The following is a 66,787-nucleotide window of genomic DNA, read 5'->3' on the forward strand; positions in this document are numbered from 1 at the left end:
AATTATTATTGAAAATATTATTGAAAATATTTAAGTCAGAATTAAAAATTCAAAAGTTACCATATTCACGAAACCCATGCATCCAGCTGCTAGTACAAATAATTGCTTTAACATGTTTTGACAATAGACGACTTCTATACTTATTCAAGATCCTTGAACCAATGCTGAAAGCAGATTCAGATGCAACAGTAGTGATTGGAATGCTCAGCAAGTCCCTAGCCATGATTGACAAATCTGAGAAACGTTGACTATTACTCTTCCACCATTCAAGAACATCCATACTTTCAGTAATATCAGCATCCAATGTTGGCTCATCCAAGTATATGTCAAGTTGGTTCTTCCCCGTATTAACAGAAGCTTGAATCTTGCGTTGTTTTAATTCCTAACATAAAAACAATAATCATAGTTTAATCAATAAGTTTATGCATAGTAATTTATGTACTAGAAAGTAATTTATGTACTAGAAAGTAATATGACTTACATGAAGTGCATTGGACTTAATAGAATCAATTGAGGATGATGTTGTTGACATATGCATATCCATATGCTTACTCTTTAGGGGATTGGAAGTGTCATTCTTGGAGCAATATTCAGAGAACAACTTGTACAATTTTTCTTTAATCTTCTCTAACTTTGCTTCCCAAGTTAGAGGATCTATCTTCTCAAAGCAATAGCCCAATGTTTCTTTGATAGCTCAAAGCCAGTGTGAGGTGGTGGGAAGTGGCAAAAGTTCAAAATTTTAGAGCACAATTTCCAATTTGTGTTAACATAATGTGCTGTCAGAACAATATATCCCTCACCAGTTATAGAAGTCCACAAATCGGATGTCAAACAAATCCTATTTCTGATTTTCCTGAACTCCTCCTTTAGAATTTTTTTTTCTTTCATATGTATTTTCATGACATCATTCTTTATTGTATTTCTAGAAACTAAACATGCATCAGGATTGATATAGCTTATCCAAATTCTAAGAGCTTCATACTCAACAAAGTTGAAAGGTAAACCGTGTTGGATAATTAAATTGGCACACAACTGACGGCAAACCATTGGATCTATTCTTCTAGCTTTTAACTTTCCTTGCCCATCCACTATCATTTGCCTAACATCTTCAAATTTAAGTTTAGTACATTTCTCTATGTGACGCTTCAGATGAGATGTGCCACTTTGACTACCAATAACATATTTTTTGTTGCACCCATTACACTTTGCCCTCTCTTTTCCATCATCACCAGCCCCAATCCTTGTAAAATATTTCCATACATCAGAAGTTCTTGACTTTTCAGTTTTCTTACTACTAGAGGATTCTCTAAGTTTTACACTATCATCCATATCCTCTTCAAGCGCATCAACATTCTTAGACTCATACTCATTACACACAGTTTCAGTTTCATGATCTTTACTTGGAGGAGGACTACTATTAGACTCATGCTCATCCATGATATTAAATCTGGTTCACTAAATCCTAACAACAAGATGATAAAACAAAAATGAGTATACTGACTCTTCTACAAAGTTACATCAAACTTACAGCAAAATGAGTATACTTACATCAAAATTAGAAATTCCCCCACCGTATAGCATCCAAATGGGGACTGTCTTCTTTTCAACCTTTCGCAAACGTGAAAATTAAGTGGCCAAATCGTTAAGAACCTGTAACATCAGGTCAAACACAGTTTAGTACAACTTATTTAAACAAAGGATTGGGGGAATTTCAGATATCATAACAAAATCCAAATATCAGAACAAAGTTGAAAATTGAAGGATTGGGGGAAAATTGAAGGATGAACAACGAAATTGAAATTGGGGGAAATCATACCAAATTGAAATTGGGGGAAAATTGAAGAGGTTACAAAATCTAGGGTTACGAAATCATGAATTTAGCTTACAAATCGGGAGAAAGAGAACCACAACGGAAATTACAAACAAACCTGTGTTGGCGGTGGTCGTGGCGGTCGGAATCGTCCGCCAATCGCAGTGTTTGACGGTGGCTCTGCGTTCTCCGTGCACGGAGCTGTTTTCTCGCTTCTGGCAGCCACGTGGTGGCCAGCGTCGACGTGGTGATCAAATAGGTCACGTAACTGTTGCTTCCCGGAACAATCGAATTCGAGGTTTCTTGCTCCTTGACGGGGTTCGAAACGGTTATATTCAAATACTCAGAGCTCGAAGACGGAGATCGAGAGACGGAGAGGGAAAGTCACGGCGACGGAGCGTCGACGCCGTTTGTTTCGCCATCAAAGGACGTGAAAACGACTTCAGCATAGGAAGGAGGGTCGAGGTAAGAGGAAGCGTCAGGGGAGTTAGGGTTTGGAAAGTACTGCGGCGGGGAGAGAAGGGGATCGGAGTCTGCCGGGGTGGAGACAATCGGCGGCGAGAGCGGGTGGTGGTGGAGAAGCGACACTGTGTGTGTGTGGCGCAGAGGTGAGAAGAAGAGTCGCGTTGTGGTTTGGTGGTGGGGTGGGGGGTGCGCGCAGTAGGAAAGGGTGGCAAAGGAATAGGAATAACAAAAATGGGTTTGATTTGATGTTTGCACGGGGAATAACAAAAAGGGTGGCAAAGGAATAGGAAAAAATTAAGAAAAGAAGAAAAACGAATTGTGGGTATGTGTGTGCGCAGTGTCCTCCACCTGTTTTTGTCTTACGGGCCGCGGGCTGGCCCGTTTTGACCCGTGGGCTGGTCCGACGGGCCAGCGGGCTTGACGGGTCGGGCTGTCATGGGCTGGCGGGCTGAAATTCGTGGCCTGACCCATACTTTTTCAGCCGGGTTGGCGGGCCGGTCCATCGGGCCGGGCCCATTTTGCCATCTCTATCATTACGAAGACCAAAATTATTTTTCGAGAACGATACATAGTTAATTAAAAATATCTCTATTTTGTATAATATGCATTATAAGATTAAGAACTGAATTATAACATTCAAATCTGAATCTTATAAAATATTATTTTAAATTTTTTTATTAAATTATGTTGATATGATATAAAAAAAATAAAAATATAGATTAGAAGCGTGCGCACACATGTTCCATAACGTATTTTTTCTTATTAGAAGATTTTGTTTGATGCATTTGCACACATCCATCCTCTCCTCAAATTGGTGGTACTCTTAAGTTTTACATGAAAGAAGAAAAATCAGGAAAAATATTTTTATATTCTAAATTTGGGTTTGAGAAGGTATTTTCGAATATGAAAATGTTTTTCCTAATTTTTTCTTCTTATATGTCCAATTCATGAGCTCTACTCCTCTTCTTTACTAATTTGGGGTGAATGTGCTCACATGTATAGAACAAAATCTAACAATAAAGAAAAAAATATGTTTCGAAACGATGAATCCAGAATAGGTCAAGGGGAGGTGTGGTACAAAAGAAAATGTTGTATGTAAAGGAACAGGGAATGAGCTAAGGGTAGAGGTAGAAATGACAACGGGTCAAGTCGGACACGAATAATACTGATCTGCAATCTGATCTGTATAAAAATTTGTCTACTACTCGCTCCGCTACTTGCGCGGATACCCATTTTAAAAATACCTGTGAGTATTTTAAAATCCGCAGATATCTGTGGATACCCGTAAATATTTAAAAAATATATTTTATAAATATTTAAAATTAAATTTAAATAAAATTACAAAAAATAAAATAAAATAAATATAAATATAATTTAATCTAATAAAATACAAATTATTTTTTATGAGTAACAAATATCTATATGTACAATAGTTCCATCCAAACTATTTATAAACTAGTATTAAAAAACCTACTTGTTATTTGCATGTAGCAAATACTTGCGAGTATCTGTTATAAATTTCATCTGTCCATAAACATGAGTACTTATGTGATCCCTAGGTAGAGGGAGAGAGGTGCGGTGAAAATGAGGATTTCAAATTAGAGATGATCTAAACATTGTCTGAAGGATAAAATAGGATATTCAAATTTAGGGGGTGCAGACAGATATGGGTGTAGGAAGCAGTAGCCTCAACTTTAAATACTTCACCTTTTCCCACCTTGTCATTTAATTGATTCATAGAATTGATCATTTTGCAAATACTTTTTATATCATATTGGAGTGAAAATATATATCATAAACATTAATTATATCTTATTTTATAACACTAAATTTCTTTAAATATTAAACTATAACAAAAATATTAATTTTATAAATAAAAGTAAAAAAGTTAAACTGTTTAGATTAAACAAAAACACGTGAAAATGAAAAAAAAATCAGTAGAAAATTAAGACTTTTCCCAATATTAATTGAAATTAAGGAAAATTGTTTTGTAATATTTTGACATTATAGGAATGAAAGTATAGAGAAGAGAAGAGAAGAGAAGGGACCGAGTGCGGTAAAAGTGGGAGAGAGGAGAGTTGAATGCGCGAAAGCAGAGGGAAGAAGAAGAAGGTGGCGAAGTTACAGGAGGAGGTGTTGAACAATGGCGCGTCCTTTCCAACAACCATTCGATCCTCATTCCACTTCTCACTTCGACCTCCACCTCCACCACCTTCACCACCTTCACCTCACGCACTCTTCCATCTTCTCCTTCCTTCTCCTCACGCCTCAACCACGCCATCGCCATTCCCTTCTATACTTCTCTTTATGCGTCCTAAGCTCTCCGACACTCCCCGCTTTGCACCTCAATAATGGTACGTCGCACTCCTTCACCTTAACCTACCTGCATTTCTATTTTCTGCACCATTCCATTACTCTCAATCCTTTCTCAATTTATAATTCGCACAATTAATTCGTTAAAATCTTGCATCACTATAACTGTTTGCTATTTGCTATTTGTCATTCACTTGCTTGTTAGCTTGATATGCTGCTGCTGTTTTGTGCGCAAAACTATATGCTATGTTTCATTTGGATGCTTGTGTTGATGCACCGATAGTTCAATTTCAATTTGTGTTACATTTTCTATTTAACACGTTTTCGTATCCGTTATTATATATTGTAACACTGCGAGGAAGAAGCTTGCATCGATTCAACGTCTTTTTTGGGTTGAATTCAGTAATTGTTCTGGATGTGTATTCGAAGGACGGATAATGTGTAAACATTGCCTCGGATAGTTTAAAAGTTTGCGTCGAAGAACTTTATTGGATTTGTTTGACTCCATCATAGATTGCATGTGTTCTGTGGTGGTTTTTGTATTGATAAGATGATGATTTCTTATCTCCATCTGCAGGGGACTCCAGTGAATATTTCTGTGGGTTCTCATGTCTGGGTTGAAGATCCAGATGTATCTTGGATTGATGGACAGGTATCAAATATCAAGGGAAAGGATGCTGAAATTGATACAACCAATGGAAAGAAGGTTTGTGCTTATTTTGCATTCTTGAATAAGTTCCATAGGTACTAAATAGCCAGACAGTTCACTTCGTTTCTTCTATCACCCCCTAGTTGATATAAAAGAGCGAATAGCAGTGATGAGAATGGTTAACTTCTCTGTTGTGCTCATTCTATGTTAATGGTACTGTCAGTCTGTAGTTGAATTTGCACTACAATTGCATGCAGAAACAAAAAAGAAAGTGAAACCACTAAACCTTAAGGAAGAGATCCAGCAATGAATATTCTTTATTTGTTCTGACCTTCCCATTTTTGTATTTTTTTTTGTCAGCAAGCAAACTCCATGTTTTAGACTTTGTACAAGGAGCACCGATCCTTTAACACGAGGAAAAAGAAAGGAATCCATAAAATTTACAAGAGCTTGCAACAACCTGTAATAACATAGATCCTAGAAAGACAAAATATGCCCTTAGATTCTTCCTTAACTGCCCAATGTCATCTCTCGTTGCACAAAACCTCAAGAACAACATAAGCATACATATATATATAACCACAGTACCTTATGTAGGGATGACAAATGAACCTCTCTTGCAGATATTGTTCGATCTCGTTCCAACTTTGACAAAGAATCTTTGCATTGACGGGTACAAATATGGGTATGAGTAATGTCCGACTTTTTAAATTGGATACGAGAACGGGGACAAGCATGTCCTGGGATATCTTCCCCATCTGTGGAATATCCCTGTCCCCATACTAATACCAGTGCTAGTCCTCACACCCGTTCTTGCTTTAAAATGCCAAAACCTCTTTAATTTATTTGTAATATGAAAAACTTTTAACTTATTTTTGGTCCTTGGTTTCATAACTTATTTTTAAGATACACATTTAATTATTTTTACTCTTTTTTTTAATTATTTGACATTTATCCTATTGTTACTTAATACTCTTATTTGATATTTATATAATTATAATTTCTTTATGGGTATTTGACATTGGAGAAAAGAAAATATGTAATCTCTTAACATTAAATACTGAATGATGTTTCCTTTGTTGTGATTTTTATTTTTTGTAAAAAAGTTATTTAATTAATATTTGGAACAATAAAGAAATTGGTATGGGCACGGGAACAAGTAGACCTATTTCTTGATAGGATGAGATAAAAATTTCATATTTGTTGAGTACGAGGATGATGATGAATTTTTCTTCAAAGATGAAGTTGGGATAGTCAAACCCACACCCACCGAGTCCCATTGCCATCCCTTATATCCTTTGAAGACATGTTCGAGGGTCTGTGGAATGTTGTTAATGTTTAACTTCCTGAAAATATTATAAAAGCTGTTGAGCTTGTAAGCTAAATTATGGCCATGTCTCTTGTTTTCTTATCTTTTTTTCTACTTTGTTTGGGTTATCACCATTTGGGATTCTCTTCTGAAGTTAGACAAATAATTGTTTATTATACTCGTCCATTATTTTTTTATGCATTCCTTTGTGGAGAAATTGTCTTTCTATTGCCTGTTTTTGATTTGTAAAAGGTGCACAATATTGTAGTAAGGCAATGAATCATTACCCATGTTTTTATTTTGATTTTTTCTAGGTGGTCACAAAGTTATCAAAACTATATCCCAAAGATATGGAAGCTCCTGCAGGTGGAGTGGATGATATGACTAAGCTTTCATATTTGCATGAGCCCGGAGTCCTGCAGAACTTAAAAATTAGATATGAATTGAATGAAATATATGTATGTCTCTCTTCCCTTTAATATGATATAATCCAGCACTATTTATTAGTCCAACAAGTTGTTACCTATTTTACTAATTACCGTTGCAGACATATACTGGTAATATTCTGATTGCAATAAATCCATTCCAAAGGCTACCTCATATTTATGATTCCCACATGATGCTACAATACAAGGGAGCACCATTTGGAGAGTTAAGTCCTCATGTATTTGCCATTGCTGATGTTGCATATAGGTAATCTAAACTCTTCTATTTATCTACGTTCGGATTCTTTCACTGACCAAATTTAGACTGATGATTTCATTAATACTAGGGCAATGATTCACGAAGGAAAAAGCAATTCAATTTTGGTCAGTGGGGAAAGTGGAGCTGGTAAAACTGAAACTACAAAAATGCTTATGAGATATCTTGCCTTCTTAGGTGGTAGGGCTGCCACTGAAGGTCGAACTGTTGAGCAACAAGTTCTTGAAGTATGATTGAACAAATTACCCTTTTTTAAGTCTAATAAGTGTTTATCCTTTTATTTCAAGCTATGATATTCTCCCCTTCTTTTTGTCTTAAACTTTGACACATTTAAGACTTCTGTGTTAAATGATCTGAGTGCAGTCAAATCCAGTTCTGGAAGCATTTGGCAATGCTAAAACTGTCAGGAATAACAATTCCAGGCAAGTCTTACAGCTGGGAAGTAAATAAACCCTTGTTTTACTTCTCCGAGAACCCTGATGTATAGATTATTTTTGTTGTGTTTGTGACATGTGGGCAATAACGGATTGTTTGTGTTTCACTCTCCTCCATAACCTGATCTGATATAGTCTCCATTTTGTCTCATTTCAATCCCCCAGTTCTATATAATACTGCCAGAATATAATATGTTAATAACAACAATTAACTTATTTTCTGTTCATCAATTTTTCTTTTCAAATTGAAACATTGACTGCTACGTGATGCGTATTTAAGTTCAACTTCTTGAAACGGGTTTCTTATGTTTAAGTTTTATCAATTTAATAAATCCCTGATCTGTAGGGATATTTTCCTTTGTTTTAGGCATAATAGTGGTTCCTATTTTGTAGGCATAACTGACTATACGTTATGCAGAGTTTGTTTCTGTTTTTGCTATTTAATAGCCTGAGTTTAATGAAATTATCATCCAGTTATTGCACCAATATATTCTATACACTTTCAAATTGGTATCAGAGCTCTACAAGGCCTGATACGCAAGCTGCAGTTTTTGTGAGAACGTGTGAGAACAACAAGATTCAATCATGCAAAGTGAAAAATTGTCCACCAAAATTCCCCACTTCGATGGTCAACACTATGATCATTGGAGTGAGTTAATGGAGAATCTCCTACGTGCCAAGTGGCTTTGGGATCTTGTCAAAATTGGTGTTGAAGAACTAGATGAGGGTGTTGCTCTGACTGACGAACAACTGGAGAACACTAGACTCGATGATCATAAGGTAAAACATTACCTTTTCCGAGCTATTGATCGGACTGTTTTTGAGCAAATCTTAGACAGACGCAAGTCCAAGATTGTGTGGAACTCACTAAAACGAAAGTTTGGAGGTAATGCACGCGTTAAGAAATCCTTGCTCAATGCATTGAGACGGGAGTTCGAGGTGCTTGAAATGGCAGTAGCGAATAAGATGCGCAGCAATGGTGAAACAATGCCCGACTCCAAGGTGGTTGAAAAAATACTCCGCACTTTGACAAATCGTTTCACTTACGTAGTAGTTTCTATTGAAGAATCGCATGACACAGAGACCATGTCTGTTGATGAACTACAAAGCACTTTTGTGGTTCATGAACAAAAATTCAAACGAATTAACCGACATGACGAATGAGTATTAACATCAGAAAGCATTCGTGGTAGAGGTCGAGGTAGAGGTAGAGTGCCCAACCGAAGTCGTGGACGTGGGAGAGGAAGACAATCTTTCTCTAAGGCTACTGTAGAGTGTTTCAAGTGCCACAAATTGGGTCATTTCCAGTATGAATGTCCCCAATGGAATAAGGAAGCCAATTATGCCGAACTAGATGACACTGAAGAGCTGATTTTGATGGCCACTATTGATGAACCAATCAATAAAAAAGTTGCATGGTTCTTGGATTCTGGGTGTTCTAACCACATGTGTGGTGATAAGAGTGCTTTCGTGGAGTTGATTAATGAAGGAAAACACTTTGTCAAATGTGGCAATGATTCTCGCATGACGGTTGTTGGCACAGGAAGTGTCAGATTAGCCTTTAATGGTACAACTTTTCTGATACGAAATGTTTACTATGTCCCTGAACTTCACAAAAATTTGTTGAGTATTGGGCAACTGCAGGAACGAGGGCTTTCCATTCTCATACAAAATGGAAAGTGTAGTATTTATCACCAATCTAAAGGTTTGATTGTTCAAACAAACATGACCTCAAATCGCATGTTCATTCTATTTGATGAAAGCTACACCACACCATCTCCCACTGATGACTGCTTACATATTACCGCTGATATCACTAACCTTTGGCATCAAAGGTTTGGTCATCTACACTACAAAGGCCTGAAGACACTACAAACACTTAATATGGTGCATGGTCTACCCACACTTGACTTCACGGCTATTGCTTGCTCTGATTGTTTCACTGGCAAACAGCATCGCACTCCAATTCCTAAGACAAGCAAATGGCATGCAAGCACCATCTTAGAGCTCATACATGCAGATATTTGTGGACCCATAGAACCCATCTCTAATAGTGGAAAAAGGTATTTCTTTAGCCTTATTGATGACTATAGTCGTAAAGGTTGGGTATATTTGCTAGTTGAGAAATCTGAAGCTTTCGAACATTTCAAGTCATATAAAAACATGGTTGAAAAGGAGGTGGGAGCACCTATCAAGTGTCTTCGAACAGATAAGGAGGGGAGTTTAATTCCCTTGCTTTCAGATCATTCTATGATGAAAATGGTATCAAATGGCAGCTTACCACAACCTATACGCCACAACAAAACAGGAGTAGCTGAACGTAAAAACAGGACCATTATGAATATGGTGCGATGTATGTTATCTACAAGAAGTGTTCCTAAAACTTTTTGGCCTGAAGCTGTCAATTGGGCCGTCTATTTGCTGAATCGTTGTCCCACACATGCGGTCAAAAATGTCACACCACAAGAAGCTTGGAGTGGGATCAAACCTTGTATTAAACACCTTCGGGTTTGGGGATGCTTATCTCACGTTCACATACCAGATGCAACACGAGGTAAACTTGATGATAAAAGTTTTCCTTGTATCATGCTAGGTGTTAGTGATGAATCCAAAGTTTACCAGTTGTTTGATCCTAAAACCAAGAGAATTGTGATTAGCAAAGATGTCATGTTTGAAGAAGAAAAAAGTTGGAACTGAATTGGTGTGGAGTGATGATGAGCTCCGTAGTGATGAAGGTGAACAACAACACAATGATGAAGTTGAAGAAAACACAGAACTCGACGATGATGGTGAAACTGGTGCAATTCTAAGAAGAGAGCGACAGCAACCAACTTGGATGCAAGATTATGTCAGTGGTGCAGGTTTAAGTGAAGAAAAAGGAGAAGAGGCAACAACCTACATGGTCCAAAATGTCACCAATGATGATCCAGTGTTGTTTGAAGATGCAATCAAGCATGAAAAATGGAGAAAAGCCATGGATAGTGAAATCCAATCAATTGAAAAGAATCACACTTGGGAATTGATGGATCTACCGGTTGGAGCAAAAACAATTGGAGTGAAGTGGATTTACAAAACCAAACTGAACGAAATGGGAGAAGTTGATAAATATAAAGCAAGGTTAGTAGCCAAAGGTTATTCACAACAACATGGAATTGATTTCTCTGAAGTTTTTGCACCCGTTATACGATTGGACACAGTACGGTTGATCGTGGCTCTTGCAACATGCAAAGGGTGGGACATTTTTCAACTAGATGTTAAATCTGCCTTCTTGTATGGGGAGTTGAATGAAGACGTGTATGTAGATCAACCAAAGGGATATATGAAAAAGGGTAAGGAGCACATGGTTTAAAAACTACACAAAGCTTTGTATGGTCTAAAACAAGCTCCAAGAGCTTGGTTTAGCCGTATAGAAGCACACTTCTTGTAGAATGGCTTTCAAAAATGTCCCAGTGAACAAACCTTATTCATCAAAAAGGGCGTTGAGAAGAACTTATTAATTGTCAGCATCTACGTTGATGACTTGATATATACCGATAATGATGTGAGTATGATGATTAATTTTAAGAAGTGTATGACACATACTTTTGATATGACAAATTTAGGGAAGATGAGGTTCTTCCTTGGAATTGAAGTCTTACAAAAACCAGAAGGAATATTTTTGTGTCAGCAAAAATATGCCAATGATGTCCTGAAAAAGTTTGCAATGTTTGAAAGCAAACCTGTGAAGAGTCCAATTGTCCCAGGCAGCAAGGTCAACAAAGATGTTAATGGCATACTTGTGGATGACATTTACTTTAAACAAATTGTGGGTAGCTTAATGTACTTAACGGCTACTCGACCAAATATCATGTTCAGTGTAAGCTTAATTAGCAGATACATGTCCAAGCCAACTGAATTACACATGCAAGCTGCCAGGAGAATTTGCGCTACCTAAAAGGGACTACTAGCTATGGAATATTCTATAGAAAGGGAGAGGAAGCAAATCTACTTGCTTTCATAGATTCTGATTATGTAGGTGACGAGGATGATTCTAAGAGTACATCTGGTTATGTATTCTTATTCAGTTCAAGAGCATATCATGAATATCAAAGAAGCAACCAATTGTTACTCTTTCGAGCACAGAGGCAGAATTTGTCGCTGCTGCTAGTTGTGCATGTCAAGCCATATGGACAAAAAGAGTTTTAAGGTTCTTAACTAAATCTCAAAACAGCACCAGAATTATGTGTGATAATAACCATTAAGCTCTCAAAAAATCCTGTTATGCATGGAAGAAGCAAGCATATCAGAGTGCGATTTCATTTCTTGCGGGATCTCGTGAAAGACAAAGAAGTTGAGATGGTGTAGTGTGAAAGTCAGGAACAAGTTGCAGACCTAATGACTAAAGCCTTGAACTTTGAGGCTTTCCATAAACATAGGAAGAATATGGGAATGTTTGACTTTGCTGAAATAAACTGATTGCATACTGCAGTCAGTTTAAGGGAGAGAATGAAATGGGTTTATTATGTTTAAGTTTTATCAGTTTAATAAATCCTTGATCTGTAGGGATATTTTCCTTTGTTTTAGGCATAATAGTGGTTCCTATTTTGTAGGCATAACTGAGTATACATTATGCATCTGTTTTTGCTATTTAATAGCCTGAGTTTAATGAAATTATCATCTAGTTATTGCACCAATATATTCTATACACTTTCACTTCTTACCGATAAATTAGTTTCAAATTCTCCTTTTCTTAATTTTGCAGTCGTTTTGGTAAATTTGTTGAGATCCAATTTGACAAGAGTGGTAGAATCTCGGGAGCAGCCATTCGAACATACCTTCTGGAGAGATCTCGGGTCTGCCAGATTAATGATCCTGAACGCAACTATCACTGCTTTTATTTTCTTTGTGCTGCACCACAGGAGGTTACTTGCTGCATAATCTACTTTTTGAGGAATTTGTTTTAATTATGTAAACTCATTGCAATGTTTGCTAACAGGAAATTGATAAATACAAATTAGGAAGTCCTGCAACGTTTCATTACCTTAACCAGTCAAAATGCTATGACCTGGCTGATATAAGTGATGCTCGCGAGTATCTTGCTACCAGGAGAGCTATGGATATTGTTGGAATAAGCCAAAAGGAGCAGGTATTTCTTTTGCATGAGCATGAATTCAGCTTCTTTTTGGCTAGAAAATACAAAATTTATCCTCGCGGTTCTTACCTCTCTACTTCTTGCCGTTTTTCTGTAAGGAAGCAATTTTCAGAGTTGTTGCTGCGATTCTTCATATTGGGAATATTGAGTTTGCAAAAGGCAAGGATGTTGATTCATCAGTTCCAAAAGATGATAAAGCCAAGTTCCACTTAAAAACAACTGCCGAGCTTCTTATGTATGAATTCCTCTGTATTGCTACTCCCCATACCCATATGATTTTGATCTGCCTTTAAGATGATTATCATCATTGGATTTCCCACTTTATTAGGTGCGATGCTGGTTCCTTGGAAGATGCATTATGTAAGCGTGTCATGATCACCCCTGAGGAAGTTATAAAACGAAGCCTTGATCCCCAAAGTGCAGCAGTCAGCAGAGATGGCTTGGCAAAAACAATTTATTCTAGGCTCTTTGACTGGTAAGATGCTGAAAATGGGAAATGAACGCACAAAATACAGCAAGGTAAAGGATCTAGGATTCTGGTTTTGATATTGGGTTCATTTATGTGGTGGTTAACAGGTTGGTGAACAAGATTAATAATTCAATTGGACAGGACGCCAGTTCTAAATCTTTGATTGGGGTGCTTGATATCTATGGTTTTGAAAGCTTTAAATCTAACAGGTAATATGTAATTCAGAAGAAGAAGCATGCGCATCTATACAAGTACTTCACATTGTTGAAAAGAGAAATGCTAGCAACACTATTATTTATTAAGATTTATTGGAAATCACAACTTTTGGTGGGTTCTACTTTTCATAAAAGGAGTCTCTCTCCAGATTTTGGAGTGGGACCATCTAAGACTGTGATTTTCAATCAATTCAACCCAATAATAAGGAGAGTGTTCGAAAGAGTGTTGCCAACACTCCTCGTAGTGAAAATATTGAAAGCAACTACCTTTGCTTGTTTTCAGTCCTTTGCAACTTATTTTCAGCCTATCATGCTCTGCAGTTTTGAGCAGTTCTGCATTAATTTCACAAATGAGAAGCTGCAGCAACATTTCAATCAGGCAACATCTCAGACCGTGATAAGCACTTATGTTTTCTTATGACCATCTTTTCCCTGCTTAAAATACTTTTTATGATGAATTCCAGCACGTGTTTAAGATGGAGCAAGAAGAATACACGAAGGAGCAGATCAATTGGAGCTACATTGAATTTGTTGACAACCAAGATGTCTTGGACCTTATTGAAAAGGTCCCATCCTTTTTTTTTTCTTCTCACTATGAATTTTTAGTTTGAAAGTAGTCAACTTCTATGTTCCGAAACTTAATGAAATAGAAAGATCTTGCTACTACGCGTTTGATACGCTTATTGTCTTATTAAATCCCATTCCACAATCTATTCTGTGGGACAATGCATTTCCTCTAAATAATGAAATTCTGCTAATCCCAATCGCCATATATCAACTAAAGATTTACATCACAACTGGCAACATTTGTAAAGGAGGAGAAGCAAGAGAAGGGGTGTGAGTAAGAGTGAACATGAACACAAGAGCCCTATTGTGTATCGCATGCAATCTCTTAAATTAACCGCTGTGACTGATTGGTCTTTCACTTGGTTGTAATTTGGGTTATTTTGCAGTCTGCCTAAATTCAATCCCTTTTTCAGGTTATCATTCCAGTTGTCTTTCTTTTTGTACTAATCTCTTACATTGTTTTTCATTTTTACAGAAACCTGGAGGAGTAATTGCACTCCTTGATGAGGCTTGGTAAAATATTTTTTCTCCCCTGAATTTCTTCATTAAAGGATGGAGATTTATACCTTGCTAGTTAAATTGTATCCCTTTCCTTGTGGCGACATGAACCAGCTTTTGTCGTATTGTTTTAAAACGTCTTTGATACAAAGATATTGATAACTCCTTCGTTCTAACTTCCCCCTCTTTTCTTGCAGTATGTTTCCAAAGTCCACACATGAAACATTTTCAAACAAACTTTATCAAACATTTAAGACTCACAAACGCTTTATTAAGCCAAAATTATCTCGAACAGATTTCATTATTTCTCATTATGCTGGCGAGGTATTATTTGATCTCAGCACCAACTTCAGCAAAAAAATGAGAAATCTTTGTATACTCATTTCTACTGTCATAAATTTGCAGGTGCACTACCAGTCTGATCAGTTTTTAGACAAAAACAAAGATTATGTGGTTGCTGAGCATCAAGATTTATTGAGTGCTTCCAATTGTCCATTTGTAGCAGGCCTTTTTCCTCCACTTCCAGAGGAGACATCTAAATCCTCTAAATTTTCTTCAATTGGTTCTCGATTTAAGGTGTCATTCTTTTCTTGGTCTTCATTGTTATACGTATGGATTTAGTCAACAAAAATAAAAGAGCATCATGCATCAACATGTACCCACGTCAGGGCTTACAAATTGAACTGTAATATTTTAATCATGTAGCTAACCGTGCTTTCTTATCCTAAATGGTGCAGCTGCAACTACAGCAATTAATGGAAACACTAAGCTCTACAGAGCCTCATTACGTTAGATGTGTGAAACCAAACAACCTCCTCAAGCCTGCAATTTTTGAGAATTCCAATGTCATGCAGCAACTTCGCTGTGGTGTGAGTATGGTTTGAAAATATAACTTGATATTCCTCCTTTACTTCAATCTGTGTGATGGCTTGTACAAAAGTATGATCCTGGTATAGTCACATTTTCAACCTTTCTTCGGTGGTCTCTAATGCTTGCATACAGGGTGTTTTAGAGGCAATCAGAATCAGTTGTGCTGGCTACCCTACCCGCCGCGCTTTCTTTGAATTTATAAACCGATTTTCCCTTCTTGCTCCAGAGATCACAGAAGCACAGTAAGAACTCTTGTATTTCCATTGTACAAAAGGAGAAGGATTTTGGTCTTTACAACCAACATTTTGGTTCCAAATTTTTTGAGTGCTAAACTGCTGTTTTTTCACCTATGGGCAGTCATGATGAGAAGACTGTTTGCCAAAAGATTTTGGAAAAAGCAGGGCTTAAAGGATATCAGGTACTTCAAAATGTTACACCTTATTATTTCACTCTTCTCATTTTTAAATATCATTGAAGCTTGTATGACCTTAGCAACAACTAGAATTCATGGATATGGTATCATTAATATATAATACCTCTTTTTGACTATAATTAAATAATGCCAACAATGGTATTGTGCATTTACATAACATTTATATATGTATATTGTTATGCTCCACTCGCATTCAATGGCACAAAGTTCATTTGATTAGCTATCAATTGTGTAGATTGGACAAACAAAGGTTTTCCTAAGAGCAGGCCAGATGGCTGAACTAGATGCACGGAGAGCTCAAATGCTTGGTACCGCAGCAAAAACTATTCAACGGCGTATACGAACCCATCAAGCTCGTAAACATTATCTTGCACTACGCAAGAACACTACAATTCTGCAGTCTCTTTGGAGAGGTGAAATATAATAAAAGGCACAACCGAAATAATTTTTTAGGATAGGTTAATATTGTATGGACTTCCCTAAATAGAATGGTGTGCTTCAGTTATCTAGGACATCTTGCTGCTTAATCGGTCTCCGTTCTGTACAGGCTTTTCACATTCATAATATGTTTTGCAGGAAGACTTGCATTCAAATTCTATAACAAATTGAGGAAGGATGCAGCTGCAGTGAAAATTCAGAAGAATATACGTAGATATCAATCTATGAAATCCTATACTAAACTCAAAGCATCAGTACTTTCTGTGCAAACGGCTTTAAGGGCAATTGCTTCCCTCAAGGAGTTCAGATTTAGGAAACAGGCTAAGGCTTCCATCATTATTCAGGTCATAGCTGACTGCTATATGATTAGAAACATTGACAAGGGTTGTCAGTATTAAATATTTAAACTTTTGAAAAATTGCAGGCTCAGTGGCGGTGCCACAAAGCTGCTTCATATTATAAGAAGCTCAAGAAAGTTTCAATTGTCACACAATGCCGATGGAGGGGTCACATGGCCAGGAGAGAACTTAGGAAACTGAAAATGGTAAGTTTCTTATTTTCCATTGCCTTTTTAACCATCCCATCTAAATCCTGAGAAACAGGACAATGAAAGTACAAATGCATCCAACCTATATAATTGAAGTCACAGAAGGAAAAATATAATATCTGATGTTTTGTGTTACAAAAGCAAGTTTCATAATAACAGAAAGGTTTATAGTTTTATACAACGTTCATATATTTGTTTATCATCATTATTATCATGATAAAGGGAAAACAAGATAAAAATTGTCCTCTATACAAAATAGAAATTGGATTTTACCTTCATTTCTTATTATAGGAGCCAAAAATTTCATTTTCATTCTATTTTCTATTTTAACTACTTCTGTTAATCATATCTTTAATATGAAATGTGGTAGACGTAAAATAAATCTTCTACAGAACAGAGGAAAAAATATCCCATCACGTGACACGTACAATCCTTTTTCTTTTTGGTAGTTTTATGAATGATAGAATGAAACCAATTAAGCTGCTCCTATATGACTCGTTTTTTAATGTTAAAGTAGCACAAAGCCACAAACCACACTTTATTATTCCTAATTCTTTGATATCTCTCTTTCTACTCCCTGTTAACATTCCTGTCCATTTTCTAGGCTGCAAGAGAAACCGGTGCACTTAAAGAGGCGAAGGACAAACTTGAAAAAAGAGTGGAGGAACTCACTTGGCGTCTTCAACTAGAGAAAAGTTTAAGGGTGAGATATACACTTTGCAGATACATAAATTTTGGAAGATCAATTTCAGCATAAGACAGCCCTAAAGAAAACTATTTGGAATCCTGTAGAGCAACCTAGAAGAATCCAAAGCACAAGAGATAGCAAAACTGCAGAATTCACTGCAGGAGTTGCAGAACAAAGCTGATGAAACCAATGCATTGCTTATAAAGGAGCGAGAGGCTGCAAAGAAAGCTATTGAAGAAGCACCCCCTGTTGTTCAAGAAACACAGGTTATTGTTGAAGACACCGAGAAGATTGAATCACTAACAGTGGAAATTGAGAATCTAAAGGTAAGAAAAATTGATTTTACAGCACTTAATCTCTGTTTCAACCATGTTTGTATTTCTGCAGAAAATGCTTCTTAGTAATAATTAAATATTGTGTAGACAATATATGCTTCAACACACACTTGTATCATTCGTGGAGTGGTTCATCAATTCTTTTGCCTCTCTTACTACCTTTCATTGGTTGATTTGCACGAATTTCAACAAAGTATAAGGAATGTGCATATTTTAGCTACGGCTAGAAAAAAATTGCAATGGTTTGATTATTCAGTGGGAAGATGCACTAAAACTAACTATACAAAATATCTAGGGTACTTGGAAAGAAAAACAACATTAAAAAGATGGACTGCACATAAGATGCTCTTATTTCCTAGAATGCCCCTAATTCGTAGTGACATTTTATAGACCAACTAGTACACAGCTAAATTATGCATCTCATTAAAGACCTTTGCAGTGCACTTCAGAGTTCAGCGTATTCATTCATATGAGAATGAAAGTAGTTTCACTGGATCTTCAGTATAAAGGGGAGAAACAATATTTGTTCCCATTTGTTAGCTATGACAAACAAAAGGTAAGTTGATATCATTGTGCGATCTATTCAAATAAGTACTTGACATTGACGAAATAGATTCATAATTGATGAACATCAGATGGTTAATGTAAAAAACTAATCATCTTAAAGTTCATAATATGTAAGAAAAGTATTAACTTAAATGTGTGTTTAGACCACTCATGATTCTTTATTTATAATCAATAATGGAACCATTAAGGGAACAAATAAGGAGTCTAGTTCCTGATTTTCATCGATACAATATTTTCGTATATCTTTGCAACACATTCCTTCAAGACCCCTTTGAACTTCAAATGTAGACAATGCAGGCCAACTTCACTTATTGATCGTGGAAGGTTTTATACTGTATTGAAGCCCAATCATCCTAAAAGCTTTGGTTGTTAGAGTCATGTAAATATTTTAATTGACATATTACTAGACCAAGGAATATAAATTTTGGAAGTGTGTGTTTTAGGCCTAACTTGGCTTTGATACTAATAGGTATCAAAAAATACAGAAAAGTAATGAAAGGGAACCCCTTGTATTATTTCTTCAACGAAAAAAAAAAGTAACAAAGACAACGTCGGTCCTATTTCCAAATCCCAACACAAAATACTACCCTTGTACTTCCTATTCTCTCGCCAAAACGTAAAAGTTTCCCTACATTCCCTTCCCCTGCCACGTAAGCAATTCTGTTATCAGGAAAATCAGTGTGTGTGCATGTGGTCCCCATGAAATGGGTTTTCACTTCTTCCTCTCAAACATTTTGAATCTTACTAATATGCCCTTCCAACTTTATGTTCGTATCAGATACCATCCCAGAAATTGTGAGTTTTAAATCTAATTTAATTTTACAAAACTAATTTGTAATGTGAGGTTTGTATTCATTTATATATTATAATTTGGTCATATCTTTAGTTGGTATGCAATCTCCAATAATAAGAATGATTAAATGTTTATGCCTAAGGAGCATACTTTCTTTTTAAGTTCTTCTTTTATAATGGTTATCTCATCTAAATTGGATTTATCTTCTCAGACCTCCCTTGAGTCAGAGAAACAGAAAGCTGATGACTTTGAAATGAAATATAAAGAGTCCCAAGCTTATTGTGAAGAAAAGAGTAAATTATTGGAAGACACAGAGAAGAAGGTTCGTCAGCTACAAGAATCCTTGACCAGGTAATATAAATAATAAAAATTAAACTTAATGTCACCGTTTTCCCATGCTAATCAACAAGGAAAACATTGGATTAGAGTGTACCTAATTCTTTCTGGAGTTTCTTTTTCACGAGAAGTATGATAATATTATTGGTAAAGTGATCAAACATTATTCTTTCTATCTCTCTCTCTTCCTATTTGAGTAAAATTAGTTATTATTAATGTTGTTATTCTATTCGGATAAATTTATAACTGATTTTTTAAAATCTTATCTTGAAAAGTAATATATGGATGGTATGTATCTACACTTAGTTTGGTGAGATGAATGACCAAAATCTCATTTCTTTGATTAGGCTAGAAGAGAAAGTTGCTAATTCAGAATCAGAAAATCAAGTTCTACGTCAACAAGCTGTGTCGATGACACCCAATAAGTTCCTCTCAGGACGCTCTAGATCAGTTATACAGGTACTCTTTGAAATGAATCTCATAAACTTGATAAAATGTAAAAAGCGGGTATGACATTTTCTTGTCTGTTTACAGCGACCAGATGGCGGACATATTGGAACGGAAGCAAAGTCAACTTTGGTAACTATTTTTTTTTTTTAAATCTGTTACTTTTTCTTGGATATGTATATGAGTATTTGACTTATTTTCTTTCTCACTTTATAAACTAATCAGGATATGCATAGCACATCAATGAACCATAGGGAACATCCTGAAGTGGAGGATAAACCACAGAAGTCACTTAATGAGAAACAACAGGAGAATCAAGAGTTACTCATTAGATGCATACAACAAAACCTGGGGTTTTCTGGGAACAGACCAGTTGCTACTTGTATCGTTTACAAATGCCTCTTGCATTGGAGATCATTTGAAGTGGACCGTACTAGCGTTTTTGATCGTCTAATCCAAACAATTGGTCACGCAGTTGAGGTGTAAAATGCTAAACTGGTGTAATAGTTCTCTCCTTTTTTTCCTCCTTTAGCATGTTTATTGTCACTAATAAGTTTTATTTGACATCAGACGCAGGATAATAATGAGGTCTTGGCTTATTGGTTATCCAATGCCTCTACACTTGTCTTGTTACTACAGCGCACACTAAAGGCAAGTGGTGCAGCTGGAATGGCTCCTCAACGTCGTCGATCTTCATCAGGGAGTCTGTTCGGGAGGGTGACACATGTAAATTCAACTACTTATTTAAACGGATTAAGTCCAGTTCAAAACTTTCCATCTTTAGACAACTAAAGTTTTGTGACCTTTGTTTCAGAGTTTCCGTGGAACTCCAGCAGGAGTCACTCTTCCCCTAATCAATGGTAGCATGAGCGGTGTAGATACGTTAAAAGTTGAAGCCAAGTACCCTGCTCTTCTTTTCAAACAGCAGCTTACAGCTTATGTGGAAAAGATATATGGAATGATTCGAGATAACTTGAAGAAAGAAATTTCTCCCTTGCTTGGATTATGCATCCAGGTATAACAATTTCGCCATTACTACCAAGTAAATTTATAAGTCTTTTCCATTCTACATTGCCTTTTAAATTCACTGATTCAATGTGTACCGTTTGGACATGATGAGATAGGCACCTAGAACATCCAGAGCGAGCTTGGTGAAGGGATCATCACGTTCAGTTGCAAACACTGAAGCCCAGAAAGCTTTGATTGCTCACTGGCAGGGGATAGTTAAGAGCCTTGGGAACTTCTTGACTACTTTGAAAGCAAATCATGTTAGTCCAACATCGTTTGACTTTATCCCCTTATCTTCTTTTTTAACCGGTGCTTTCTCACAACAAATTTTGCTAGCAATGGAGTTCTGGCTCTGCGCATAGATAAACGAACGTCATACTAAATACATTATTATAATTTATAATGAAATCATAGGCTTTATAATGAAATACACAATCTCCATTTGTCTCCTAAATTAGTCATTTTGTTTTCTCATTTCCAATAGGCTTAACAATGTTTATTTAATGTAAAATAAGTAAGCTTTAATTTTGATCTCTATAAAATAGTCTTTGATCTTTTTTTTTTAATTTAAACTTACTATTCTTTATTCCTCATATTGATATTAAGGTAAATAACATTTATTTTAGAGATTTTGCAAAACTTTTCAAAGCTTCGCATGTCAACATTATATCATATGCCAAGGGTCACTTAGATGATCACTTGACTTTTCAATAAACACATAACAACACTAGGGAAAAAAACATTTGTTTTTTTAATTTTACAGTGATATTTTTGTCTTTGAAATGTTATATAAAATGGAGCTAGTATATATCGGAATTGTGCTACATGATTTTGTGATACTCGAGGAGGTAAATGTATTTTATCTATTTCCATCATTTTGTGTTCATTTTTTCTTTGGTGAGCTATTATTATTCATGTATTATTTAGTGTTGTTGGAGTAAAATATGTTTGTTCGGCTTTATCTAACCTCTGCTTCATTTTGGCAGGTTCCCCCATATTTGGTTCGTAAGGTGTTCACTCAAATTTTTTCTTTCATCAACGTCCAACTTTTTAACAGGTTAGTCTTTTCGACTTCCGTTGTATCGGGGTTCTGGAAATCTAATTCTCATTTTTATAATCTCGCTTCTTCATTTTTTTTATAGTCTTCTTCTAAGACGGGAGTGCTGCTCATTTAGTAATGGAGAATATGTGAGATCTGGTTTGAGTGAATTGGAGGATTGGTGCTGTAGCGCCACAGATGAGGTGCATTACTTTACAGTGCTGTTATGCTTTGCAATTCTCTTTTAATACTAACCTCACCCCTCTCCCTTCTCTCTCGGGGATGCAGTACTGTGGTTCGGCATGGGATGAGCTCAGACATATAAGACAGGCTATTGGATTTTTGGTATCTATCTTGCCTGTATCCATCTGCATGGTACTTGTTCTAATGGTCAGATAGTAAATTTTAAAAACTGGTGTTCCCAATTTAGGTCATACATCAGAAACCAAGGAAAACGCTGCAAGAAATAAGTCATGACCTGTGCCCAGTAAGTTAAACCATCTTTCACTTTCTACTTTAAAATTCACTTTCCCGAATACCTAATATTCTTCACTACTCACAGGTCCTCAGCATACAGCAGCTATATCGGATAGGCACCATGTACTGGGATGACAAATATGGCACACATAGCGTATCCCCTGATGTATGTCTTCAAACTATCACTCAAACTATGCCTGAAAGCCATGATAACTTCATATCGAAGACGTACACTTATGCTGAGCTTTTGCGTATCTTTGTTTTCTTCCAGGTTATATCCAATATGAGAGTGTTGATGACTGAAGATTCTAATAATGCAGTCAGTAATTCTTTCCTGTTGGATGATGATTCAAGGTAAGAACCATGAAATACAAGTTGTTCAGATTTTCATCTTGTTTTTAAAACTCTTATTAATGTTTTATTTGACTCACATTTAATGTTCCATGAATGACCAATAATTCTCATACTTAGTTTATTTGACATTGTTATTTACCGCGTGTAAGCATATTTTGCAGCATTCCGTTTTCTGTCGATGATTTGGCGAAGTCGAAGGAACTGATAGATGTCTCTGATTTAGACCCCCCACAACTATTACGTGAAAACACTGGCTTTAGTTTTCTCTTGCCACGCCCTGACGGACAGATTTCGTAGCAGAATTCACCCAATGCCACTCACCATTGTCCAGACATTAAATCATTTTTAGTTAGGTTTTATAACGGGGAAACTGATTTTTTTTCTGCATTGATTTCCACAAAGAATATTGTATTCATTAGAAATTTACCTTTCTTTGAGAAGGGGATGTCATAGTAGACCTAGCTTTTTGGGTGGGAGTCAAAAGGATACAAGTCCTTTTCCCTACAAATTTCCCCGTCCTTTTTCTCCACATTTGTCACTCATTGGTACCTTCTTTTTCATAGGATGATAAGATTTTGTACCTAGAAAGATAGGAATTTCACCAATACCTCTATCAACAAAAGACATTGTTCATGGACATTACGGCTTTACTTGCTTTTTCGGTTTATTTTATTACTTTCGAGTTCTATTTTAACCTGTTACTAAACAAAATGAATTTTGATATATTCTTTTACTAAGGGAAGGGCCCAGATTAGTTCATGACATTACAGGTATCCATGATTTTATTTCATATGATTTTTTAATGTTCGCTTAGACTTTGAAAACTCATTAACTATAACTTTTATGATAAAAAAATGAACGAGTTTGCCAAACTGAGTAATCGATTAATACTTGCAATTTTATAATAATCTAAAGAGGTAACTCTATTTATCTATCTGTCACATCTAACAATATCTTCTTATTCTTATTAAGAATTAGGCCTCTTCCATTTTATTCCCTTTATATTTTTTTTCATTTCTTTACTTAAAAAAAGGCATGAATTAAGAAATGTAATTAATGTTTGAACTTTCTAATATGATAGACATTAGCTATTGTTTCTAATATGTTAAGTTTTAAAGTAAGCATAAATGAGAGCATGATTAAAAAACTAAAATTGAAACTTTCTTAATTATGGTAGAACATGGTATTATAATAAATTGAAAACAAATGGGAGAACATGGTATTATGATAAGTGCTGTAAGTTTGAAAGCTTCCACTAATTCATTAATTATGGTAGATTGTTATGCAATTTGGTCAGCCGTTGACTTAAAGAGTAGAGATAAGAAAAAGTAAAATAAAACAGCATTTAAAGAAACAGCAACTTAAAAAAAAAAAAAAAACAGCATTTAAAAACCTTTAAAAACAACATTATCAGTACTGCTATTCAGTTCGACAACGAGTAATATTCGGACACATTTGAAGAATCCCGTTATCTTTAACACAACAGCAATTTAAATAAATAAATAAAAATAGCGTTTGAAAACCTTATATATCTCCTCATCCCCTAGACTTTTTACTACTCAATCATATTCTTTCTTACATTTATATATAATGATAAAAACTTCTATATCTTGTAATTTTTTTTATTTTTTTTTTTCTATTCTTTACACTGCTCCAACTAGATAAAATTACTTATTTTTTACTCTTGCGTTTTTGTCCATCCAAACAAGCTTTCTATTTTACTTTCTTTGTTTACTATAATTTATATCCTTATACTTTACTTCTCTATTTCCCTCTTAAAACAAACAAAGTATTACCTTAAAGTACTCAGATTAAATATTGTTTTATAAAATAGTTTTCAAAACAAAAATAAAATAAAAAAGAAAATCCAAAACAATCTTGCTTTCATACTTAGTTAGCACTAAAGGACCCAAAAATGATTAGGGCTTTTACCCGTATTCATACTAGAAGTTCCACAAGATCCCTAATATGCACCAGAAACATTCCTACAAATTTATATTCATTTCTTCTAGGGAAAGACCTAAAAAACATGAGCAAAAAGGTAATATTTTTCATTGTTTGACAAAACACCAACCTACCGGCATGTACACCACCGAATCTATAAGAGAAGTGAAGGTCCTACTACTATGAGCATATGTGTTAAAAGCAAGACCCTAAAATTCTCTGTTCCATCAAAATAGAAGTAAATAAGTCCCTAAAATTCCCTTGTTTCATGTCATCACGAGGCACAGGATGCGTGTGGCCAAGATGGTAGAAAGTAAGGAACTATTTTGCTAGATTCCCAAGAAATGGAACCTCCTCGACCCTGATAATTAACAATTTCCACCGTTTTGGTCTGTAAATCACACAGCAAAATGTTCCACCCTGATCTTACGAACACAGACGTTGAATTCCGTGGAAGGAATGACAGTAACTGGGTTTCTTTAGAATGTGTGCTCAAAGATGGCATCTGCTTCCACAATACCTTAAAATTTAATCTCCATCTCAGCACCCACTTGTACTTCATCCGAGTACAGTTGCAGTAAACAGATGAATCCTTATCTTCTGGTTCCTTCTCAAGCATCCATATCTCCACACCAAGGTTATTGCTCTGACCATACTGCAAAACCCCATTTGATGACTCCCCAAGAACAGATTCCTCATGCTCACGTGTTAACACAGCTGTTGGTAGTCTAATCAATGCTATATACCTATCTCCAAGACGAGGATCATAAATGGCAAGTTTCCCCCACATTGCAAACCAGTGTACAACCCCTCCAACCACCATAGCTGCGGTTCTCGGGCGCAATGCAAAAGATGTTGAGCACATCAGAGTCGATTGCTTCCATTTTCCAGTGTTTGATGAATAAGTCTCAATTGACACACTGTTGCGTTCCTTAAGCTTGCATTCACACCTTGCTCGGATCACTTTGTAGCATGTGTCACCATCAAGGGATTCCTCAACAATCAATGCCATGCACAGAACTTTATAGAACTGCTGAGGTTCTGGGAGTTGATGCTTTTGCTTGGAGACAGCGTTGTACACATAATATGTCTTTGGATGGAAACCAGAAAGAACAATGCCTTTGCAACTATCAATGAAATACCCGAGACGTTTGAGGATTCCAGAGTGTTTCAAATCATCACCCTCTCTACAAGTGGACAAGAACGGAAGTGCAGGCTCCCAACGAGGGCGACGGTACCCATCTCGAGGTCTTCCAAGATACAAAAAGTTGCATACAAAAAACCCCACAAGTCTGAAACTTTGCCCCCATCGTTTCGTGTAGCCTTGACGAAAAGAAGAACTGCATATTACTCGCAGCCATATTTTTGATACAACAATTAATTTGGTGATGGTTGATGGTGGTATTCGAAGTAGGATCTCATGCAGGATATCATCGCAGTTAAGTGCAGAGCCATTGACATTGATTCTTTTCATCCTCTCCATTCTTGTCAAGCAAGTTATATCCTGCTAAGCACAAACTAACAGCATTTTCAGAAGAAACAAAGAGAAACACAGATATCTGTTAACTGATAATGGGATGCATAAGTTCATTCATTGATTGTATAATGATAAACAAAACAAATCAAATAACACTATGTTCACCACTGGTCTAGATTTTGCAACAAATGTACAAATTAAAACCCATTTCATTCAGGGTTCAAGAAATCAGAGGAAAAACCTGAGGTCAAGTTGTTTATACACCATTTTTATATGAATTGACATCGTTTTTTGTTTCCTGAAAAGGGGTTGAATGTGGCTTTCTCAGTTAAAAGTGAAACGTATTAATGATATTAAACTCGTTTTTCTACTTTTCTGAGGATGATAAGAAGTTACCAACACGACTTGCAGGAGGCCATTTCTTAATCAACAAGAACTAATGAATCCCGATTGCATTTAGTTAAAAAAATTTGAACAAATTAATCCCTTCTGTGAATAAATAAACGGAAACTGAATATCGCAGGATAATTGCATGCAAAGATTGTTTGAATTTAGAAGAAACGGAAATGGATTCACTCACTCATGGAAATTGGGGTTTCAGAGGAGAGTGGTTGCGGTGCATGCTTGCCCTTGTCGATTGATTCGATCGATGAAGCTAAGACAAACGAAGAACATTTTTTGACACAAGAAACGCTTCGACTGCTTGGGCTTTTATTCTTAATGGGTTGGATTAAATTGTGGATCAGGCTCTATCGACAATTTCTTCTGGCATTTATATAAATTTTTATATTTTTTTGATGGGTAATCTAAAATATATTTTTATATTTTGTATTTTAAATGATATAATAAAATATATTTTTTATCTCAAAAAACAGAATTTAAAACATACAAATTATATAATTCAAAATATATGTTTTATTTATTCCAAATTATTCATTGTAAAATATAAAAATCAATGCAAATGCAGGTTAAAATTATAGAGGTGCAAAAAGAAATAACTCATTGGTCAAGACGACTTTCAACCCAAACTTTTCTCATTGTACATACATAGCTATTTTCTCTATTTTTATTTGCCCATTATTTTTTACATTCAGAAACCAAGAAAATCGAAGGGAGTGAAGGTACAAAAGTATATTTTTTCTTTTTCATAGATGAGCAAAATTAAATATATGGATAATAACTCCATTAGACTTAAACATGATGGTGTCTATTATGGAAGAAATATGTGATTTATATTTTAAAAATTAACTTGTAGAGAAACCTTTGTACATAATTTGAATTTGGCTTTATTTTAATGTCAATAGTTTTTGTATAAATTAAAGGGTTAAATATGTTTTTGACTCCTCCCTCAAGTTTCAGTAAAATTTGAAATTTATCTCTTTGAAACTTTTGACCAATTTAGTCTTTCATCTTTCGAAATATATAGATTTAGTTCTTTTAATCAGATTTTGTAATTTAGTCTTTCATCTTTCGAAATATATAGATTAGTTCTTTTAACCAGATTTTGTTAAGTTTATCTGACGTTTCAAACGTATTTCATGATAGTATTTGAATTGTTTACATAGTTTGACCCATTTTCGCTTAAATGCTAACTCAAATATTATCATCAAACGCGTTTGAAACATCATATAAACTATAAACTGAACAAAATTTGATTAAAAGGACAATTTACGCATTTTTAAAGATAAAAGACTAAATTTCAAAAGTTTCAAAAAGACTAATTCTAAATTTTACTGAAACTTGAGGGACAAAAACATATTTAACCATAACTTTAGTTTTTACATTGTGTTAATGTATACTTAATGTTATCAATGAATTGTAAATTTTTATATTTGACTTTTAAAAATTAAAAAGCTAACCCCTTATTCATACATGATAATATTAATATGATTGGTGATAAATGTCATTTTTATGCTTTATCAGTTGCTTATAGCACAATAAAATTTACGTTAAATTTACCGAAGATAAATAAATTCAAACTCGAATCCACACGATTACGTGGGCGATCCACGTATTTATACTCGTCTCTAACTTTTTAATTACATTATATATAATAAATACCTTTTCTCATTTTGTTTTTGTTTTTATGCGTAGATAAAAGTGTATGTCACCATGTTAGTTAAGTGTGTATTAAACATTTTTCTTGATTCACTCGTTTTCCCGTTATAATTTAACAGAATCCTTACCCAATTGGGTAATAGTATATTTCTTTCGACAATAAACATATAATATAAAATATGTTTGAAACACAAAGTCATTGAAATCAAAAAAATTCATTATTAAATTGACAGGCTCTATAAAAAAAACTACATTTAATATAGTCCAACTAAATGCAAAATAAATATAAAATTGTATTATATTTCCGTGCGAAATCTGTTTTTAAAATTTTAATTGTTTAATTAATGTTTCTAATTTAAAAGATTAAAATAATTATCTTCTGATATTAAATTATTTCATTGTAATTAATAATTAAAATTTAATTTTACTTTTATTTTTATTTTAAAAAAACGGACTGATAAGTCACCCAGTCCGTTTTGCCATTGTACCACCCACGTTAACTCAATGAAGTTTAACCACGTAAAACTGTTCGGAGATTCTATTACGTGTGATTTCAATATAAGGTCATCATCTAAAAAAACCAATAATATTACAACAAAACCTCGACAAAATAAAATTACAATGCTAGAAGATAGACAAAAATTCCCTACATACATTTTTCACAAAAACAAGGTTACTTATGTAATTTGAAAAAGGGAATGGGTTATGGAATCAACATGGGAAACACAAGTTGCTGTTTCGAGCAATGTCACGTTCATCAAAGCCTTTAAGAAATGATTGGTTAGCAAGATGTTCAGAAGCATATGTCATGAAAGAAGCCAATATTATGCCACCAACAACCATCAAACCTAACCTGTTGAAAATAAATATGTAAAGGTAAATTCAAGGAAATTTTTCATAATAATTCTGATCTTTTAGTTCCAAAACTACTTCTACATCCACTTCAAAATTAGAAAAAACTTTTTAGATGTATTTTGGAAAACAAGTTACCTTGCAAACAATGCAGTTATTCCAAAAAGACAAGGCAATGATGGAGCTGCAATGGCCAACAAAGCCATGCCTAAACCATAGTACCATGTAGCAACGTCACAAGATGACAACGATCGTTGATGACCTGTAATAAAGAGAGCATATAGGTTCAATAAAAATATTATAGCAGAAAAAAGTATCTCAGTATCTGAATTCAATGAAAAACAGCTTCACTCTTGAAGAACATACGTTTTTCAGAATCATGATCGGATGACCCAGGATCTGACAAGGAGGATGCTACTCGTGATCCCACCATTTTTCCCCACTGATAAATCAAACGGAGATAACCTCCAAATAGTATAAAGAAAATTGTGTATGTCCACTCATACATCAAAAGCAATCCAGTCCATGGCATCACTTGCCGAGGAACAATCAAGAGGGATAATCCCAGAGACACCACTGCAACCATAAAGCAGACACAGACAGAAACACCACCCAAATAAGCAGGAACCTTGTTCTGAGGGCCATTAAAGAGCTGCATGACACCATAGAAATAAATCTTAGTATGTTCAAAACACATATAAATCTAAGCATTAAGTTCAACCAATTAGAGGATAAGCATCCTATCATTCAAAGCCATAACATGATCAGGTCATTTGATGATATGGATAGTCAGTCACATAGACAAAGTTTCCTGGGCCGGAAAGAATGTTGGAGTTGGTGCCAGGGATTTGGGAGGAATCCCCACAGGAAGTTTTTCATCAAATGATTTCATCATGTGAGGTCCTTGAATGGTAAGATCCAAATCCCCACCCAGAAGACAGAAGAGAAAACAAACCTGATGGATTGAATTAGTCGTTGATGTTGAAATACTAGTATAAGAAAGTGGCCCGTTTGATCTAATCTTATAATAAAGGTGTCTAACTTGATCAAATATCGAGCTTCTACAAACTGAACTGAAGTGCCCAGGATTCTACAAATAATACAATGTTATGAGACTTACATAAAGCTGAGGGAGTTTAATGCTAAGAGATTAGACAAGAATATGAATCCATTGTAGCTTACCTTCATAAATGAACGATAGCATAAGAAGAGTAAGGCACATAGAGGTAGCAAAAAGAGAAATTTCACAAGAAAACTGTCTTTAGGATTTTGCCCCTCTCCAGTTCCAGGAAGGGATTCCTCAAGCTGTTCTCTTACATCCTAAAGCAAACCACCAAGATTAGAACACACAAGTCAGTAATCTTCATATAACAAATGTGGTCTTTGTGAATATGACAATGAGAAAATCTTTTATAATACAACATCACAACGAAAAATGATAATTGACTTCCAAAATTACCTGCCACACATCAACTGGTTTCAAAAGCCAAGAAGTCCACCAGTCCCAAGGCTTAAGGGGGCCCAGTGTATAGTGAATCACACGCAGTTCATTTTCGTCTACCATCCACTGGATTGATCAACATGAAAGTTGGAATGTTAGGTAATAGGATTGAAAGATGAAAGGCTCCTTACCATATGAAGATATGGGGGAGGGTCATTGAACATAGTTCTAAAATAGGACTTAAATCTTAACAAGAAACTACTGATTTCTAAATGAAATAATTTCCACACACCTACCACTAGTTTTAAAAATAGGGAGAACATTTCAGAATTTATTGCAAGCAAAAGTTTCTACAAACCACACATGCCTAAAAAGCAAGCTTCAAATACCAGACAATAAGAAAATGCTAAGATGATGACAAACCGATCAACACAGAGTCCTTGATTCATTAATAAGCTCAGATTAACATGTGATGATTCTTACATTGGTTTTCCATTGGGAAAGAGCCTAACGTATGTTTGCCTACAATCAATTAGTTATTACTTCATTGATTGCTTGCATGAGAATTTGTGCTGGTGGAAAAAAAAAAACTGTAAAGCTGCTACATAGCCTACAGTGAATTTTTTATTCTATAGAAGCACTAAATAAATCCTTGGTCAACATTAATAGAGGTCACTTGAATGCTATAATTTATTCCAATGATCACAAAAATTATCTGATGAAAAGACAGCACACATAAAACAAATCACATCTGGACAGGCATCAAAGTGTAGTACTATATCAGACAGGATAATCATTCATTTGTGCAACCAAACCTAGTGCATCTTCCATCTCAACTGAACTCGAATGAGCAGATCCAGCATGATTAAGCTAAAATGGGGAATATATCTCTCATGCCTCACTGACTCTAATTACTCATTACCCCTTGTTACCTATATTTTAGTACCTTATTAGCGAGCATGTAAAGACCGACATCAGCATTGTACAGTGTGGATAGTCGCTCCATTTCAGGAACTGGTCTGGACTTCAACACCTCAGGACTCAAATTCGGCTCAAAAACATGTGCATTGGGAAATTCAGAGAAATATGAATTCAGAAAACCCTGATCGCCTGTCAAAAGAAGACAAAACAGATGAAAACCATTGTTAAAAAGCTACCCAGTTTAAATTATATCTAGCAATATAGCAATTAAAACAAAAAGAAAACTTCATAAGAACAAAGTAATTGAATATAAAACTACCCAGAAATTGTTTTTACCTCCTGTGTAAGATGCAGTAGTTTTTATTTTGCTTATCATGTCATTAAAAACAGTTTCAGATGGCTCCACCACCATGACTCCCGAGTTCAACCTCTCAGAATGCTTTAAATTTGCACAGAATTTCACACACTTGAAAAGATCGTCAATATTTTTAACCACAATAGTGTCCGCGTCAAGGTAAACAACTGCACATTCACATTCAGAACATTCAGAACATTCAGCATATAAACAGCCAATAAGCCACACATTGGACCCCTTATAAGAAAGAAAGCTTAAAGTCAAAACCCTAAATTGTCTCTTTAAATTTCAATTGATCCAAAAGCAACTACCAACTAACTGAACATATAAGAAGCCTTTAACTAAGTGCAAGAGCATATCACATGCTCTAATTTCAAAAGCAAGAATTTAATTAGAACAGCAGCTTTAAAAATCATACTTAAAATGATTTTTCATTGATTGATAGCGTAGAAGTCTTTATTCAGGGACAGCATGAAAATTAAACTCGCAACATATATGAGAATTATAAGTCCATCCTCATATCTACACTAAGATCATATATATACACACATAAAAGGCCCAAAGAAAAATGCTACCTTTCTTGTAGTCAGTCATGTTAAATATTTTTAGTTTTGTATAGACACCCCAAAATCTCTTTGGACGCACTCGATTAGGATTCGCCAGTAAACTAATCAACTCCACTATCCACCCGTCAGCCTTCAACAAATCCACCAATCAACAGTTAATACACAAACCACACAAAAAGTAAGGTGTCAGCAGAAAGATAAAGTTGAAAATTTCAAATCTTGTGGAAGACCCATTAAAAAGACGGTGCTGATGATTACCCGGAGAAGGTTTTTGGCATAATCAGAGACACCATCGGAGACCAACACGACCATATCCTTGCTGGATCCAGTGTTGCGTATTGATTTTCCCAGAACTCGAACACCCAACAAGAATTCGTCTCCGTACAAAAGAGTGACGTAAGCTTCATCCGTTCTCTTGGTCTTGGATCCCACACACCCTTGAAATTGAACACAAACTAAAAGTATGCAAATGATCGAACATAGCCACCAAGTAACACTGTTTGGTTTCATTATAACTCGATTCCGATTCGCCACCACCTTCTCCTTTTTTCAGTTGGGCTCTGACTTGAATTTATCGTGGCGGGTTACACAATAGTTGAAAGTTGAATTGAATTTTCCAGCTTTGCTTTTCTCCGTCGTCTCTGACCAGAACTCTGGCTGTCTTCTCTGGCTGCGTGCTTGCGACTTCTAATTTGCTGCGGTGACTTCCACGGTATAACGCTGCCTCCCACTCTATCATTTTTCGAGGAAACCGAGAATAAATCGCAATAATTATCAAAAGCCTTTTTTTTCTATTCTTTAAGCTTTTCTTTGTTCTAATGTGTATTAGGTACGAGAAAAAAAATTTGAGTCCTTTTAAATTTTTGTTTTTCAAAATTAAGTCCTTTTATTTTCTTTAGAAAATATAGCAAGAAAACTATTAAAAAAATGAGTTATTATAGGCATTTATTCATTTACATTTTTTTTAGAAGTCTAATTCAGTTTAGCAGTGTCAACTCTTATAAATTCTCTAACCTACGTTTAGTTCCTACCTGTGAAAAAAAAAATAGTAAAATTTCATTTTACATACAAGAAATTTCCAGCTCAATTCTTCCAGAGTGGAATATGCGGCAAAACCTTCATAAGTTTTCGAAAGCTTGATTCCAATTGTGAAATATCTCTGGATAAATCACAGTACAATTGATACTTCTAGTGGATTTTGAGTTGTGATTAAGTAATTTTCTTATCCAAGAAGGTTTATTTTCAGTTTGAAGTTTCTTAATTTTCAGTTAGAAGTGATTTGTTTATTTTCAATGTGTGTGTGTTTGAGCTTACTAATTTGATTTTAGCAATTGGACCAATCCATTAGCCTATCATACCAGTCTCTGATTAAGTGACCGTATAAAAAATTATTTAGTTTGCAACTTATTTAAATAAGCACTGGAATAATTATTTATATTTATAAATCATTATTGTCATAATTGATTATAAAAATGAGATTTCTATTTGAATACATTATGTGAAAAATGGTTTTCAGGTATTTTATTTTGATTTGTTTGACCTGTGAACAAAAATACTTTTTACGCAAGATTACAAAACCAGCATGAAATCAATTATAGCAACCATTTGATATTTAAAATAATTTTGTTCATGTTTATATCAACATGAATATTCGTTGTTCTGAATTTAATATTAATGGTTGAGATGAACCAATAATACACATAACAAGGGTTAAGACCTGTCTCTCGTACACTGTCATCTATGTGGTTCTGTCATCACCAAGATACATGGCTGCAACCATCTGAACAAAAATTGGAGTGAAAACAGAAATGATTAGCCTTGTGGTTAGTGGATGCTACAGATCTGCAGGACCATTTTAAAGATTTTTTCGCCCTAATTGCCAAGTTAACTGATCAGCAGCTGCCATAGCACGAGATGCTGGACCGATGGAACCTTCATACCTGTGAAACTGAATGATGAGAATACGCAGACTGAATAGTGCATTGATGATCCATGATAAACATGCTGAATTTGAATTATATGCTTACAGAGCAACCAAGATGTATGCTGCTGTTTGTATAACAATAACACCTTCACCAGCGGGCTTTGACGTGTTTATACACCTTGCACTAAACCAGTTCTCATGAATTGATGTGACCAAGTCTGTCATTCAAATTTCCATTAGTAAAGTATCAGAAGATAAACTACAATGCACCACGGTAGTAGATAAAGTTACAGAGTTCATAACTCTACGTGTACGAGTAGAACACAGTTTATTATCCCTCAACAGTATACAGTCTAAAACAATTATCAATACCATACATGCTCCAAGAGTTATTGTACCATAGCCCAAATATCTAAGAGTCGTAAACTCATATTACCTAGATGTGTTGTAGTCTTCGGTTTCAGAAATTTCATATGTCCTTATGGTAGAGGACATAAAAGAAGTTGAAAAACAGAAAGCCGCAACTAATTATATAGGCAAACTAAAGACAGCTGAGTTTGAGCTTACACTGATTGGATCCAATAACGAAGAGCTCTGTCTGGAGTTTATTTTGTTTGATGAAGTCCATAAAGTTACTCAATTCAATGGGATTAGCTTTTATTCCTTCTTGTGCAGCACTGCCAGCATCAAATAGCTCAATGAGAAATCCAATATTTCTAGAAATAAAAAAGAAAATCCCACCTAAAGAAGTGCCACACAAAGCAAGTATGAAGTTTAGGAGGCAATGTGCACAAACTTTTCAGAAACAAATACTTAAATCTCCTCAACCACATACAGTATTAAAAAAAAAAAAAAAAAAAGAGATTTTCAAACAAAAACACAAAACAACTTACAATGTCACAACTACTTTTGCTCTTGGATTAAAACATATAATGTAACAGTAGCAGCTCTGCTGAATCGATACAGTGATATTAACCTGGCAGGACATTGCATTTGATCCTAAGGAATGAACCTGCTATAAACTATTGAAGTGGAAGGAGAAAAAAAGAATCTGTGCGGCTTACATAGCACCGAGTCATTACAACATGGCTTATGTTTAAAATATTTGACACTAGGACATCCATATATACATATAATCAAATGAAACTAAATACAAACATGAAAAAAGATGTAATTGCTAATCAAGATTTAAAATGAAGCACTTTGTCTCTCAATGAATAATCCCAGAAACAAGAAAATTAATTATATATCAGCAAAGGTATATTTATCTTCTCAAGACAAAATAACTTTCTGAGTTTTACACCTTCCTTAAGATAATGAGTCGTGATCAGAACAGTAAAAAGGGCAATTACTTTATTTTATATTATATTCTGAAAGAGCTTTTTAAATGTTTAAAAATTTATTAGTTTGACAATGTTCATCTCTTTGACGACTATAGTTATATGCAGATATCAGCTCAAGTGTCTGAGCCAGCAAAAAATATAGAACTAGTGCTCATACAGGTGTCAAGGAGGAGTCGATTTTGAAAACGTGTTTGATACTCTTGACACCTTAAGTAAAAGGGGTATCCATACTTCGTGGAGCTAGTTTGGGGTACTTGATGAAGCCTTCATTCAAGCACGGTTTCAGGCAACAACAGTGGCCCTTGTTTTGTTGTTTCAAGTAGTTCAGGTTCTTGGAGCAATAACAATGACAAAATCTTACTTACTAGGTGTACCTTTATCAGAGCACAATCAGAATATACAGTATTCCATCAAAAAGAGTTAAATAAACACTGGTACCAATGAAAATTTGTATGATCAACATAAAATGGTATTATCATGGAATTCTAAGACAAGTTAGTAGATTCAGAACTCGCTTAAGTTCAATATGAATAAAAATTCACCCAAACAGCAAGATGGAAGCTTCAATTATTTATAACCTAGACTGTAGGCAACAGAATTACATTGTTTACTCATTCCATGTACTTTTCTATCATAAAGAAAAAATCACACCAGATAAAAACAATAAAATAAAATAAAATTCATAACAAGAATCAAACACAAATCCTTCTTACATGGTAGATAACAATCGAGATGGTCCAGTGGGGTCATGATTGATTAGCAAAGCAGCTTTTAACGGATGACCTAGAAGTAGTAGGATGATAAAAATATGAGATTAATATCACCGAATTACATAATTCACAAAAATTAATTTTCCAAAGGGTGATATAACAAAAAAACATGTGTGCATATGAATGTGGCTCGAAAGCAAAATCTTGCTAACCAGAATAACCAACATTGGTAGAAGCCCACTTATCCCACGTTTTATGCACGAACGCCCAATCCATTGTGTCGCGTCTGATAAAGACAGTAAAAAAAGTAAACAAACAGTTCAGGAATTAGATTAGACTAACCTTCTTTGCAATTTAACTCGAATAAAACAGGATAATTAATCAGAAATAGTAAAATAGACGCATTGAGTGAAAACCTAGATAGATGGATGGAGGAAGTAGAAACAGAGAGAAAGACTGAGTCTTGGAGTTCGCCGAGTGACTGAGGATGGTTTCTTTCTAACCTGAACTATTTGTGTTTTTGTTTGTTCAATCAAGAGTAGTCTTATATGTTACAATTACAATTTATCTTGTAAATTTTCCTATTATTTTATAAAATAAAAAAATTGTTGTTTTGGAATATATTTAATTAAGTTTTAGGTAAATATATATATATATATATATATTTTATTAAGTTTTAAATTTTTTATATTTTGTAATTAAGTTTGATTATTCTTTTAGTTTCTTTTTTTTAATCGGTTATCTTGATTTTTCCTCTTTCTTAACTTGTTTATTTGTTTTTATCTATTAAAACAATTATGTAAGAATTATGTAATTAATATAAAAATCTTAAATTTATTTTTAGTAATAAAATTTTAATATTAAATTGGAAGTTGGTTCTTATTTCAAATTTTGATAAATGTTAATCTCTAAATTTAAAAAGTAATTGATATATTATTTTTAATCTATTAATTACATTAATTTTTTTTTATTAACATGTGAGGATACATATTTGACATATCAAAATAATTTATGTATTATTATTTATTTTGAAAATTCTGAAAATTATAATATATTAAAATTTTAGATAAAGATAAATTTTAGTTTGATATTAAAATTATGGAACTAAAAACATATTTATCTATTTTTTTAATTAATATAAAGTACCAAGTAACATATTTATCCTATTTTATAAAAGAAACAAAAGTGGTGAGGTTTGAATTATTTTTTTGTTTTGGAGAGTGTAAATATATTTTGTGTCAAAAGATATGAAAAAGTGATATATGTGTTGGATAAATTTTTATATATCGTTATCCTCTCATTTTTATTAGACAACGATTATACTTATAGTTTTATGAGAGTATTGACATCCTATTAATGTTGTATCCTTCTCTTTATATTATTTATTTATTTATCTGTTAGCATGATTCTTGAGTTAAAATTAATAATACTTTTAATATTCTTCATTGATATTTTCCACAGAGACATCTTTATAATTTAATATCTAAGTATAGAAGGCATTTTCAATTAAAAGAGTTTTATCTTAAGTGAAGGAAGGATTATTCTATATTAATAGTAAAACATGTGTCTCTTAACATGTAAAAACAATTAAGTTGTCTCTAATTCACAATTTCATTTTACTTCGTGCGGAAATTACACAGGACTCATGTATTTCATCACCGAACTATATAATTGATCATGGAGTGTTAATGTTGTTTTCAACGTCTCTCATGTTTCTAATGCATCAAACACCGTTTCTCATGTATATCTGTTCATATAGTTCTCTCCTCTCTATTTTTTAACCCGTTACTTTTCACCTCTTCTGCTAAAAGATAAATGTTTACGAGAAACAAGGCAATGGTGGTAGCATACATGATATAGCAGAGAATGAAAAAAATAGAAAAACTGATGAAGAAGAGAGTGAACTAGTAGCACTTTTCATCTCCTTCCCAATTAGCCTTTCCCTTTGGACCAATTGGCCCCTCTTCACCATAAAGCTCAGTAGGAAACAATTCAAACAAATTCTCCACAGATAATCTGACATACACAGGAAGCAGATCTATCAACTTGTCTATTTCAGAACGTGAGTCATAAACAATAGCAGGACCCCATTCTCTCATATACTGCAACCAACATGGTTCTGCAATAGCTCCTTCACCAAGATACTCAGCAGCAACAACCTTGTATCTGCTGCTAGAATCCACTTTAAGTTTACTTCTACCTGTTTCATTCCTTGCTCCTATTCCAAGTTTGGATGCTCCCTGAAGGTAGCTCCCAGGATGAGGAAAACTTGCATGGCCATGCCTTGATGAATAAACAACTGCTTTATTTCCTTCAATATACTCCAAGTTGAATGCATTCACCCACTCTCCTCCACTGTGCTGTGAAAAAAACACAGACCATAGTTCTCCTGTGAAGTTGCTCACACGAAGAGTGAAATGCTCCCAGTCACCAACATGTTCACCAATCTTGTTCATCTCAATCTTCACCAACCCCACTTGAAGTATCCCAGGTCCATTGAAGGGGCAAAACACCCACATAGCAATATCAGTAAATGTTCCTCCTAAAGCTGGTTTTACATGAACATAGAGTTCTGCACTCTCTAAATCTCCCTTCTTTACATTATTTCTAGCCTCACTATCACTAGGCAAATCTATCCAAAAAGCACCATCATTTGTTCCTCCACTTGGTAAGTTTGATCCCTCGTTATCTATTGCTTTACCCTTCTCACTGCCTCTTGAACACAAAAGTGCTCCGTTTTTGAAAAACCATTGCACTGATGATGGCAGGTATATCTCATCAGGGTGGAAGTACACAGTGGGGCCATAGTGATTAATGAGTGCATGAACTTGTTCTATGTTTGGCATGGCATGTAAAGTGGAGTCAAGATTCTTCAAGCAAGCAATATCTGTCCCTTGTTTATTGTCAGAATAGGTGCTGCAGAAGAATGTGCCAACTGATACACCTCTACTCCACATCCCTCTTTTACATGGCCTTGTGTTCCAAACCTTGAATGAAATTTTTGAAAACTTTGAGTTCATAGATAGTAATAGATCACAGGTCTCACAAGTTTCTGTCAGATCTTCTCGCACGCATCTAACTTTTTCAACTTCAGGTTCATCTGGTTTGTTGGTAACCACTATGCCCATTGCTTTGTATCCCAATGGAGGATTTGGCAACCAAAAATACCCACTTCCATCGTGTGGTGAATCAGCACTCCATATCAAAGTGTAGTTGATTGGTTTTTTGAGAGCTGGAGATTCAGCTTTGAGTTCAGAAGAAGTTTCGCGAGCCACAAGAACATGTCCTCTCAATGGCTGATCATTGGACTGGCAATAGTGACCAAGGCAGAAAAAATCATCTGGAATCTCCACAGGTTTGTAGAATACAAAACCCTGAGATTTACCATGTGAGCTTTTGCTGCTCCAAACCCTCTCAAACTTACTTATTTTCAAAACTTCTAGGCTTCCAAGGCTTATCCTTCCTCCAGCAAAAGCACCACCTGATACCATACCATTCACAAACATTTGATATTAAGGTAATAATTAATGATAAGGCAATTAATCATGTTTAACCCCAAAGTTAACAGAGTGACACATAAATAGTTTCGAATCTCTTCCTTAATCTAAGCTAAAAAGCTGTTAAATATTGCACCATCAGGAGCTCTAAGCTAAAAAAACTGTTAAATATTGCACCATCAGGAACTCTAGCTCATGAAAACATCCACACAATTATTAAACCAAGAAGGGTTATTCATAACTATCAATTTGGAACAACACAAGAATAGCTGAAAGCATCACAGGAAAAACGAACATGGTCTAAATCTTCGTGTAGCATATCCCATCCTAAAAAAGTAAACTAATTATGGGATTGATTTGAGGTTTGAAAATGTAAATATCCAAGCTTCAGCTTCAATATTGTATATGCCAAAAGGAACGCAGCTGTTATAATCCAACACATACTAAGTTACTAACATTTGTTGGATATAAACCGATTCTGAGAAAAAGCAGAGAACAGCCATTAAAGATACACAAAAAAGCACACACCTTGTGGCCACTGTGGAAGAGGTGCTGGCAGAGAGAAGGGCTCTGGCTCAGAAGGGTAGGATTCAGGAACACTGTTCCACCAAAAACAGTCACAGCTAAACATCTCTGACACCATCACCAGCAAAGAAAGTGGCAGAGATGGTTTATTATTCTTCAGAGTCCTCTCTCCACAACCAAACGCTGGAAGAGAGAGGAGAAAGATTTTTAATTTGTTGTTGATGGAAAACAAGAAAATGCTTGAACTATTCTCCTCTCCTTTATATCTTCGTTGACCAGTGACAACAACGAAAGAGGAAAACCATGGCCCATTTAATTTTCTTTCACTCTTCTTCTCTCTTCACATAACCTTTCTACGCATTCTTGCTTATTCACCATCTTCATATATATCTCTGTCTTGCTTAACATAAACTTTCCCCCACCCACCCACCAAAAAAAAAATCAATTTTGTTGCATTTCACTTCTCAAAAATATTCTTCTCTCAATTGGGCATAGTTTTACAACAGAAAAGGAATATTAAATTTAAGAATTAGAGTACATATTTACTAACTTTTTCTTAATCCAGTTATTTACGTGTAGTGAAAAATTCCTATGACCTTGGAGCAGAACGAAGTGGATAATAATGGACGCGACAAGAAAAAGGGAAATGAAGTGGTTGAAGCAAAAACAAAACAACAAAGAAGAAAAATGCGATTTGTGGGTTACAGTTGTGAAGCGATTGAGGATGTCAGTGTCAATTTGGATACGTGTCCCTGTCCCATGTTGCGTCTCAGAAAAAGCATAAATCGTAAATAACACGTTGCTTTTCACCATTAATGTACTTCAACTACTATGATCAAGCTTATGTTCTATTGACTGCAATTTCAATGGACAATCGTTGAAAGGAATGAAGAGTAATGAGATAAACATGCTTAGCACAAAAGTTGAGATTATTGTCTCAATCAACTAACATGAAGGAGCTCATTTCATCTTGCATATTAGTCAAATAAGATATACATAATAAATTTTAAAGAAAATACCATAATTAAGTATGCTTATTGTATAAGTATATTATATTACAGTGTGTATTTTTATAATAATAATTATTTACTTTATGATTATTAATGTTGTATAATTAAATTAAAAATATTACTAACAAAAACGTGTATAAATATTTTTGGCAAATCTAAGTTTATTTTCTATTTTTTATTTGTGTATTGTCTGCGATGGATTATTCCAATGTAATTTATAGGAAATATAAACATTATTATAATTTTATTTTATTTCATGAGAGAATTTATTTTCTTGTTAAATCCTATTTTTGTAGTATTTAAATTGTTTATAGCCTTTTACTATTAATTATGTTTTTAGTTCAGTAATTATTAACGTTTTTTCTTCAATTTCTATTAAATTTTGGTGAATCTTAATTCCTTTCAATTTTTTAGTTCATATTTTTTATCTTCGTAATTTACTTGGTGCGTGAGGTTGATTACTTGTATAATGTAAGGTCTATGTGATGATATACTATTTTTTAAAGTGTTTTAATTTATTTATTTTTCTTTTGATTTCTCAACTACCAAAAATAAATAAATTATGAAAAATGATTTACTATGTAAGTCTTCATTCTCTCACAAAATGTTTTAGTCCACAGTATTTCGGGAAAAAAAATATATTTAGAATGATGGAGACATTTTTTTTAAGTGAAATGAAAAAAATCTTTTAAATTTAACAAGAGGATAAACTTATCATCTGAAAACAGTGGTGTGACCTTTTACAATAGCATTTATAGATGGAGAAGTTTTCATGCACACCTCTCAATCTTCATATCCTTTTCCAACACCAATTTTTATTTTTTACTTTCTACGTTAATTCATTTCAAATTATTTTATGTTTTAAAATAAAAATATCATTCTATTGACATTAGGTAGGTGTTGAATAGAAAAATGGATAGATTTAACAGCAATAATATCAACAACTTTCTTTCAATCAATCATGGAATGAATGATAAACGTAAAATGTTTCTCAAAAGTAGAATATGCATGAAACTGATAGTGGCATCTTGTATGATAAAAGTCAATCGTCCCAAATTAATAATACATTTTTGTAAAAAACATTAAACATACAAACAGTAGTGGTGTTCAAACAATAGCTTGGAAATATTTAAATAAATTTACAACATTTTTTAAGGTGCCAAACAAAATAAAATCCACTAAAATTAAAATAATTATTTGTATTTGCATATTCATTTTATATATGAAAAAAAATGGTAGGTCAAGACTTCCCTCACCAAAACTTAAGTTCTGCCACTGTATATAAAGAGTGTATCGTAAATTATCGTATCTATAACAATATAAAAAAAATAAAAATCCAACTTATTAGTTTCAAAAAAAAAAATTAAAAGGAACTAAATCTATTTTAAAATACGTGTCTTAGGATAAGAAAAGACGATTACCTTATTTCAATTGTCCTATTTTATGATCACCCATTATAATATCTATCTTGCATAATTTATAGATACTATAAGTATTACTTATAATTTTAAACTTGTGTATACATTTTTATAATATAAAATATAATGTTGGTTGAAGTCCATTTGTGACTAACAATTAATAGTTGATCTATAAGAGAGAATCGCGTAAAGACTCAAAAATATTTTATATCGATCGTTCGTTTATTTTGTTGGAGTCGAAAACTTCGATCAAAGGAATAAACACCAATTAAGCTTAAAAGGTAATCCTTTGATTACCTTCATAAACATGGTTATTATTGGGTTGTGATTAAGTCTTTAAAAAGATAAAAGTCCACTAAAAACACTATAAATAAAGAATATAGGTAAAATAATTGGAACTTTTTTTATCTTTAAATAATTGGAACTTAACTAAAACTAATTACTTACTTAAACGTCGAAATTCCATTTGCAAGTAACCCAGTCATTCAATTAGTTGAAAATCAACTGTCTAAAGTCAACGACAAAAATAAATTCAATTAGTTAAAAAACGAACGATCAAAAATTAATAAACAAGGAGAAAAACCTGATGAAGTAACGTAAGAGTTTTAAACACAATTTATATTATATCATCCCTATAATTTTTGAATGAAAAATATATTTTATCTACTAAATTTTAATAATTTTTTCTTATAATATAAAATATTATTTTATGAATAATTTTAAAATATTAAAAATAAAATATTATTTTATGAATAATTTTAAAATATTAAAAGTAATAAAATAGAAAACTAATAAATCACTTAGAAAATATCGCGTAAAATTATAACGTAAAGTTGTTAAAAGTTATTTTCCTTTTCTATACACGTAATTTATCATGGCATGTTCTCTTATTTTTATTATATTTTATTCGTCGAACCTTATGAAAAGCATAGCATATTTATTTTTAATAATGAAAAAAATAAAAAACATTTAGATAAATAATTACAAATGATGATAATGAATTAAAAAATACATTCATGTAGGAAAACAAAAGGCCTTTTGGTTGCATTCAAGAGGTTGTCTGAGTATAGTGTGGCATGCATTAGTTCCTTTCCTTAATTCCTCAAATAAAGGATTCATCGTAAGTCAGTTCCGACGACGACGCCTCAGTTAGACGACTCTTTTCATCTCCGTTCTTCTTCTGCCGGTTCCCCTTCGTGCAAGTAATCGTAATCTCACACCCAAACACTGTTCCAAAGCACGAGAACGGCTCGCCGCGTCTCACGCCACGCCTAGGCGTCTGTCCCACGCGCTGCGGAGTCTGTCCCACTCGCTGCGGTGTATGTCCCACTCGTTGCGGCGTCTTTCCTACGCGCTGCGGCGTCTTCCCCACGCGATGCGGCGTCTGCCCCACACGATGCGGTGTCTGCCCCACGCGGTGCGGCGTCTGCCCCACGCGATGCGGCGTCTGTCTCGGGTTCCTCTGCTCCTCGCCGTAATCCTCAAATGCCGGAGAAAGCTCCGCCCTCCACTTCTCCATCTTCTTCACCACAGCTTCATTCCCGCTATTCATCGACCACCCGTCAATCATCGAACTTTCGGCCGTACGCGGCGGCGGCATGGGGTACAATCCCTTCGCGATCGCCGCAGCCACCACCGATGGCGACGGCCCCACGTCGGAAATGAGCGAGTTTTCGTTGAAGACGCCGCCTTTCCGCACACCCACGTCCAAATCCTGCTCATCGTAGCCGTAACGTTGCGCAGTCCCGCGGTAGGCGCAGTCATTGATGGTGGAATCGTTTTCCTCGCTCTGACAACGTTGTAGGGTGAAAACACTAGCAGTTTCCAAAGGCGAGTGCTTTTCACGGTCCTCCTCGGTAATTACTTTTTTGTTTTTCCTAGTTTCTAGTTGGTCATCGTTTCCGGAGAAACTTAGTTCGGAATATAGTGGCATGTTCTGCATGGCGCTGTCGAGGAGGGTGATACCGATGTTGAGGTTTCCCCGGGGGCGACCGGAGGGGCGGAGAATCTGGAGCTCCACGAAGCGGGTCTTGGATTTTCTTTTTTTGTGGAGGAGGTTGGTGACGTGAACGGCGACGGTGCCGATGAGGACGGGGCTGAGCCATGTCTGAGCGTAGATTTCCATCATGATGATTGCGTTGTCGGAATTGAGGAAGTGGTCGTCAACGCGGAACACGAACTTCTCGTTCCACATGGGGTTGGTGTTACCCTCATGGTCAACTTGGGTGGTGAGTCTGCGGTCTGGGTGGACCCAGCCCACAGCGTAGGCCCGAACCGGTTTGGAGACCTGGGGCAGATCTTGGGCCGAAATCACGTTGATTTCTAGGAGCTGGTATGGTTCAATCTGGGCCATGGTTTTGGAAGCTTCGACAGAACGGAACGGGGAAGATGGTGCTGCTACGGTGATCACACCACCACTCACTCGCTCTCTGCGTCGATGAAAAACTCTCTCTCATCGCTTGTTCTTATATACCTTTGTCTCGTGAGCGCGTGGCTGTCATTCCAGACACACGCAAAGGTTACTTGTTTGTAAAACTTACTGGATCATGTCACAATACAGGTGTTTCTTCTTTCATGCGCTGGGAAGAGGGAACGGAAAAAACAAATTTTTAATAGTGTTAATTGTAAAATTAGGTTGCCTTCGATCATTTTTAGCCAAAGCTTCTCTTATTAAATTATTTTGTTATCAAAATTTAACTAGTTTTAATTATTTTTATTTAAGAAAAATCTCAACTATATGCTATTTCATTTCCAATAATTGTTTCAAAGGTTTGGGGTTCCGATATAGGTTTTCGAATAAGGTCTTTTGAAGAGCACTAATTTAGTGTAAAAGTTTTTATTTGTGAATGTTTGCGAAAATTAATACTTGTGATTGATTCATATTAAAATTAAAATACATTATACAATGGATCCTTCTAATATTTACTAGTTACTTTTTTATAATAAAAAATAAAAATTTATTATTATGGAAATAAATATAAATAATTTTTTTAATTTTATTACAAATGAATTTTATTTATTTTGTAGGTAATTCTTTTATTTTAGATAAATCATAAAAAAAAAAAATTTAACAAGACTGTAATTTAAAAGGTGAAATGGATAAGATAATCATTTAAAATTTAAAATATAGTTATTTGAAAAGTAAAACTTAAAAAAAAAAAATGTATGTGAAAATTCCCTTTATATATGCATATGCTCATTGTTAGATGATCCACTTGTTTGTTCATGAAAAAGTCTAAGAATTTATTCAGTCCCCTTTTAAAACAATATATTCCAACAAACTTATCTAAAAAAAGTTTGTAAATGTTGTTTGTGAACTCTATAAATGTAATTGGAACATTAATTACTAAAGCAAGCATAACATATTCAAAATGTTCATATTTGGATCTAAATATTGTCATTAGATGTATTAACCAAATTTGGATAAATAAGTCAATCAGATCTAGCTCATGTTTTTGTTGTGCAAAAATATGTTAATATAACCTTTGCTATACTAATAATATAATCAATTAACCAAGTAATGTATGAGTGATTAACAAAAGTAATGTAATGTAATAGTGACCAAGTATAAAGTTAAGTCCACTAAAATATTCAGTGACTTTGATTATTATTTCCACCTTCTCCAATTGATACATAAACAACTTCAATATTGGCAAAATATATAACTTACTAATTTCTTCACATTGTTATATGTTGTGCTTGTACGGTTTTCATCTCACTACTATGATGAGAAAAAAAAATCTTTCTTATAACTATAGTCACTATAACAAAAATGATTTTAAACAACACTACATGATATCACGAGTATAAAAATATGGTCTAAATATAATAAAGGTAACTTTTTTTAGATGTTACTTAAAAATTTTCTTAAGCAACATTTATATAAATGTTACTTGTAAAAAAATGTGGGTTAATCCATAAAAATGTGGTTTAAAATACATTAAAAATTAAAGCTTTATATTAAAAATATTCTCTTTCTCCTTTATATTAAAAATATTCTCTTTCTCCTTTTTTGACTGGAAATGAAAAACTTAGTTTCAAAAACACACAAAATTGAATTTCTTCCCTCTCTTTGATTTTAAATTGAAAACGTCAAGAGCTCACAGTGTTGAAAATGTGAAGTTTGGAAGACTATGTATATCAAAACCGTTGTCTTTTATGAGAATTTTAAGTAACGATTTTAAAATTATTGCAGTACTGAAAATCGTGGCTTATTACCTACATCTACGCTTCTCTAGGCTATGCCTAAAAAATTGTTGTCTAAACATTAGTCCATAGTTTTTATGGTTTAACTCATAATTTTGTGTTCTTAAGTAAAGTAATTATTGTTGTAGTGGATTTTAAAGAATGTAATTAATAAATAATTAATTATAAGATAATATCATATTCACTTTGGTTTTGTATTTATTTATAACAACCCAACAACCATACAATTAAAGAGGTGTAAAATGGATTAACTAAAAAGGTAACCTTTTGATAAACAATTAAAGGTTGAGATACAAACACATTGACATGAAGGAGTGTTCACATTACAAACAAATTTCCAATATAAAGTGTGATACAATATGTTCATAGTTATTCAAAATATACCTTCAATTGTATTCTAAATTTAAGAGTTAAGATAAAAAATCATCATGATTTAATTTCGAATATGCACTCTTATAACCTTATAACATTATTTCCTTTCCTAGTACTTATTTTCACCCAAAAATACAATTGTAATTTCAAACACGTAATCAATTACCACATATAATATAATATAATATAATATATCCACAATAATTAAAGTTATTAATATTAAAATATTTACATACTAAGTCAAGGTATAATTACCTAATTAGAAGATGTAGATGTATAGAAAATAAAAGGTTAACATAATATATTAAGCTTTTAAATATTTTCCAAATTCATATCACTAACCTAAAATACATTATACTCGTATAAAAAAAAAGTGGCAGTAGAAATCCAGCAATTACACAAAAGAATTACCTTTTTTTTTTAACATACAGTATAATCATATTCATCTCAAACTGAACACATTTTATTTTGACTATTTTCATGCATTATAGATGAACCTATATATAAATGTACACACAAAGAGCGGCAAATATAGATATTTCAAAATACTAATATTAAACATAACCTACACTGATATTAAACATAATCTATCATCTAACTCAACTTAAATGAAGGTGATTTCTTGAAAAAAAAATTATACATTAATGACATGCTTCAAAGAATGTAGTAATTCTCTTTGAGCGTCTTACCATCACATGGTATCTTAAATTATATAAAGTAGCGTTAAAGTAAAAATATCCTTCATCTTAATAATAAAGCAAACTATATATTATCCCACATACACATATAATAGAGTGTTATATATTATCCCACAAAATGTCTAGGCCGGCCGGTCTGCAAGAAAAAAAAGACGATTGGGTTAAAATTTCTAACCCACTAATTCACTATAGTCCGGTATGTTTAGCATGCTTAATCCATTAACTATTTTTTTTTTTAAGTTTTTATGTTTAAAAATTAAAAATAATAAAAATAAATATTTTTTATATTATATAAACATATATATATATAATTTATAAACAAAATAAAAAAAATAAGTGGTGGATTAGCTCGTCATCCTGTCTTGAGACAGGACAGATTGAATTATCCAACTCATTTTTTAGTAATGGGCCAACCTAACCCAAGCAATATTTGGCAAGCCAAAGGCGGGACTGGTTAAAACAGGCCAGACTAACCCATTTTGTCACCCCTAACTAACACAGTGTAGTTTTAATACTCAGTAGAAAATAACATTCAAAGAACCAGTAGAAAATATAGAAGATTCACTAAAAAACAAATTATCTCAATTTCAAAATACATGAATTAATATATTGATTATTAATGCCTTAATTAAGACATGTATAATAATTAATGAATAAGATGTCTAGAACAATAATTTGTAAACAAGATATATATTTTTTAAAATTTAACATATTTATTCATTTTATATTTAATTATATTTTAATACATAAAACATACAATAAATATTAACCACTAATCTGCAAGAGAAATCAAGGAAAAAAAGTGTAATATTAACAACAAATAGGTAAAATAAACTGCCATGTACTTTTAAAAAACAAATACACACTCTAATTTATAATAATGTATTTTATTTTACAAAATATAAAATTAAAATTAGTAAAACATCATATGTTAACTGGTTAAACTAAGATAACAAGTAAGAAAATAGACACATAAAGGCACTACAATATTTATGTTTTGTTAATAGCGGTCATAATTATTATAACAGCATTGATGATGTTGTTTTTTTATAATAATTGATAATCAATGAATGATATTTGATTAATTGGTTAATGATATGATTTTAGGACGACAATCGAGTGGAACGGACAAGTTTTAGCATCTGTGTCTGTTTGAAAGAAAAAAATTATCCTAATCTCTTGGTGATATAATACTTTTATTTCGAATGAATATATATTTATACACACTTACTTTTTATTATTTTAATATCAATTAATTAACTTTTATAAAATAAATATGACAAAATTCTAATAATTAAATAAAAAGTTATCAAAATAAAAAATAATAATAAAAATAATAAAAATAAGTAAAAATAATCTGTGTCTTACAAACAATTTGATATATTATTTAATTAAATTATAATATATATATATATATATATATATATAGAGTATATTATTAAAGGTGAAATAAAATAAACTTTTTGTTATAAAATTAATTCAACTATTTAAAGATAATGAAAATTATTTTAACAAAACAAAAATACTCAAATGAAACATAAATTAACAATCAAATAGAATAAATAAATAAGTTTTTAATATTGCTTACTAAATAAATTTATGCAATTGAATATTAAAAATTAAGAGTCAACTTTTTATATAAAAAATATATTAAAAAAGTGTTAAAATATTGAAATTGAGACATAAAAATTATCTGGTTAACTATAATCTATCATTGGAGGTTATGATAATAGAAAAAAAAAACCTTAAAAATGTGAAAAAATTTCAGAATAAAACAAACCAAAGAAATAGAAGAGTAAAAAAAGAATAGAACGAAAGAAAAAATAAGGATTATAAAATTAAATATATATATATATATATATATATATGTATGTATTATTCATTCAGTATTTAATTATATTTTTTTTCTTTCACTACGTATATTTCAAGTTCGCTAAATTTTTTTTTTAAATTTTAATTTACTTGCTTTTCAACTAGAATATATATTACTATGTTGAATATTCAAATAATAAAATCACAGCAATTATAATTAATGCAATTAATTATTTTATGGATTAAGAAATAGAAAAATTGATACAAAATAGACAAAATGAGTACTTAATAGTTGATTAATATAATTGCAGTTTATTATAAATTTTAACTGTATTCATTTTTTATAAATAAAAACACTAGTTAAATTTATAACCATATATAAAAGATGTTGAATTTTTTTTTTAATCGTAAAAGTATAGAATAGATTCATCACATAAATTTTAAATAATTATTTTTTGTATTATATACACATATATATATATATGTATATATTTATTTATTTTACTTTAGTTCCTAACACTAGAGAACTAAAATAATTTCCCCAACGTTTCTTTAGCCTTTGAAAAAATTTAATGTTTGAGAAACTAAAATCATGTTTTTAAAATATAAATAATTGAAATTAGTTTTTTAATGTTGAATATAACTATTTTATTGCTCTATTTAAATTTTAAAAATTAAGAGTAATATGGTAGACCTAGTTTAACATAAATGTAGATATTAGAATGGGATACTAAACCGTTACAATCCCTATTTATACTCTGATTTGGAAAAAAGTTCTGATTGCGAATAAACATTCAGTCCAAATAGACCTTTTCGCTTCCTTTGCCTCCCTCTCTCTGTACAAGGTTCATGCCCTTTCATTTGCATTTCCATACGGCACCGTTTTACCGTCGTCGGAACGGCAACTGTCTCAGTCGCTTCTCTTCAATGCTCTTTTTGTTTATTCAGGTAAGTCAGTGTTTAATTCTTGCTCTTGTTTTCAGAGTAATGTATTTGCCTTTATTTTCATTTTCATGTGAGGTGTTATGGTTTGAAAGAAGAAATAGTCTAAAACTGTAATCGAAAGAAATTGCATTCTTGATCAATCATCCGAATAAGTATGCCATTGTTATTCTTTCTCTTCTTATTTGAACATATAATTAGGTTTCAATTTCAAGATACTTAGATTATCGGTAAAAATGGTAGAAATAAGCAGAAGTTATTGATTCTATTGAGTTTACTTTTCATGTGTTATTGGTGTAATTTTTTTTATATTGCTGATCAAATTTTAAACCATGATTGTGATTGTGATTGTTTCGTACTCTTTCTTGATTGCAAAAGAACCACATTGAGAACCTTCTCGTATTGAGTTTTATTTGAAAATTTTATTAGTCTTTAGAAAATCTTTGATTATAATTTTAATTGCCACATAAACATAATTCATTTAGTTCAACTTGTAATATTTTGTAAAGAATCAATTATAGGAAAATCATATCTTTATATGTATTATTTAATATTGTATGTTCAGTTTCTTTGTAAAAAGAAAAAGTAAAGGAGGGTCGAAACAAAAGTGTAAAAAAAACCCTTTATATATTATTAATTTTATCTTCTAATATTAAGTAACCATTCTCTTAAACCAAATAAATATATTATTAATTTTATCCCGATTGTTTTTTAAGTATGGGTTTTCGATATTAACCTGTATTGTTTAATATAATATTATCATTTTATTTATAAAATTAGGAAGGGGAAAGAAGAGTCTAAAGAAAAGAATCTATATCTTTATCGAAAATGACAAAAGAAAATTATTATCTCTTACCTGTGTTTACATTTTTTTTTTTAATTTTCTTCTTTAATAAGTAATTACTTTCCTAAACTAAAATAAATATTTTATCAATTTTATGCTTTAAGTAATTTTTAACAGAGTTAAATATATTTTTTGTCTAAATAAAATTTGGAATTTGTCTCTCTTTAAACTTTTTAACCAATTTAGTCATTCATTTTTAAAAAAATATGAATTTAGTTTTTTTAACCTGATTTTGTTAAGTTTATCTGATGTTTCAAACACATTTCATAATAATATTTGAATGGTTTACATTCCTTAAATGCTAACTCGTGTTTGAAATTTTAAATAAATTTAACAAAATTTGATTAAAAGGATTAAATTTACATATATTTAAAGATGAATGATTAAATTGGTTAAAAAGTTCGATAAAAAACTAATTCCAAATTTTACTGAAACTTAGGGGACCAAAACATATTTAACCCTTTTTAATATTTTGTTCATATTAACATGTATTGTTTAATATTATATGTTCCTTTTTATTGTAAAAAGAGGGAGGGGAAAGAAGAGTTTAGAGAAAAGATTTTATACATATATAGAAAACGACAAAAGAAAACGTTTACCTTTTGCGTGTGTTTATATGTTTTTTTTTTTCATTTTTTTTCTTTAATAAGTAGCTATTTTCTTAAGCTAAAATAAGTATTGTATTTATTTTAAGCTTCAAGTGCTTTTTTTTTAATATCATGTCTCCATGTTAACATGTATTGTTTAATATTATATGTCTCTTTTATTTGTAAAAATAAGGAAAAGAGGAAGGGAAAATAAGAGTCTAGAGAAGGAAAGTATACCCTTGTAGAAAAGGGCAAAAGAAAATGATTGAGTTTCACATGTGCTTAATTTTAACTTTTAATAGGTGATCAGGTTTTTATGCTAAAATAAGTATCTTATCAATTTTACCTTTAAGTAATGTTTTTTTAAATATTATTTTTCTATTAGATTGTTTTTTTCTAAAATTGATTGTTTAAATTTTTTAAATTAATTTTTTTCTCTATTAATTGTTATTTTTATTTAAAGTAGATAATAACTATATAGAATAAAACATTATCTACATAATAAATAAAAATAATTTACAATAAAGTTGTAAAACTTATTTATATTAATTTTTTATATTTATAATTTTATTATTTTTTAGAAAGATAAATATACATGTAGTGTATGTATTTCACTAGTTAAACTAAAATAAATATCTATAGTAAAAACATTACTTATAAAATAAACAAAAATTATTGACAATAAAATTATAAAATATATACATATATATATATATATATATTTATAATGATAATTTTATAATTATAGAAATAATTTTATTATAATAAAAAATAAAAAAACACTTGTGCAAGACACATGTCTTCACATAAAAATAAACAATGAATTGAGTAGTTTTTAATTTTTATAAAAAATTTACATTTAATTTTATTCTTTATTCGTTTATCTTTAACCAACTTACTTGTGATTATAGTTTTATCTCTTTATTTCAAATTTTGATCATCTTATATTTTTATACTTAAGAAATACATGTGCCTAGTTTTTTTTGTTAAAATTAGTCTAATTCAAAATTTTAAACTAATTTAGTTCTTCATCTTTCGAAATATGTGGATTTAATTATTTTAATCAAATTTTGTTGAGTTTATTTAATGTTTCGTACACATTTTAGGATTGTATTTCAGTTGTTTATACTGTTTAACACATTTTTGCTTTAATGTTAAGTCAAATATTATTATGAAATGTGTTTGAAATGTCAAATAAATTTTAAAAAAAAATTAATTAAAATGACTAAATTCACGTATTTCAAAAAATGAAGAATTAAATTGGTTTGAAGTTTTGAAATAGACTAATCCCAAGATTCACTTAAAGTTAAGGGACCAAAAACATATTTAACTTTTTTTTTCAAGTGATTTGTGGTTTATTATGCAAAAAAAAGTTAAGATTATTGGACAAAAATCACTCATTCACACATTTATTAAGTATGAGGAACAAGATTAAAATCTGTAATAGGGACAAAAATAAAAATCACATAATAATTTAAAAATAAAAAAGACAAATTTTCTAATCAATTTAATTACACAACTTTCAAAATATGATGTGTCTTTTCTTATTTTCTATCAAATTATGTATTATTTTAAAATATTTTTTCTCTAATTTAACAAACTTTAAATTTTATTTATATCTTTATATGGATTTTGTTAAGAAATTGATTTGAAGTTGAACTCAATTCTATAAAACTAGTTTGTAAAAGTAGGTTTGCGTGTTATCTTATTATATACTTTTAATTAGTTTTATCTTTAATTGATGTAAAAATTGTGAAAATTTTAACACATCCTCTCATATTAAGATAAAGATATATATATATATATATATATATATATATATATATATATATATATATATATATATATATATATATATATTTTGAATTTGAGACTTAGAATAAATTCTAATCCATGACTCTAATATTAAGTTTAACTCAATCCTACAAAATTCGGTTTGTAAAACTATCATTTATTTATATATCCTAAATTTACTTTATTTGACTTACTTATATATTTTAAATTTACTTTATTATTTGTAATTAACGGGCACTTCCATCAAACTTTTTTGTTTCGTTCTTTAAAACCACACATTACTTCTTTGTTATACAAAAACTTTAAAAATCGATCATACATTATCTTTCAACTAACTACTATCATGATAATAATATTTGATAATTCAGATTTTATAGTTTATTTACTTGAAAGAAGTCTCAATTTTCTTTTGTACCAATATTACTTATTACTATATTACATTTTATTTATGGACTATTCAAATCCATCGCATGTTTCTTCTCTTAAGGAATTAATTTTGTATAATTCAAGCTATCTTAACCATCAAGGGACAAATTATATCCACAATATTTATAAATATTATTTTTAACTACCTTTTTATAAATTTAGTAATTTTTTTTGTTTACTTTTATATTGAATCAACACGGGTCAAATCGACTGTAGTTATGATTGCCATTGGTCTGTTACAGTTTTTATATTAAAAACTTGATTTGTCTTGTGATTTATATTTCATAATTGATTTGTCTTGTGATTTATAAGTTTTATATTTGATAAATGATGATGGATATGCAGTTACATTGTTTTATTTCATTTTGTATGAAACTATTGAAAACTATTTAAAAATGGATTAAAGTTATAATAAAACTATTTAAAAATGAAAATATTAGAAATGCTTGAAAGAGGTGTTCTCAGCTCTTCTCTCTCTGGCTGTGAAATGGAATTGATCTCCAATTTCACTTTTTACCTCAAAGGATAATTTTGTCCTTTTGTGTGTTTTTTTTTTAATTTTAAATAACCTTTCAATATAAGGTTAAATATGTATGTAATTTTAAATTTTAAATATGAATGTGATTTTCTTTTCAAATTTTGATATAAATTTTATTTTAAAATTTAAAAAATAAATAAATATAATTTTTTATTCTAAATAGACATAATTTAACTGTGTTAATTATTAACTTTTTTATGTAATAAATAATTTTTTAATCGATATTTAAGTTTGAACATAGATATAAATAATTCAAACACAAATTATTATATCTATTTATTTTTAAAATTTGAGAAATAGTATTAAAGTCTAAGATAAAAAGAATTTTAATTTTTACATCAAAATTTAGAGAAAAAATATATTTAACTAAAAATTCAAATACTAAAAATATATTTATCCAATTCTTATTATTTATTATATTAGATGAATAGCTATATAATTTAACCCTAGAGCAAACTTGTACGATTTCTGTTTAATATGAAATAAACGTGAAAAATTTGTATTTACATTTACATTTGGCGTGAGTTTGTTTTCTAGTTTAAATTTCAATTTTTCTTATTTTAAGAAATTAAACTTTACAGAGAACAACCGATAGGTTTACATACAAGGTTTAACAGTTTTGCAAACACGCTCTCAGAAGTTGAAGATAATTCTTTCCTGAAATCTTTTCGTTGCTTGCTGTAGAGATCTATTGCGATATAATTGACCTTTCGTAATTTCAAGCCCCAGTCTGACCTGTACAGGAAGAAGACTAATATTTGGTCTTATAAATAGCAGGTTGGAGGAGCAGAGTCCTTTTGTACATATCTTTGGTAGTGTTTTTGATTCAAGTGGCACTTATTTTTTGGAGCTATCATGGCCCCTTCCGCAAGAGCTGAGAAGGCCTTTAGCTATATGAATGCGACCTTGGGAATTTCTAAGGAGCAGGTGAAGCCAGTGTTGATAAATCTGTTAAGAGTTTATGAAGGAAATTGGGAACTAATTGAAGATGAAAATTATCGGACACTTATAGAGGCGTACCTTGATTCCGAGAAAGACAAGGTTTCCTCTAACTTCATTTTTTTTTTCATTTGAATACACACACTTACACATTTTAGTTTTTTTTTTTAACGTTGTGACTTTTAATTGTAAAATTTTTAGATGTGAAAATTTATTTTAAACCATTAGGATTGAATATTTTGGTGAGCGCGATACCAGAGGATCACATAATATAATATTAGTTGTTATCTGACACGAATGCTGATGTGATTTAACTGGAAATTTATTTTGGCGATTACAAAAAGTAGGCTTGAAAGTTTGAATTATTATATTATATCATCTGTCAATAGTAAAATAGTACTATTAATATCTATGGAAAATCCACATATGAGAAACTAAAATCACAATATTCAAAAAATATAGGCATTCGTTTTGTTTTTCCTGTATAATTTAATAGTTAATGCCTTTTTTGTTTTCTTCAAAAAGGCAGTTGAAGGTGAGAGAAAACCTAATGGCAGTGGTGAGGGTGGACAAAAATCAACAGGGGAACCGTTCTTGGTAGATGTAGATGGTGACCTTGTTTTATCAATCATGGACAGCTCAAGCAAAATGTTTAGTGCAGAAGACAAAAAGCCATCATCAAAGGTCTTTGAGCAGAAAAACATTAAGCGATCTCAAACCTTCACGGAAGATGATAGGCCTCAAACCAGTTCACAGGCATTACATTCAACGGCGAGTGAGGCCAAAAAGATCTCTAGTTTACCTCGTGGATCAACTAAGGGTAGAGAATCAGACCATGAGAAAGCATCATCTGCAGGGCACCGTGGCCGGTTCGAGATGAACCCTGTGAAGCCAAGAGCTAAGAAACCCAAATTACTTAATTCGACGAATAATGGTAAGCTTGCCTACTTTTAATTGTAATAATTTTTTTCTTTTAGATTATAAAATACTTGCATCGATTTTTTTTTATGGGATTACATGTAGGTTTTCTGTAGATTTTAGAGCTTATCGAAGTGTGGGTATCATGGTTGATGTTTGGATGGGTTTCATAAAGATTATAACGAAAAAAATATAAAAAAAAATTATCTCTTTTAAGGAGAAGCTTAGTTTATAAATAAGTTAACTAAAAATTAAAAATTATAAAAGAATACTTTTACAAATGAATTTGTTCTTATCATTTTGTGTTTTTGATGGGTTTCTTAAAGACTTAATATGAGAAATATTATCTTTTTTATAACAAAAGCTTAGTTTATAAATAAGTTAACTAAAAATAAAAAAATTTGAAAGAATAATTTTTCAAATGAATTTGTTCTTATCTTTTTTGTGAAAAATGGAATTTGAAATTAGAAATGAATGTTCCTGGTTTATTTTCTTGGAAGTTTCTTTTTAAGAATTTGATGAGGTCTCCATTATTTTTTGTAGACTTATGTGTGTATATATATATTGATAATATATTTTCTAACCAAATAATATTAGTCATTTGTAGTAAGGGTTAAATTTGTAATAAGGGTTAAGTATATTTTTGGTCTCTTAAAGTTTATTGAAAATTGAAATTAGTTTTCTTGAAATTTTAAATTTTGTTAAGTTTATTTGATATTTCAAACTTATTTGATGATAATACTTGAGTTTACATTGTTGCAAAGTGTTTCAAATAAACTTAACAAAATTCAAAAAAAGAGAGATTAATTTCAAATTTTAATGAAAGTTAAGAGACCAAAAACATATTTAATCCTTGTGTGATAGTCAATATATTCAATTAGACAGAGGTATGGAAATGGGTTCAAAGTGGTATCTTAACTCGACTCACTACACGTTTTGGTTGGGTTGGTTTAGAAAAAAATTAGTTTTTCTTTTTAAATGTGGGTTAAATTGAATTTGGTTTACTTAACTTGGAGGTAAAGAGGAGGTAGTTTGACTCATAACTTACCACCATGAATCATTTATTTGTTTTTTTATAACTTTTCATTAGAGATGTCAAGATGGATTCTAATATGTGTGAGCCAATCCGACTTATTACGGGTTCAAGTTAGGTTAGGTCGAGAAAAAAATAATTTTTTCAAAAAATGGGTTAAACTGAACTCATTTTTGAGTCGGGTTGAAGGTGGGTTGACCCACTTAACCTACTAACATTTTTTTACAATCTTCTTAAATTTTTTTTGTTATAATTATTTACTATTTCTAATTATATAGATTCACAATTTCATATTTTTAAATGTTATAATATTACTCAATAATATTTGTATAGTTTGAATGTTTAATTAATTTGTTTGTCAAGTTATATACATTGATATTTTAATCTTTAACTGTTATCTTTATAATAATATTTTGAGAATTAGGTGAGCTAACCCATCAAACCATGGTGGGTCTACCCGGGTTGCAAAATTTCTGGTTCACCAAAAAGTGAGTCGGGTTGAGTTTACCTTTTTTAGTTCAACTTGTGGTGAGCCAACCCATGTGAGTCGGGTTGACTCACCTTGACACCCCTACTTTTCATCAATATTTTATCATCATCATTATGATTATTTGTTTAATTTTGAAAGATAGAAGATTCTTATTCAATTGTTTAATTTGAAATTGTACATCAATTTCTATATACAGATAACTCTAACCCTGAATTAATAAGTACAAATAGATCTTTTAATTACCTCAAACAAATTCAGTAATACATTTAGTGTTCTACCAACAACTTTAGTAATGCATTTATTATATCACTAACAACACTTCTTTTCAAGTTGGTGAATAGATATCTATCTTTCACAAGTTGCATATGAGATTATGAAATTGCTTAGTCGGAAGACCTTTTGTAAACAAACCTGTTAACTGTGACCCTTATGGGATGTAAAAAAGAGTGATATTGTCACTGTCCAGTTTCTCTTTAATAAAGTGTCAACTATCTTTGTGTGTTTGGTCCTATCATATTGAATTGAATTATGAACAATGATAATATCTGACTTATTATCACAATAAAGGACTTCTTCAAAATGTCACTATAAGATCTTTTAGAATCATTCTTATAGCCATAACAATTCATACATCCATTGTGGCATAACTTGGACTTCAGCCTTTGCGTTGCACCATACCTTATAACAACATTTTGTTTCTTACTTCTCCAAGTTCCTAAATTTCAACCCAAGAACATGCAATATTCTTAGGTGGATTTGCTACCTGGGATAGAACTTGTATAATCTGCATCAGTATACACTTCTATTTTTAATTTTTCATTCCTGTAATCTCCTTGGACTTGTCTTCACATATTGTAGGATTCTGTTTATAGCTTGTAAATGTATCTTTAAAGTTTGTTCCAATATGTTCAAATTCAGAAGTCTATCTTTTAAAAGTTGAAATAACTTAATGAAGTCTTTTAAGACAAAATCATCTCAAAGTTACTAAGACCAAAATAGACAATAGACATTATCTCATCTGCAATGACTCTAAGGGTACCAATGAATTTTAGATAGGAACATACATCATATTCATTTCAATATTACAAACTTCATCCTTTCAATTTAATTTCTCCTAATCTAGCTTATAAGATGAGGTTAACACTCATCTATATTTATAATTTTTAGTCGATGCTAAATCTCTAATGTACTACTATCTCGACCAAAACATCAAGTGAGAGAAGAGTGGAGTATCCGATAATGAGTGATATGGTAGATGCTAATAAAGTCTTATATGTGAGTTTTTATGTGTTGTTTTCACCTTGTAATTTTTTTTTTGATAAAATATTGATGGGTCTTGTTGATTTTCTTCAGCTGGAGATCTTTGTGTTAAACCTCCGTCAAATCAGGATTTGCAAAGTAAAAATCTTGTACCTGCCTGCATCAATGATACCCGTGCTTATAATGGATCTATTACAATCGGTAGTTCTTCACGTCTTGAAGAAGTTAAAATATCTTTGAATTGTGACTCAGCCTTGGCAGGACTCAACTTCAGTATTCCTGATTTGGCTGTTGTTATGAAGTTCATGGACAGGAAGTACCTTAGCTCTAGCAAAACTGCTGACCCTCAATTTTCTACGGCAAAGCTATTGAATGATCTTTGTAGCATTTTTCTCAAGTTGGGGATTCGAAAGGGATCAAATTCCAACCTAGCCAATTCAAATACGCTGCAATACGCTAGTGAAGAAGAAAGGAAACCCTTTAACTTTATCAGTGACATGACAAAAGGTTCAGAAAAAGTGAAAATATCGTTAATAGATGAATTTGGCGGTGAAACCTTGCCAAAGTTTAATTACATACCATGCAATATAATATATCAAAGTGCTATTGTAAGTATTTCTTTAGCCCGGATTTCGGATGAGGGTTGCTGTTCTGATTGTTCAGGCAACTGCCTTTCCTCATCATTACCTTGTGCGTGTGCTCGGGAAACTGGTGGGGAGTTTGCTTACACTCCTCAAGGTTTGTTGAAAGAAGAGTTTCTAACAGCTTGCGCGACTATGAAGACTGAACCTAAAGATCATCATTTTGTGTACTGTCAAGAGTGCCCTTTAGAGAAGTCCAAGAATGAGTACATGCCTGAACGATGCAAGGGGCATATGGTAAGGAAATTTATAAAGGAATGTTGGAGGAAATGCGGATGTGACATGCTTTGTGGGAATCGGATAGTGCAACGAGGTATTGCATGCAAATTGCAGGTATGAAATTCTCCGAATACTCATACAATTCAGCTATACAATTTGTGGGAATCGGATAGTGCAACGAGGTATTGCATACCAATTGATAAAAATTATGAGAAGATCTGTGTATGAAATTTAGCTATCAAGTCAAAGGGACACTTATTCTTTGCAATTGGCTCATTGCATTATTAGCAGTTCTACAATAGTTGTATTTGATATTGTTGAATATATTGTCTTCTTTTCTCTTCAGGTGTTCTTAACTCGAGAAGGTAAAGGATGGGGCCTTAGACCGTTAGAAGATTTACCAAAAGGAACTTTTGTATGTGAATATGTTGGAGAAATATTAACCAATATGGAATTATACGATAGGATAATGCACGAGAGTGGTAATGACAGACATACATATCCTGTAACTCTTGATGCGGACTGGGGCTCAGAAAAGGGGTTAAAGGATGAGGAGGCACTATGTTTAGATGCAACATATAATGGAAATGTTGGAAGGTTCATCAATCATAGGTAACCATATAAAATGAAACCTTTCTGAAATTTAACATTTTCCAGTAAATACTATAATTTCGTTATAATGTTCTTATTTTTTATCCTGGTAAGTGATATTCAAACACCAATATACGGTGGTTTTGTTAATTTTGGTACCAACTTCTTTTGCCCACTTCTTGCTTTCGTTATGTTTATGTTTATTTAATGATGTTATTAGTTCGACTGTTTTTTTGGTTGAAAGTTTTGAATAAAAAAGTTTCTTTTTATTGAAAATTGAATCTCATACCATCCATACAAATGAGTTACTGATCATTTAAAGTGTCTCATTCTTCCCTGTTTCCTATTTTTTTTTTTTCTTTTCATTGAAGTAACTGATGAAGCTAGACGACAGAACCATTACTACTAATCTTTGTGTAATCGCAGATGCTATGATGCAAATCTCATAGACATTCCCGTTGAAATAGAGAGTCCAGATCACCATTATTATCATGTAATGATTGGTTAATTTTATATTCACATAGTTCTTTTTTACATTTTCTTAATTTTGAGTAATACAATAAAACTTCTGTTTTCGTTGTTTTTGTGTAGCTTGCCTTCTTTACCAATAGGAATGTGAGTGCGTACGAGGAATTGACATGGGTAAGTCGGTTGGACCGATTAGAGATGTGCTTTTTATTTGTGCGCTTTTTTTTTTTTTAAATTCGCAATATGAAAGTTAAATATATTTAATCAAAAATGTTTTATCTATATAAAGGATTAGGAGAGATTGAAATTAATTAAAAAAAATGTAATGAAAAATATTTTCAAAATATATTTTATCTGATCTAAAATCTAATCTAAATCGAATTGCAAACATTCTTTCCTATCTTTCATTTGATAGTATCCATGCTTTTATATACAAATTAAAACATGATTATTATGTTGTGTTTTTAGTTTGGGGAGGGAAGGCATAGACGCTACTGTCATAATCAAGCCTCATGTGTAATTAATATTTGTATGCAGGATTATGGTATTGATTTTGATGATGAAGATCATCCTATTAAAGCATTTCGGTGTTCTTGTGGAAGCGCCTTCTGCTATGATAAGAAACAAAAAGGTTAGTTCAATTAATCAACTGTTTTCCTTAGTTGCAGAATTCCCTATCCCTGGATGCAAGTGTTAGTTTTTGTATTTCTAAATGGCTGTGTATAATTTTTATAGTAAAATCTCTGTACATTGTTTATTACACGCAAAAGCAAAGAGAAGATATATTTTAGATAGCTTTTGCAAGTATCTCTTAAGTTATGGGATTTAGTTATCTGAAAGTCTAGTTAAGATGAGATAGAATGAAAAAAGGAACTATTTAAGTCTATTATGAGTCTATTATATCAATTTCCATGAAGCTGAAACATAAATTTATGTACAAGTTTGGAACAAATAAATTCAAACTTGAAACATATAGATGGTATGTACCAAACTTAATACATCTCTAAGTTGATCGTTGCATCTAACAAACTTAGAAAACGATTGACATTTCATAGAATATAAAATTGGTAGCAATATGAAATGTGGGTTGATCATTGTTGAGATCCCACGTTAATTAGAGATAAGATGAATTTTCAGTATATATGTGGGTGCAAATATCACCTTGTAAGCTGGGTTGAGTTAGGTTTAAAGTCCACCACTTTTTAACATGGTACTAGAGCCATGAGTTTGAACTTATCATAGGGAGATTTGTTGTTTGTTAGGCCTATCGTGTCATTCACTACTAGCCACTTTTGGACTTTCCATTAGTATTTAGTCTCACGCTCGAGATGTATATACCTCGACATGAGAGGGTGTGTTGGAGATTTCACACTGACTAAAAATAAGACAAATTTATAGTATATATTTGAGTGCAAACTTCACTTTACAAACTAATTTTGTATAATTAAGTTAGGTTTAAAGTTTACTTCTTACCATCATAAGAAAGACTCACCTCTTAACAATCATAAGACTCTTCTTGTTTTGACTCTTTAGCATATCTATAACATATTTCATTTAATAGATTGCGTTAACTTTATTTGTCCCGGATACTTTATCATCCATGATACTTGAAAATGATTGCACAAGTTCCTTTAGCTAAGAGATTCTAGCTACAAGTTGCAATCCCTGTTTTGTCCAAAAAGTACTTTTACTATCCAATCGATAAAGGACCAATGATAAATAGTTATCATGGGAAATACCACTGATAGATCTTTTGAAAAGATACATCGGGGATATTCAGCATTGTGAACTAACGTCACCTTTATCACAAAATCTCGAGGTAATGATTTTGAGTCTTCTTCCTTATATTCAACTTTCTCATGAACTAATCGATACAGGAGACCAACACATCATCGTCAACCCAAAACTTTGTGACTATGAATTTTTGGGCCTTCTTCTTTATATGATATTTAACATTCTCTTTGAGATCAATGTGGAACTTTACACATTTCTAAGACACCTAGGTGTGTACATATAGTTTCATCTAAAAAAACGTATTTTAAGGATTATGTTCTTATAAATAATCTTTGTATTGTTGCTTGAACGAGTAAATGAGAAGAGTTTGATTTATGATTGATCAACTTTTATTAGGGAAAGGAAAAATAAAAAAATCAGGTTCTTGACATATTCTCTTCACTGACACCTTCTGCGAAGCAATCCATGATCAACTTGGTGCCGAGGATCAACATGGTGAGGTGGCTAGATACACAAATGAGAATAGTTTTCACTTTTATTTGTTCATTTTGTATGCAAATCTGATTTTAAATTCTGTTCTTAATTGTTTTATAACAGCTCGCCCTCATAGGGAAATCTAAAAAGTTGGATATGAATTTAAAAGAATATTAGATTGATATTTTCAAAGACTATTGGAAAATATCATGATTTTTTTTTTTAGTTTTAAGATTTGTAGTTTGAAATATAATAAATTCATTTAGTACAAATTTAAAAAATTATACATTTACAACATTTAATATAGTCTAGAGGTTTTTAGAGAAAAGTAAAATCGACACAATTGCTTTAAACTTTTTAGTTGTTAATTAATTCTAATTGAATGTTCTCTTGTTATGCTCTAATATTTTGTTGTATATGAATCTCTTGACCTCCAACCAATACTTTTATATTGGATCAATTATTCTATTTGACTAAAAATTCATCTTTATCCTTCTTCCTTATACTTGATGGGTATGAAATTGTTATTTTATTTTCATCTTCATTGGGTAACAAATATTTAAACTTGTGCCTGTATATGTTTTTTACGGTAATATCAATGGTTAAATTAAAAAAAAATAAAAATTATATTAAGAAAAACATAATATTATCTAATATTTAATATTAATATGGTTTATTTTTATTTTTTCGATGTTAAATATTTAGCAAAAAAATGTAAATTACATTAATTTCAAATTAAAGTAGTAAATAATAATGAAATAAAAGTGAAATAATCATATAAAATATTATACATCGATATATAAATAAAATTTTATTACAATCAAAATATATATTTTGTAAATGTTAATGAAAATTGGAATTTTAGTATTCTCATTTTATAAGGTTATATATCTTTTTTATTCTTTAAATTTTAGTGAAAATTGAAATTAGTTTATATTTGAAACTTTAGACCAATTTATTTCTGATTTTGAAATGTGAGGACTTTGTTCATTTAATTAAATTTTGTTAAGTTTAGTTGACATTTTAAACATGTTTTCTCATTATTGAAGCGGAAATATGTTTCATGAAAACATTTAATCATATTTTATTATGGTAAGTACCTCCTTAGAGGTTTGAGAAAATGAGAAAATTTATTGGATGTCAAACTTGTCAAATGAATTAAAAATTAGAGCTATCAAAACGGATAATCTGGTCCAACCCGACTCGATCCAACAGGAGTTCATCACTTGGTGAGTCAGTCCAATCTAGTTCACTTAAATACAATTTTTTAATTTTTTTTTCAGTCAAAAGTAAATTATAATTCTAATTAAAATTTAAATAAACTCTAATACAATCTAAATAAAAACTAAAATTACAAAAAATACAAAGGGACTTTTCCATGTATCCCCTCAAATTATTCTCTAGTACCCCTAAATTTTTTTTAAATTTCATCTTTGCCCCCTAGTAAAATTAAAAGAAGAAATAGTAAAAAAATCAATTTTCTCTCACGCAATACCCACCCACCTCATGCATCTCAAATTAATACCCAATACACTTTTGACCTAACCCTTTGTCCTTTCTCTCTCGCGGCACACTTCACACCATTGTATTCCTCTTCCTCTTCCATTCACATCACCCTTGTCTCGTAGGGCTAGCCCTTGTCTCGCAGCCTCGCAGCAGCAGTACACATATCTGCCTCTAGTACACCAAATTTGTCCACTAAGTTATTCACATCACATATTCATGCTTGATTACTTTGTGCAATAAGCAATAGATCATATCCATGATTGGTGTTTTAATAAGTTTTTCTGTTTTTCTCAAATAGTGGAGTTCAGTTTTGTATTCTTTTTTTAAATTGCCATTGCGGATGTCGACATTCATTTTACTTTTTTTTTCGTTTTTTGCTCATTGCGGATGTTGACATCCGGTTCAAAGATTTCTATTTTGGATGTTGACATATGTTTTGTTTTTGTTTTACCATTGTGGATGTCGACATTCGGTTTGCAAATTTGAGTTGCGGATGTCAACTTCTGTTTCGTTTTTTTTACCATTGTGGATGTCGATATCACTTTGCAAATTTGAATTGCGGATGTCGACATCCGTTTCATTGTGTTTTTTGGCCATTGTGGATGTCGACATTCGCTTTGCAAATTTGAATTGCAAATGTCGACATTCGTTTCATACTCTTTATTTTGGCATTGCGGATGTTGATATCCGCTTTAGAGATTCAAATTGTGAATGTCGACATCCGTTTCATATTTTATTTTTGTTTTCAGTTTAAATATTTTTGTTATGCTCGTAGTGAGTTTTCCTAATGTATCATAGATGTCATAGATGTTATTGTTGTGTAATACTAATATTGGATTTGTGGAATTGCAAATGGGATTACCAAATTTTTTTATTTATGTTTGATTATGTGTAATGTATCATGGATTGCTGTGTAATACTAATACTCGATTGGTGGAATTGTGAATGTTTGATTGTGTGTAATGTTTGAAAATTTCAATTTTATAGATATGGTTAGAATACGAGGAGATCGACCGACCGCTTCAGCTCGTAGAAGGGGTCAACACGAGGCTGATATTGTTAAGGATGATGTTGTTCAGCCTGAGACTTCCGATGTTGCTCAGAACCAGGAGCAGGGGATTGGTAATGATGGTGTAGGATTTCCAGGTGGTCCCTCTGATACATCTTTATTGACTCGGTACCAGGATCATGTTGCACGTATCATATGGGAGGGTCAGGTTAGTAAGAAGTTTTTATAAATGTTTTATTTTATTGTTATATTGTTTTATTGTTTTATGTTTATTTTTTTCTTAGGATCGAGTTGTGAAACTAGTCTCCCATAGTAAAAAAGTGAAAAGATTTGGTCGTCCTCACCCTTCTG

General features: G+C 32.2%; 7 protein-coding genes across 9 annotated transcripts in view; 2 read left to right on the forward strand and 5 right to left on the reverse strand.

Annotated features, from left to right (window-relative positions):
- Positions 1 to 4,338: 4,338 nt before the first annotated feature.
- LOC114186872 (myosin-11-like) lies at positions 4,339 to 23,531 on the forward strand. The gene is made up of 38 exons (XM_028074922.1): positions 4,339 to 4,629; positions 5,166 to 5,294; positions 6,861 to 7,004; positions 7,094 to 7,239; positions 7,319 to 7,475; positions 7,612 to 7,670; positions 12,424 to 12,583; positions 12,658 to 12,807; positions 12,912 to 13,048; positions 13,142 to 13,288; positions 13,390 to 13,491; positions 13,819 to 13,876; positions 13,962 to 14,063; positions 14,540 to 14,577; positions 14,760 to 14,886; positions 14,968 to 15,138; positions 15,300 to 15,431; positions 15,565 to 15,674; positions 15,790 to 15,850; positions 16,101 to 16,278; positions 16,442 to 16,647; positions 16,728 to 16,847; positions 17,455 to 17,553; positions 17,643 to 17,864; positions 19,445 to 19,584; positions 19,917 to 20,028; positions 20,104 to 20,148; positions 20,242 to 20,496; positions 20,587 to 20,742; positions 20,831 to 21,031; positions 21,141 to 21,284; positions 22,011 to 22,081; positions 22,167 to 22,266; positions 22,352 to 22,408; positions 22,494 to 22,550; positions 22,626 to 22,706; positions 22,812 to 22,894; positions 23,056 to 23,531. The coding sequence occupies exons 1-38, from the start codon at positions 4,627 to 4,629 to the stop codon at positions 23,189 to 23,191; spliced, it is 4,596 nt and encodes a 1,531-aa protein (XP_027930723.1). The 5' UTR covers positions 4,339 to 4,626; the 3' UTR covers positions 23,192 to 23,531.
- A 1,332-nt stretch (positions 23,532 to 24,863) lies between these two features.
- Positions 24,864 to 27,014, reverse strand: LOC114189257 (F-box protein At5g03970-like). Of its 3 annotated transcripts, none has more exons than XM_028077984.1 (2): positions 26,896 to 27,014; positions 24,864 to 26,342 (listed from the first exon to the last, which is right to left on the reverse strand). In XM_028077984.1, the coding sequence occupies exon 2, from the start codon at positions 26,319 to 26,321 to the stop codon at positions 25,113 to 25,115; it is 1,209 nt and encodes a 402-aa protein (XP_027933785.1). In that variant the 5' UTR covers positions 26,322 to 26,342; positions 26,896 to 27,014; the 3' UTR covers positions 24,864 to 25,112. The 3 variants fall into 3 exon arrangements, with proteins under 3 accessions (XP_027933785.1, XP_027933787.1, XP_027933786.1); XM_028077986.1 differs by having other exon boundaries at positions 24,864 to 26,345; positions 26,896 to 27,011; XM_028077985.1 differs by having other exon boundaries at positions 24,864 to 26,356; positions 26,896 to 27,009.
- Positions 27,015 to 28,883: 1,869 nt separating this feature from the next.
- Positions 28,884 to 33,261, reverse strand: LOC114188797 (inositol phosphorylceramide glucuronosyltransferase 1-like). Its single transcript, XM_028077443.1, has 10 exons — positions 32,767 to 33,261; positions 32,518 to 32,638; positions 31,924 to 32,109; positions 31,613 to 31,776; positions 30,685 to 30,792; positions 30,408 to 30,545; positions 30,181 to 30,315; positions 29,592 to 29,877; positions 29,364 to 29,487; positions 28,884 to 29,226 (listed from the first exon to the last, which is right to left on the reverse strand). Exons 1-10 carry the CDS (start codon positions 33,016 to 33,018, stop codon positions 29,085 to 29,087), a joined length of 1,656 nt encoding a protein of 551 aa, XP_027933244.1. The 5' UTR covers positions 33,019 to 33,261; the 3' UTR covers positions 28,884 to 29,084.
- An 830-nt stretch (positions 33,262 to 34,091) lies between these two features.
- On the reverse strand, positions 34,092 to 37,010 carry LOC114187498. The gene is made up of 6 exons (XM_028075758.1): positions 36,902 to 37,010; positions 36,698 to 36,771; positions 36,489 to 36,558; positions 35,000 to 35,109; positions 34,536 to 34,650; positions 34,092 to 34,448 (listed from the first exon to the last, which is right to left on the reverse strand). Exons 2-6 carry the CDS (start codon positions 36,759 to 36,761, stop codon positions 34,364 to 34,366), a joined length of 444 nt encoding a protein of 147 aa, XP_027931559.1. The 5' UTR covers positions 36,762 to 36,771; positions 36,902 to 37,010; the 3' UTR covers positions 34,092 to 34,363.
- Positions 37,011 to 38,303: 1,293 nt separating this feature from the next.
- On the reverse strand, positions 38,304 to 41,106 carry LOC114186608. Its single transcript, XM_028074562.1, has 2 exons — positions 40,511 to 41,106; positions 38,304 to 39,966 (listed from the first exon to the last, which is right to left on the reverse strand). The coding sequence occupies exons 1-2, from the start codon at positions 40,623 to 40,625 to the stop codon at positions 38,390 to 38,392; spliced, it is 1,692 nt and encodes a 563-aa protein (XP_027930363.1). The 5' UTR covers positions 40,626 to 41,106; the 3' UTR covers positions 38,304 to 38,389.
- Positions 41,107 to 44,037: 2,931 nt separating this feature from the next.
- LOC114188546 lies at positions 44,038 to 45,288 on the reverse strand. The gene has a single exon (XM_028077118.1). It carries the CDS (start codon positions 45,286 to 45,288, stop codon positions 44,038 to 44,040), a length of 1,251 nt encoding a protein of 416 aa, XP_027932919.1.
- A 10,503-nt stretch (positions 45,289 to 55,791) lies between these two features.
- LOC114188074 (probable inactive histone-lysine N-methyltransferase SUVR2) overlaps positions 55,792 to 66,787 on the forward strand; it is a 12,611-nt gene continuing 1,615 nt past the window's right edge. The window contains exons 1-9 of the mRNA XM_028076580.1: positions 55,792 to 56,195; positions 56,619 to 57,027; positions 59,888 to 60,768; positions 61,001 to 61,266; positions 61,672 to 61,738; positions 61,837 to 61,887; positions 62,251 to 62,344; positions 66,415 to 66,644; positions 66,721 to 66,787. The exon at positions 66,721 to 66,787 is cut by the window's right edge and continues 590 nt beyond it. Coding sequence (XP_027932381.1) covers positions 56,010 to 56,195; positions 56,619 to 57,027; positions 59,888 to 60,768; positions 61,001 to 61,266; positions 61,672 to 61,738; positions 61,837 to 61,887; positions 62,251 to 62,344; positions 66,415 to 66,644; positions 66,721 to 66,787 — 2,251 coding nt within the window. The 5' untranslated portion in view covers positions 55,792 to 56,009. The remainder of the gene's footprint in view (positions 56,196 to 56,618; positions 57,028 to 59,887; positions 60,769 to 61,000; positions 61,267 to 61,671; positions 61,739 to 61,836; positions 61,888 to 62,250; positions 62,345 to 66,414; positions 66,645 to 66,720) is intronic.

This window comes from Vigna unguiculata, chromosome 6, assembly GCF_004118075.2.
Source record: "Vigna unguiculata cultivar IT97K-499-35 chromosome 6, ASM411807v1, whole genome shotgun sequence".
Taxonomy (NCBI): domain Eukaryota; kingdom Viridiplantae; phylum Streptophyta; class Magnoliopsida; order Fabales; family Fabaceae; genus Vigna; species Vigna unguiculata.

Coding starts and splice junctions, on each gene's coding strand:
- LOC114188797 (XM_028077443.1), bottom strand. CDS start 33,018: ATGAAACCAAACAGTGTTACTTGGTGGCTATGTTCGATCATTTGCATA. Junction 29,878..30,180: donor CGACTAATTCAATCCATCAG/GTTTGTTTTCTC, acceptor GGTGTCATGCAG/CTCTTTAATGGCCCTCAGAA. Junction 29,227..29,363: donor ATAACTGCATTGTTTGCAAG/GTAACTTGTTTT, acceptor TATTTTCAACAG/GTTAGGTTTGATGGTTGTTG.
- LOC114189257 (XM_028077984.1), bottom strand. CDS start 26,321: ATGGAGAGGATGAAAAGAATCAATGTCAATGGCTCTGCACTTAACTGC.
- LOC114188546 (XM_028077118.1), bottom strand. CDS start 45,288: ATGGCCCAGATTGAACCATACCAGCTCCTAGAAATCAACGTGATTTCG.
- LOC114186872 (XM_028074922.1), top strand. Junction 15,139..15,299: donor CAATTGGTTCTCGATTTAAG/GTGTCATTCTTT, acceptor TAAATGGTGCAG/CTGCAACTACAGCAATTAAT. Junction 17,865..19,444: donor TGGAAATTGAGAATCTAAAG/GTAAGAAAAATT, acceptor TTATCTTCTCAG/ACCTCCCTTGAGTCAGAGAA.
- LOC114186608 (XM_028074562.1), bottom strand. CDS start 40,625: ATGGTGTCAGAGATGTTTAGCTGTGACTGTTTTTGGTGGAACAGTGTT. Junction 39,967..40,510: donor TCTTCCACAGTGGCCACAAG/GTGTGTGCTTTT, acceptor GTATGGTATCAG/GTGGTGCTTTTGCTGGAGGA.
- LOC114187498 (XM_028075758.1), bottom strand. CDS start 36,761: ATGGATTGGGCGTTCGTGCATAAAACGTGGGATAAGTGGGCTTCTACC. Junction 35,110..36,488: donor TCTCGATTGTTATCTACCAT/GTAAGAAGGATT, acceptor TGATGCTGGCAG/TGCTGCACAAGAAGGAATAA. Junction 34,651..34,999: donor CGTTATTGGATCCAATCAGT/GTAAGCTCAAAC, acceptor TTTGAATGACAG/ACTTGGTCACATCAATTCAT.